Raw genomic sequence first — 72,089 nt, 5'->3', positions numbered from 1 at the left:
ACTCAACTTACCTATATTACGTGACATGACGTTACTTATGAAGGCCTTAGGGTAATCGGGTATTATCCTTGCACGTTCTAGAATATTTAGACACTTCTTTCACAATTCAAGTACTTTTAGTTCAATCTTACTGAATGAATAGTACCTATTTTCAATCGCGGATTTCTAGAGTTAGGAACGTCCCCGAGGCGCGAAATCAAACCTATACGTCTAAGACATGCCAAGAAAGGAAGGAAACCTTACATACCTCTTTCGGCCTCTTTAGCTATTCCGAATTCGCGTCGCAATCTCGTCAAAATCGCAAATTGGTCATATTTACCAAAACTCTTATTAGGGTCCTTAGAGTTAGAATCTTAAGGAAACACTTGGCTACCGAAATTTCGGCAGCACTTCCTCTGTAAATATACCATCCTCAACATTCAACATAGCCAAATTCTCAACAACAACAATCCGGGAATTCAAACCCGGCCAAACTAGCAACACAATAGCCAACAATTACATTACAATTTCAACAAAACACATTATAACACCATTAACCTTCTTTCCAATATAATACTTCAACTCATTCAACACTTCCAAATCGATGCAAAATTATATCATTTTACTTCCATTTACATTGCAAAGATCACCACAACACAACTAACATATTAAACAACATTAATTCATTTCCATTCCAACACCAACATAGCCCACGGCCATGGCATGCATTTTCGATTCCAACCAAATTCTTTCAACTTCCATGGCCAATGTAATTTCTATCACAACCACAACTAAAACACCACATAGGATTCAACACACTTTACATATATACAAGCACACCCACGGCCACCTTCAAGCATACACACTTGACATGCAAACTTCCATATTTTCATGAATTCTCATAGTTTCTACACTTCACAACAACAACCAACACACAACACAACACACACACACACAACACATACACACACACACGGATTGCCTTTGAAGGTCACGGCCACACACACATATTTCCACCATATGAATTTCATCCATTTTCATACACCTCAACATGTTTACACGTCCACAACATATAAAAGAGGAATGAATTCTTACCTCTTTGCTTGAATTCTTCACTTCTATAATGGAAGACTCTCCAAGATTGTGTTTTCCCTTGGTTCCAATAGCTTACTATGTCAAGAACCCTCCAAGGAGTGGTTTGGATATGAAGCACACGTTGAGAACTTCCTCTCTTCCTTCTCTCTTTCTTTTTTTTTTTCTACGGTTTTTCTTTTTTTTTTCACAAAGGCCGTATGGCCATATCTCCCTTTCTCCTTCTTTCTTTTGTTCTTAGTCTCATGAAATTTCTAGAGAAATTGTGACAATTCATGAAGACTTAGTCTTCTTTTAAGCTTATTCATTAAGCTTTTATGGGCTTAAGCCCACACCACTTGGATGACCACTTGGCCCCCTCCAATTCATTAATTTTTTTCCTAAGCCTTTTTCTCTTGCAACCCATGAAAAATAAATTTTTTCCCAAAATTCCAAATTTGCCCCTTAAGCTCTCCCCATATCTTCACGGGTCATTTTGCGAATTTACCTCTTTACCCCTAGCCTTTCTTATTATTTCCACTTCAAGGTTTTCATAAACGACTTTTATGCTCAACAAAATAAAATATGACCTCGCTTATTATCTTCCCGCAAGTACCTTGAGTTATCCGAACGCACAAAAATGCGGGATATAACATCCTCCCCCCCTTTAAAACATTCGTCCTCGAATGTTGAACTGACCTCATGGTATACTGTAATACTTCGGGGAGGTCTCCTTCATAAATATCTCACATACCGCTCAGCATATCCACTTCAGGTCCAACATGTCTTCCCCTTCTGCTAATCTAGTCCGTCTCCGCCTACATGACTTTTATTGGGTTTCTAACCACTTATAATTTACACTGGGCTACCTAATTTTACATTCATCTCTTGTCCCCCCATTTATGGAATTTTCAGCATATTTCCCAGGGGGTCACCCATCGTGAAATTGCTCTCACCCTAACACGCTTAACCTTGAAACTTTAATGCATTTCAGCGTCTTAGTGTTAGTATTTTCGTCGTCACTCCCTCGCACTACTTATATCCCATAATACGGAACAAGTTAGGGTCTTAGCAGTTTTCAAATCGCCCACGTAACACATCTTTTCTTTTGTTTACGGTTCGCCTCCGCAGTCTCTAGTATTCACTTTTACCTGTACGTATGGCTACTCTTCGTCCTAATTTCCGAATTCTTAATATGTTTAGCAATACAAAGGCAGCGTAGGATAAGATAGAATTCGAATCAACTGACACGCGTATCATAGAAGGTGCCGAAAAAGTACCTGTGGCCGCGTCTGCGGAAGGCTCAGGGTCCTGTCGCCCGCGTCAGTGCATATAGGCGGTGGGGAGGGCCGGCCGAACCGGATGCTCCTCCTCTACCTCGGCCGCGTCGCCGAAGCTTGGGAAGTACGTCCGGGAGGGCGTACGGTCGACGATGAACCAACCGCGGACCGGCGGGTCGGGCTTGGTCTCCCTCATACCTCAGTGGGCAATCACGCATCCGATGGCCAACCCGCCCGCAAGTATAGCAAGCACGTGCCTCGCGAGACACTCTCCGCAGTGTGGCCTACCACATCGCGCGCACCGCGCGGGGGTGGCATCATCTGCTAGAATCGGCTCTATTCCGGGACCGTTTCTCCCCATCGGCAACCGAGGGGTGCACCGGCCGCCGATTGGCCCCGAATACCAGATTGCTCCTGTGCCCGTCCCCCCATACTCACTTAGCCCCGGGAAATGCGCCGCCTTTTTCTTGGAGCCCCGATCTGGATAGCGCTCTTCTCCGCGTGGCTGGTGTTGTTCTTCCAGGTTTTGGGCATGAGCCTGGATACGGGCAATAGTCATTCCATCCTGGAGTGAAGCTGTCAGACACTCCTTAATTATATGCGGCCCCAACCCACTCACAAATCGATGTATATGATCCCCCATATCAGCGATCATGGCTGGGGCATACCTGGCCAGCGAATTAAAGCGGAGGCTGTATTCCCTAACGCTCATATTTCCTTGCTTCGAGGTTTAAGAACATATCGCCGAGCTCGTCGAACTTCCGGCGGTAAGAAATGTCGCAAAAATGCCTCGCAAACTCGCCAAACCGGGGAGGGGGCATTTGCTCCCCGAGGATCTCCAACCGTCATACCACAAGACCTGCCACATCCCGCAACGTACGATGCCAATTCCACCGACTCCGTATCCGAAGCATGTATAATCCTCGTTGTCCTCAGCGCCTCATCTATGAAATTCTCGCGGTCTTCTCTCGGTTTTGACCCATAAAACTCCGAGGTCTTAGGGCGATGAAATCACGGCCCTAGCACTTACCGTCCCCGTCTCCGGTCCGTATCTTGCCGCCGATCGGACCCGTGCGGCAACTAACCGAGTCAATAGGCCGGATGGCTCTCGCCACCGCCGGCCGGGCCGGGCTCCACTCTTCCGTCTCGCCCTCCGGGCTGCCCTAGCTTTCTTCTTGGCGGCATTACGAAACCATAACATAGGATTAGGAAAGGGATATAAAACCTCGGTAGCATAGCTCTATCGCACGATTTCGGAATACAAAGAAGGTCATATTTCCTAAATGCCCCGTAGCCTCCCCGTTTATAAGTGTGGCGCGCTACACACCCATAACCAAGACTCTCTACCGGACACGGCTCGTAGACAAACCCCTAGGACCGAACTGCTCTGATACCACTTCTGTCACGACCCAACTAGGGGCCGTGACGGGAACCCGATACTCGTACCGAGCACCCCTTACCTATCATTGTACCCGCACCTCTTAACAAGTCGTATGAACAGTGCCCTTTTTTTTTTTCAAACTAGACATTAACATTAGCAGCGTCGTTATAAACATTGACCAGTTAGCTTCGCTATCACTTTATACAACAGCACTAGAATGCCAAAATACCACATGTTTAACTATACATAACTGACTGTACATATCTGTCTACGAGCCTCTAGACATAATACACTTATACATAGAAAGGACCGAGTACTGTCGTGCCCGAAAATATACACACAAAAGAGTACCACGGGAGTGAGGCTCCGGAACAACTGGAGCGCTGTCAAGTGCGGCTGGTAGAGCTCTTAAGGATCAAGTCCGCCTGTCTGCTGACCTGCGCGGCATGAAACGCAGCGCCCACAAGAAGGGGCGTCAGTACGAATAGTGTACCGAGTATGTAAGGCATGAATAGTAATATGCGAGAACATAAATTATGCATAATGACATCAAATAATTACAACTCAAGTCCCGGAGTAGAAACATAACTCCGTACCATAAGTGCCCTGGGCGTTTCGTGCTTTCTTAGCTTTCTCACTCATTTACATATATACACATGCATACATAAAAATAAAATATGTAATATTGCCGAGGCGTCGGCGGCCCGATCCATTTGACCATAAATATGCACATCCCGCGTCCGGCATCCCGCGTCCGGACGATATCAAGTCATGTAATGCCAACTCGATCAGGTGGATATGCGTATATAACGCTCGCCATTACTCCCTTTTCCCCATAAAGATATGAAAATTCCATGTATGAATATCGGCGTCTATAGCGCCCCATGAGTATATGAAAATTCCATGTATAAATATCGGCGTCTATAGCGCCCATGAATATATGAAAATTCCATGTATAAATATATATCGGCGTACTATAGCGCTCGATTAATCGCTATTATATAATATACTTATACCATGTTCATTTATTAGCGCGTGCACACATACAGCCCCGATTCGTTATCATTATCGTCGTAGAAGTATTCTCATTAAAGTAGTTACAACACTTATTGTCTAATAATCAAAGCACTAAAGAAAACCCGAGAACGTTTGGGCCACCTCGAGTCAAATGAGGTGGCGTACTCAACTTACCTATATTACGTGACATGACGTTACTTATGAAGGCCTTAGGGTAATCGGGTATTATCCTTGCACGTTCTAGAATATTTAGACACTTCTTTCACAATTCAAGTACTTTTAGTTCAATCTTACTGAATGAATAGTACCTATTTTCAATCGCGGATTTCTAGAGTTAGGAACGTCCCCGAGGCGCGAAATCAAACCTATACGTCTAAGACATGCCAAGAAAGGAAGGGGAAACCTTACATACCTCTTTCGGCCTCTTTAGCTATTCCGAATTCGCGTCGCAATCTCGTCAAAATCTGCAAATTGGTCATATTTACCAAAACTCTTATTAGGGTCCTTAGAGTTAGAATCTTAAGGAAACACTTGGCTACCGAAATTTCGGTAAAGCACTTCCCTCTGTAAATATACCATCCTCAACATTCAACATAGCCAAATTCTCAACAACAACAATCCGGGAATTCAAACCCGGCCAAACTAGCAACACAATAGCCAACAATTACATTACAATTTCAACAAAACACATTATAACACCATTAACCTTCTTTCCAATATAATACTTCAACTCATTCAACACTTCCAAATCGATGCAAAATTATATCATTTTACTTCCATTTACATTGCAAAGATCACCACAACACAACTAACATATTAAACAACATTAATTCATTTCCATTCCAACACCAACATAGCCCACGCCATGGCATGCATTTTCGATTCCAACCAAATTCTTTCAACTTCCATGGCCAATGTAATTTCTATCACAACCACAACTAAAACACCACATAGGATTCAACACACTTTACATATATACAAGCACACACCCACGGCCACCTCAAGCATACACACTTGACATGCAAACTTCCATATTTTCATGAATTCTCATAGTTTCTACACTTCACAACAACAACCAACACACAACACAACACAATACAACACACACAACACATACACACACACGGATTGCCTTTGAAGGTCACGGCCACACACCTACATATTTCCACCATATGAATTTCATCCATTTTCATACACCTCAACATGTTTACACGTCCACAACATATAAAAGAGGAATGAATTCTTACCTCTTTGCTTGAATTCTTCACTTAGCTATAATAGAAGACTCTCCAAGATTGTGTTTTCCCTTGGTTCCAATAGCTTACTATGTCAAGAACCCTCCAAGGAGTGGTTTGGATATGAAGCACACGTTGAGAACTTCCTCTCTTCCTTCTCTCTTTCTTTTTTTTTCTACGGTTTTCTTTTTCTTTTTTTCTCACAAAGGCCGAATGGCCATATCTCCCTTTCTCCTTCTTTCTTTTGTTCTTAGTCTCATGAAATTTCTAGAGAAATTGTGACAATTCATGAAGACTTAGTCTTCTTTTAAGCTTATTCATTAAGCTTTTATGTGGGCTTAAGCCCACACCACTTGGATGACCACTTGGCCCAACCAATTCATTAATTTTTTGGCCCAAGCCTTTTTCTCTTGCAACCCATGAAAAATAAATTTTTTCCCAAAATTCCAAATTTGCCCCTTAAGCTCTCCCCATATCTTCACGGGTCATTTCGCGAATTTACCTCTCTTTACCCTAGCCTTTCTTATTATTTCCACTTCAAGGTTTTCATAAACGACTTTTATGCTCAACAAAATAAAATATGACCTCGCTTATTATCTTCCCGCAAGTACCTTGAGTTATCCGAACGCACAAAAATGCGGGATATAACAAATTTGGTGTTGAATGAAGTAAATCAGTGAAAAAGAACATAACTAGCTCACAACATGCTAGTTGAGAGGGCTGAACTTGTGGGTTGTTTCCTTGTTATTGTTGTGACGTGTGTAAAGTGTTACACCTCGAAAAATTTCCTGTTAACACACAGTGAATAGACTAACAAAGGGTACGACCTATACAATGTTTTGATAAGTGTGAAATAACATTTGATGATTCTAAACGAGATTTCAAAGACATTTAAGGTAGGAGGCGAAAGTTATTAAGGAAAGTAAGGTATATGTTATGTGTCAGGCAAGATTTACGAGTATCAAGTTAATGATGGCTTAATGATGCTTTGGAGAAGAGTGATAAAGTACCTTAGATTGGTATAGAGGTGTTAAACAAGTGTCAAGAAGGTTCCATAAGGATTGAAGATCAAACGAGTCAACAAGATTGATTTCGGAAGAACTGGGCATTATACGGCCCAACATATGCGGCCGTATAATCAGCCCGAAATAGCCTTTCAACTTTGGACCGGATCTACGGACGGACATATGGTCAGTATAATTTATACGGACCGTATGCTGGTCCGTAGAATATGTTCGGGATAGATTTTAAAATGATATAAGGACCTCTCTCTCATTTTATTTCATTTCATTTCTCTTCCCTACAACTCAAGAACCCTCTAGAATCTTCTCCACTCTTCATCTACAAGAACCCAAGGGAAATTGATGATCAACTTCATCAAACCAACAAAACCAAGTGTATGAAATTCATTAAAGTTCATCAAAGTCAAGAAATCCCATTGGAAGTGAACTAGGGTTTTGGTGCAAGAAGAGTATTTCCACTCAAGGCTTATTCCTACATTATCTAAGGTGAGTTTTGTGGTATTTTCATATTGTTTAAGGTATTAAGAAGTTGAAACACTTGGATTGTAGAAGGAAATAGGAAATGGGTCATGAATGTAAGAATAGTGTCATTGTTGAGTAAGGGCTTGGATTGAGCTATGATTATTGATATGTTGTGAATGTAAGTATGTTATGAATGACATTTAGAACATGGGATGAGTATTATATATGAGAAAGCGTAATAGTGAACTATGATCATGATTATAAAGGAATTGAAGTGAAATTGTGAAATGTGGGTAATGTAGATGAATGATAATTGTTGCTTATGATATTGTGAATGTTGTTACGGACGTTTGGGAGTTGATATGGAATATGGAGGAAGTTGTATAAACAAAGGAAATGCTGCCCAATTTTCTCTAGCTTTAGTAAGCACGTTCTATAATCGTTTAGCTAATGTCGATACGAACTCCCCTGAAGGTAAAGACGTGAGCATTGAAGGAGAACGATCAAGTGATAGAATAGCTAAAGGAAAAGGTATGTGAGGCTAGTCCATTCTTTCTAAGGCATGAATCTTATGGCATGATTTTCCTCATTCTCCATGAATTTCCTATATTACGGAAAACTAAGAGTCTATGTTCATGAATAGTCATATGAGATAAGAGATACATTACGAATACGATAATGATGATGATGAGCTTAAGACTAAAGATTCTAGAGTCTATGATATGATGTTCCTATAAGGCTAATGATGCTATCTATAATCCATTAATGTCATTTATTATATACACTCACCTTATATGCTAATTCCTTCAAGGTGAGGCAGAATGCTTAAAAATATTTCATAATGGAATCGGGGGTTCACGACCTTATGTCACCCCGATAAAGTATAGTTGTCCTTGAGTTTCCATGCATGCATTATGATGAGTATATTATGATGAGTACATTATGATGAGTATATGATGATGATATTACACCGCGCCTATATGGTCGGGCAGACACCGCTAAGGCGGGCAGTGTATACACCATGTCTAGATGGCATGGGTAGACACCACTATTGGGTGGCATGAGATGGTACCCCGGACGCGCGCGAGAGGCTTTGGACGCGAGGGCTAATGATTATCACACCGTACCTATATGGTCGAAATGACTTATACATATATGCATACATGATATGATGATGATTATGAAGTAAGCCAGCATGCATTATTTCTTTTATAATTGACAGTCAGTTACAGATTGCTCCTCATTTGATGCTTCCTTGTTTCGTTGACGTATCATTAATATTTATGCCTTGCATACTCGGTACAATGTTCGTACTGACGTCCGTTTTCTTGGATGTTGTGTTCATGCCTACAGGTGGATAGGGAGGTGATCCATACTTGTAGGAGCTATTAGCTGACTGAGAGCACTCCATTGTTCCGGAGGTGCCATTGATTTATTCTTTTGGTATATATATATATATATATATATATTTATATATGTTTTGGGCATGACGGGGTCCTGTCCCCGTCCCTATGTCTAGCACCTCCCGAGTAGAGGCTCGTAGATGCGTATTTGTGGGTAGTATGGTCTCAAAGTTTCTCATCGTATATATATATATATATATATATATATATATATATATATATATATATATATATATATATTATTTTGATAAAAAGGTCTTATGTATATAAAGTGAATATGTTTCAAATGAAAATAGTTTTCTATAATTATGAGCATAAGAATCATGAATGAACGCAGGATAAGTAATAGAATGAGTGGTGCTCGGTGGTTAGCCCCGAGTACCCGTCATATCCCCAGTCGGGTCGTACAAAAGTGGTATTAGAGCAGTTCAGTCTTAGGAAGTGTCTACGAGCCGTGTCTAGTAGAGTCTTGTTTATGGTGTGTTGCGCGCCACGCTAATAAACAGGAGGCTACAGGGCATTTAGGAAAAATGACCATCTTTCATATTAAGAGATCGTGTGATAGAGCTGTGTTATAAGATTTTCTCCTCTCTAATAGTGTGCTATGATTTCAGAAATGCCGCCAAAGGGAAAAGATACAGCCGCCCAAAAGGGTAAGACTACGACGAAAAGACGGGTAGAAAGAGAGCTGCCAATGCATGTAGAAGAGGGTGAATCACATAATGAGGCTCCGTCTAATGCTTCTTCCTCTCTGCCTATTACGGAGAGGAAGAACAAGAAGGGCTTCGGCTCCGGCCCATGCCTCCAGTTCCTCCACCGGCTACTTCGGGTCAACAAGTGACCGAGGCTATTCATTTATTGACGCAGTTAGTTGCCGCCCAAGCACAGCGATAGAATGCGGGCCCAAGTGATCGGTCAGCTAGTACCAGAGCCCGTGATTTCCTGAGTTTGAACCCTCCGGAGTTCTTCGGGTCAAAGCCGGATGAAGATCCGCAAGGCTTTATTGATGAAGCGTTGAAGACGTTGAAGATTATTCATGCCTCCGAAACTGAACCTGTGGAGTTGGCATCGTATAGACTCCGGGATGTGACGGTCTTATGGTACAAAATTGGATAGCATCAAGAAAAGAGAATGTGCCTCCTCCCGTTTGGTAAAAATCCATAAATGCCTTTATCCTCCACTATTTCCCACCCGAGGTCCGCCGAGCTAGAGCAGATAGGTTTTTAATTCAATTCATTGGCTAGATATGCCCCGACTATGGTGGCTGACATGGGAGATCGGGTGCATAGATTTGTGAGTGGCTTAGGGCCACATTTGTTCAAGGACTGTTTGACGGCTTCATTGCAAGATGGGATGGATATTTCCCGCATTCAAGCCCATACCCAGAATCTAGAAGGACAACAATATCCGCAAAGGGGTGATCGTGATATTGACAGAGGCAAAGCAAGATGGCTAGATCTATGGGGGCAGGTAGTGACTACAGACGGGGGATCAAGGCAGTCATATCCTAGACATTCAGGCCAGTCGACGACTAGTGCACCTCCATAATTTGCAGGTAGGATATTTGATCGCTCCTTTAGGACAGGGTAAGAGTTCGAGGGCCTCAGGTTCTCAGTTTGGGGGAGATTATAGCCAGAGGAGACCTCCAGTACCGCGATGCAGCCAGTGCGGTAGATTACACTCCGGACAGTGTCGCCAGGGTTCGGATGTTTGCTATGCCTATGGCCAGGTTAGGCACATGATGCGAGATTTCCCGTCGGTGAGTGGTAGAGTTGAGGTTCAGCCCACAGGACAGCGGCTGGTTCTTCTTCAGTGCGCCCGGTAGGGCAGCCTCCCCAGATTCCAGCGGGCCGAGGTAGAGGCCGAGGGGGAGCATCTACTTGAGGTGCCACTCAGCCCCGCATGTATGCTTTACCCGGACGGCAGGATCTTGAGTCCTCCCCAGATGTGGTTACAGTTATATTATCCATACTTTCCCATGATGTATATGCATTGATAGATCCGGGTTCTACCCTATCTTATATTACTCCATATGTTGCTGATCGTATTGGGGTGAAACCCGAGCCAATTAAATCTTTTGAGGTATCTACTCCGGTTGGTGATCCCGTGATAGCTAATCAAGTGTACAAAAATTGTGTAGTTGTGATATGTGACCGCCAGACTAACGCTGATTTAGTTGAGCTGAAAATGTTAGATTTCGATGTGATTATGGGTATGGATTGGTTGGCCTCATGTTATGCTAATGTTGATTGCCGAATGAAAGTAGTTTGATTTCAATTTCTGAGCGAGCCCGTGCTTGAATGAAAGGGTAATACAGCATCTCCAAAAGGTAGGTTTATTTCTGTTATATCTCGTATTTTGGAACAACGAGACAACATGAGTGAACTACGATAAGTTAGGGACAAGACTATCCCGAGAGATGAAGTAGAGACTTTTGTATGTTTTAAAGGCTTAAGTTGCGTATGATTTTATTGGCATGGAAATGTTAAGGAAACATTTGGGGTCAAATTCCATTTTTGGAAAGTATCCTATTTTTGGAAAGTGTATTATTATGTGAAAAAAAAAACAAGGACCATGTGGCCGGCCACATGGAAGTGGGCCAAGGCCACATGGATGGCTAATACTTGTAAATAAAAGATGACTAATAAGTCATCTTCCTCACTTTCATTCTAGAGAAATCAAGAAAAATTTGGAGAGAAAAAAAAAAGAGCCATACGGCCATAAACCTCAAAAATCCAAGACCAAAAATTGATTCCAAAAAACTAATTTCTTCAAGCAAACTTGCTAATTCAAGGGTGCTTGTTAACGTGGAAGTGTTGTTAGAAGCGTTGGATTGCTCGTTTTCTCTATCTACCACTTTAGACAAGTTGAGAAGTTGAAGAAGAAAGGTGAGTTTTAATCTTGTTTTATGTGTTATGAATGGTTCATATGTGTCGTAGCATGATAAAAAGGAAGAAATTCATGATAGTAGTTGTGTTGGAGTTGAGGCCGTATATGTGATGTTGGCCGTGTGTGGGTGTTGTGTGTTAAACGTCATGAATTAATATTAGTTAGCATGTTTTGATTGTTGTAGGGTGAAGAAAAGAATGAAAATCATCTTTAGGTGTGTGTTGGGTGTTGGCCGAATGGCCCCCCTTTGTGTGGATTGAAAATGAACGAATTGTCGTTAGTATTTTCGTTGTCGTCGTTGTGGATTCTATGAGGAAAAATGCAAGTTTAATGACTCAAAGTGATGTTGTGTTGGTTATGGGTTGATTTGGGAGTTAATGTGAATTTTATGTAATTTTTGTATTTATAAGAATTGCATTGTTAGTGTGCGGATTAATGGTGTAAATTATGAATTTGGAAGAGAAGAATGTGTTTGGTGTTGTTCTCGGGTTTGGGGAGGAAATTCGGGTGAGTTGGAGCCTTGTTTGGGTTGTTTGGAAAATTGTGTGAATTGTTTAAGATGTTCTTGAATATTGTTGGAATGGTTTTGGATTAGTAATCGAATGTATAACGTTAATACTAGTTTGAATGTAAGTAGTTGAAATGAGTATATTATGAATGTTGTTGAATGTTGTTCGGATGTTATGAATGTTGTTGAAGTCATGTAGAAAGAACTATTAATGTTGGAATGCATTGTGAATTGATTATTGATGTTGTAGTTTGGTTGTTGGTTTGGTTGTTGTTGAAATTGGCCGAGTTGAATTCTCGGGGTGTTGTATTTACAGGGGAAGTGTTGCCGAGATTTCTGTAGAATTTAACGTTCGTTTGGAATTGAATGCCTAAATGCTTATGGTTAATGTTTGGTATGTTGGCGTTATGTAGATCTTGGAGCGCCCGAGACTTGAGGCTTGACTTAGCCTGAGAGCCGATGAGGTATGTAAGGTGTAACTTTCTTCTTTGGCATGTCTTAGTGCTAACTAGGCTATGACCCGAGCCTCGGGGTAATTCCGCTCTTAGGATCCGAGCCTAGATACGTACTTTATTCGTTCCTAAAGACTTACTCTTTAATGTAACTAAACTAAGGTTCTTATGTTTTCAAATGAGTGAATTTCAAAAGTCTTATAAAGAATTTTGCTACAAAAAAAAGGTCCCGAACTTCAAACGCTCGTAACTTTCGCATACGAGCTCGGATCGCCCCGAAACCTAATAGGTAACTTCATGAGACATAATATTCCCCAACTTTCATAGGCGGGCTCGGGCGGGGTTGATGCTCGTCCGTGGGCCCTCGAGACTTTCTTTGTACAGTTTTCACGTTTTTGTAAAGAACTTAGTATGTTTGTTATCTTAACCCCCGAATATGATTACTTACGTATTTACTAAACCTAAAATGAGGATTGATACGCTTATGATTCTGATGCATAGTTATGACATTTAGAGTTCGGTTTGACATGTGGGCCCAAGGGGCATTCGGAAGAAACGTGATTAGATTATTGTCCTAATTTGTGTTTAATGATGTGCTTTGATTAATTTATTAAATCTTTGTAAATGTTACATTGCGTATGGATATAAATATTTTAAATTGCATATGATTCCCACGATTCTGCTCGTGCATATTTTTGTTAATTCCTTCGCCGAGTCCGGGCCGGTTATGTTTGTGCGCCGATTCGAAGTATGATGAGATTCCGAAGTATGATGAGTTTAAAATATGATATGATTCTGATATATGATATGATACGAAGTATGATGAGTTCGGAGATATGATATGATTCTGAATTATGATATGATTCGGAGGATGTGTTTGGAGATATGCAAAACTTTCGAAGTATGATGAGTTGTGGCGCCCGAGCGAGAGGGCGACCACGTTCGTCCCCGGGTCCCATTATGGACCACGTATGACATATGTTTTTGACATACATGATTTATGTTCAGAAAGTAAGCAATCTGACATTCTGATTATTATACTTGTTTTCTGTGCTTCGTATATGATTTCCGGCAAGTGATATGCGTATGCTGTATATGATATCTCACCGAGTCCCTCGCTAGAGGGCCGGGTACAGTATGTATGTGCGATGATATAATGATCTGATTATGATATGATTTGGCTTACCGACATGTGTATATGCATGACAAGCGTTTTAAAAAAGCAATTTATGTTTTTTTTCGGTTTCTGTACTTATTTCTGTAATCCTTATTCCGGTTCTGATTCTGTTTACTGTGTTTTTTGCTTTACATACTCAGTACATATTCCGTACTGACCCCCTTTCTTCGGGGGCTGCGTTTCATGCCGCGCAGGTACAGGTACTCGTTTGGGTGAGCCGTCGGCTTACGACTCTGTCGGCCTATTTTGGAGTGCTCCTTTGTCCGGGCCACATTTTAGTACGGACTCTTGTTATGTATATGTTTGCGTATGTTTATTACGGGTACGGCGGGGCCTGTCCCGTCATATGATTCTGCTATTACTCTTAGAGGCCTGTAGACATGTACGTGGGTTGTGGGTAGCACTATTTAGTTATGTTTGCGTTCTGTATATTCTCAGGCTGTATGTTTGTATATGTATATACGTACGCGTGATCTTATGCCTATATGTCCGTATAAGTTCGTATTACGATTGCTACGATCTGATCATAGTCGATAGGTGGGTACGGGTGCCCAGCTCGGGCACTAGTCATGGCCTATGGGGTTGGGTCGTGACAATTTCCTATCGTAAGGCAAGAAAGATGATAGCTAAGGGCTATATTTATCACTTAGTCCGAGTTCACGACACCGAAGCAAAGTCGCCAACTTTCCAATCCGTTCCGATAGTGAATGAATTTCCGGATGTATTTCCAGATGAACTTCCAGGCCTTCCTCCGGAAAGAGAAATTGACTTTACTATTGATGTGTTGCCGGATATCAAGCCTATTTCTATTCCTCCTTACCGAATGGCTCCGGCAGAATTGAAAGAGCTAAAGGCACAGTTGAAAGATTTGCTCGAGAAGGGGTTTATTAGACTGTCACACCCCGGTCTTACTAGGGTGTGATGGGCACCCGACCCCGTATTCGGAGCCGAGCGAACCCGCTAAATCTTATTACACATATGACTTTATGAATCTGTTAGAAATGAATACATAGAACTCTTTTTTTTTTTCATAAGTAACATCTGGCATCATATAAGACTCGTGACACGAAACATAATAACATATCGGCTACTGGAGCCGCTTACACATGACAACCCAATACCCACGACTCTGTCTGCAAAGTCTTTAACTCCGAACAAAACATCATGGCACATATACTCTGACTCGGTAGCACTCCGGGACAAGTGGAGCCTACCAACTCCGCTGGACACCTTTTATGCTAACTTCGAAGCTCATACGGGTGTACGCGCGGCATGAAACGCGACCCCGAAGAAGAGGGTCGGTACGAGCTATGTGCGAGCATGTAAGGCGGGGAGTAGCAACATAGTAAGAGATATAAGCATGAACAATAACGGGATATCATAGCGTGAGATAAAGGAATAACCTGTACATGTGAACACTGCATGGAAACATAGAACATATCATCGGATAGCAGAGTAACCTGTGTATCTGAGTGCCCCTGGGGGCGGATGCCATGCATGCTAAGCTGTCTTTGAAAAATATTTCTTTCATATATATATAGAAAATAGAATATATCATATTGCCGGCGTTGGCGGCCCGATCCATTTAACCATAAATATATATATATATCCCGCGTCGGGCATCCCGCGTCCGGGATGATATCAAGTCAAGTACGGATACATGTACCGTGTATACATCCCAGCGTCTATAGCGCTCTGCCCTTTTCCCCATCTTCATATACATATACATATATATACATATATATCATACCATAGCATGCGGGAGAGCCCAAAGAAAAGCTATAACTTTATCGGAGTGACGTAAGGTCGGTAACCTCCGATTATATTATGGAATAGTCATGGTCGTTTGTCTCACCTTGGAGGAACGATAATCATAAGGCGAGACTATCAACGGAGAATAACATTCAAGAAAAAGAACGTAGAACATATCATATTTTATCGTAAAATGTCATATCCATAAATAGCTTAACATTTTTTTCATATCGTCATATTCGTAGTAAGAACATATCTTGACATTTGTCATTATACTTTCTCTCTCTTATCCGGCATCATCATTAATCATAGTCATTGCTTTAGTCATAAAACTTTCAATATTGTACAACTTGGTTTTTGGAGAAAAATGAATATTTTGGAAAACATTTAGGAACTTTCATGAAGAAAATCATGCCTTGGAATCGATGGTTTAGTTAAAACAACTATTATTTAGTAGTCGGAATGATGTCCAAAAAGAACTCCCATTAACTATAGTACGGAAATAAGCCAAATGGAGCCATAGAAGGAAATTAGGGAATAGTGGGCCCACCGCGAGTCAAATGAGGCGGCGTGCACAATTTACGTATAATACGTTTCATGACAAGACTTATGAGAGTTTTAGGGTAAACGGATCCTAGTCATGCAAGTTCTAGGTGTTTAGACAATTCTTTCAACTATTCATAAGCATTTAATTCAATTCCTTTTGAATGAATAGTAGTCAAATTCAAGCTCGGATTTCTAGAATTAGAGTGGTCCCCGAGACACGTATTCAAGCCTATTACATCTAAGACATGCCAAAGAAGGAAAGTGAAACCTTACATACCTTTTCCGCCTCATGCGCGACTCCAAATTCAAGTTCCAAATCCACCAAAATCTACAATTTGGTCATGTTTACCAAACATTGATTAGTGCATTTAGAATTGAATTCCTAAATGAAACTTGGCTACCGAAATTTCGGCAGCACTTCCCCTGTAAATACACCATCCCAAAATCCAACTTGGCTCATTTTAATCAAATAACAATCCGGGAATTCAACCCGGCCAAAGTATCAATAATACCAACAATTATTCTAACAATGCTTCAATATTCAATTCAATTCAATTCAATTCAATTCACAAAATCTTCCAACAACTCAAACAACATACTACTTTATCCGAAACCTTCAACCTCAACAATATCCATACATTTCATCATCGCATAATCCATAACGACGACAACTAGAATGTCAAATAACATCAATTTACATTAACTTACCAAAGCTCCTATTATCCGACCATAACCACTACTTACATATTTTCATGCATTTTCATCCATACCTTTACATTACAACAACAAACAACATTCCACATAGAATCAATCCATTCTTTCCATGCAACACAACACACACACACGACCAACTCATACGACCACACACATATAACACAACACACGGCCAACACTACTCCAAAAACATACCGATTATATTCATGGTTTTTCATTCATTTTTACATTATGGAACAACACAACAATCAAACTACCAAAATAAAATCAATTCATCACACCTCCACAACACTATCTTCTATTCGGTCCACATCAACAACTTCCATATTTCCATAAATTACATCATTTTCTACATGCTACAAAATGCACCAACATTCATAATATATAAGGAAGATTGCTTCTTACCTTTTTGCTTAACTTCTCTTCACTTGGCTAGGCTCCAAACTTGCTCAACAATTGCTTTGCTTGTTCCAACAATCACTCCATGTTGTAGAGGACCTTCCATTTGGTAAGAAAACTAGGGGAACTTTTTTTTTCATTTGGCCTCTCCACCACGACCATGTTCGGCCACCTTGGTCGAACCTCCCACCATCTCTCTTTTCTTTTTCTTTCTTTCTTTCTTGTTTCTTTCTCTCTTGTTAAAATATGACCACCCCTCTCCCTTATATATACATTGCATGCATGTGAGGGGGCACATGCCCCCTCTCTAGATTTTTCTTTTCTTTTCCCCTTTCTTTTATTTTCTAGAATTTTCTTTTCTTTTTCCTTGAATTTTCCTAAAGTGGTCAAAGATGACCACTTGTCTTCCTAAACAAGCCTTGGCCCATGTATTTTTTGTAATTTACACTTAGCCCCTATAATTTAATAAAAATGTGGACATGCACCATGCATGTCACACGGCCAACATGGCCATTTCATGAACCTCCTTGAACTTTGAAAAATTCCCATTTTACCCTTAGTCCTCCGCAATATTTTCCATGAACCCTTTTCCGAATTTTCCTTTTTACCCTTAACCTTTCTCATTATTTCCATACTACCAACGTCCATAAATAATGCTCATAACCTACTAATGCATTAAAAATAATTTTAGAACATAGTCTTGTCCTTAACTTCTCGTCATTAACTCGGGATATTCAAATGTACAAAACGCGAGGTGTAACATCCTTCCCCCCTTTAGAACATTCGTCCTCGAATGTTCAATTAGTCGTCCGGAGTCTCATAAGTACCTCGGGGGAACTCCCTTTTCAAAACTATTTCCATCCTTCATATTAGCTCTTAAGCTATCCAATACCGTTCTCTTTGTTATACTTTTTCTCTTCATATACGTTCATTTTCTGGCGTCACATTGTTCAAAGTCTGTGCAAACTTTTCACATTACCGAACTTCTATCCACTTGGTGTCGGTTTTCCCGACCTTACTAATCTACTTCAGTGAGAGGTCTCATTTGTAACTCAAGCGTTCATATCAAATACACTACCGTATCAACTGTCTTTATCTCATCTTTACATTTCTCTCACCCGCTTCCCCCCTTTTGGGGTGTACCTAGACCATTATCCGTTTATACTAGGACTTCCAATCCCAACCTATAGTAAAACAATACCAGCTTACTTCGCAACACCTGTATTCCTTATCCTGTCACTCAAACTGCAGTACCCCTACTCGGTTGTTGCCTTTTACACCGTAGCTTTGGTTGCTGGAACTCACATGTCCACCGACACAATCATATGTGGGACATTCCATACCTTCATACATATATATATACATAAATAATTGCTATCAACTAGCCCACAAAATACGTCCAACCACTGTTCAAGCCTATCCTAATTCTAGGGCTGTGTTGCACCTTTCTCGTCTCTTCACCAAGCTAATCAAACCCCGTCTTACATGTCTTCTCAAGGTTCCCGGCCACCCCATATACTCTAGTTTTCCTTAGGCTACTCTAACTTCTCACTTGTCTCTTAGGTCTGAATATATCGGATTTCTCGCATACTTCCCAGGGGGTCACCCATCATAGAATTGCTCCCACCTGAGCACGCTTAACCTCAAAACTTTGGTAGAATCCGGTGCCTTAATGCTAATATCATCGCGTCCACTTCCTCGTATGACCTTTATTATATATTCTGGAATAAGTCGAAGTCTTACCGATTCTGAAACATTTTCGTAACACGTCCTTTCTTTTGTAATTACTATTTTGCCCTTTTCAGTTCCAAATGTTCACCTTTCACCTGTGTGTATGACTACTTCCTGTCCTGGGAGGACTCGCATTCCCAAGGGTAGTAATTGCACCTTTATAACCTTTCTGAAATGTCGCACCTCGCTTATTACCTGTTTATCGTATTTCCTTTCCGCGCTTCTTCCTCTTCGACATACCCATTCTGGCGGAACCTCTTCTATCATTCCTGCTTATTCATACCTGTACACTCCTACTTATTCATACCTGTACACGGCAAATATCGACAATACTGCACCGAACATACGGCTACATAGCATATTCCAGCCGTCCAGAACTTCCAGTTCCGAGTACCAAGCGATTATCCAGACTCACCTCTGTGACTTGCCATTTTCCGTCGCATATCTGGCTTATGTAGGAAAGTCTTATTTCTTATGACTTGGCTCTATCGCACGATCATAGGACAGAAAGAAGGTCAACAATTCCTAGATGCCCCGCAGCCTCCTGTTTATAAATGTGGCCGGCTTCACACCCATAAACAGGACTCTACCGGACACGACTTTGCAGACAACCCTTGGACCGACCTGCTCTGATACCACTTTGTCACACCCCGGTCTTACTAGGGTGTGATGGGCACCCGACCCCGTATTCGGAGCCGAGCGAACCCGCTAACTCTTATTACACATATGACTTTATGAATCAGTTAGAAATGAATACATAGAACTCTTTTTTTTTTTTTCATAAGTAACATCTGGCATCATATAAGACTCGTGACACGAAACATAATAACATATCGGCTATCGGAGCCGCTTACACATGACAACCCAATACCCACGACTCGTCCGCAAAGTCTTTAACTCCGAACAAAACATCATGGCACATATACTCGACTCGGCGCACTCCCGGGACAAGTGGAGCCTACCAACTCCGGCCGGACACCTTTTATGCTAACTTCGACTCATCCGGTGTACACACGCGGCATGAAACGCAGCCCCCGAAGAAGAGGGGTCAGTACGAGCTATGTACTGAGCATGTAAGACAAGAGTAGCAACATAGTAAGAGATATAAGCATGAACAATAACGGGATATCATATCGTGAGATAAAGGAATAACCTGTACATGTGAACACTGCATGGAAACATAGAACATATCATCGGATAGCAGAGTAACCTGTGCATCTGAGTGCCCCTGGGGGCGGATGCCATGCATGCTAAGCTGTCTTTGAAAAACATTTCTTTCATATATATATATATAGAAAATAGAATATATCATATTGCGGCGTTGGCGGCCGATCCATTTAACCATAAATATATATATATCCGCGTCCGGGCATCCCGCGTCCGGGATGATATCAAGTCATAGTACGGATACATGTACCGTGTATACATCCCGCGTCTATAGCGCTCTACGCCCTTTTCCCCATCTTCCCCATATACATATATATACATATATACATATATCATAGCATGCGGGAGAGCCCAAAGAAAAGCTATAACTCTATCGGAGTGACGTAAGGTCGGTAACCTCCGATTATATTATGGAATAACCACGGGCGCTTTGTCTCACCTTGGAGGAACGATATCATAAGCGAGACTATCAATGGAGGGAATAACAAAAACATAAGAGAATCAACATCATAGAACATATCATATTCATTATCGTATCAAAAATGTTAACATTTCATATCGTCATATTCGTAGTAAGAACATATCCTTGACATATTCTCATATACTTTTTCTCATATCGGCATCATCATTATCATCATAGAACCATAGTCATTGTTTTAGTCATTAAGACTTTCAATATTGTAAAACTTGGTTTTTGGAGAAAAATGAATATTTTGGAAAACATTTGTAAACTTTCATGAAGAAAATCATGCCTTGGGGTCAAGGGTTTAGTTAACACAGCTATTGTTTGGTAGTCAGAATGATAGCCAAGAACTTCCATTGACTATAGTACGGAAATAAGCCTAATGGGACAATAGGAGGAAATTAGGGAAAAGTGGGCCCACCTCGGATCAAATGAGGTGGTGTACACGCTTTACGTATAATGCGTTTCATGACATTACTTATGAGAGTTTTAGGGGTAAACGGATCCTATTCATGCAAGTTCTAAGTGTTTAGACAATTCTTTCAACTATTCATAAGCATTTAATTCAATTCCTTTGAATGAATAGTAGTCAAATTCAAGCTCGGATTTCTAGAATTAGAGTGGTCCCCGAGACACGTATTCAAGCCTATTACATCTAAGACATGCCAAAGAAGGAAAGTGAACCTTACATACCTTTTCCGCCTCATACGCGACTCCAAATTCAAGTTCCAAATCCACCAAAATCTACAATTTGGTCATGTTTACCAAACATTGATTAGTGCATTTAGAATTGGATTCTTAAATGAAACTTGGCTACCGAAATTTCAAAGCACTTCCCCCGTAAATACACCATCCCCAAAATCCAACTCGGCTCATTTTAATCAACAATAACAATCCGGGAATTCAACCCGGCCAAAGTATCAATAATACCAACAATTATTCTAACAATGCTTCAATATTCAATTCAATTCAATTCAGTTCAATTCACAAAATCTTCCAACAACTAAAACAACATACTACTTTATCCGAAACCTTCAACCTCAACAATATCCATACATTTCATCATCGCATAATCCATAACGACGACAACTAGAATGTCAAATAACATCAATTTACATTAACTTACCAAAGCTCCTATTATCCGACCATAACCACTTCTTACATATTTTCATGCATTTTCATCCATCCCTTTACATTACAACAACAAACAACATTCCACATAGAATCAATCCATTCTTTCCATGCAACACAACAACTCACACACACACAACACAACCCACACCACAACACACGGCCAACACTACTCCAAACGGCTACCATTCCAACATATTATATTCATGGTTTTTCATTCCATTTACATTATGGATTTACAACACAACAATCAAACTACCAAAATAAAATCAATTCATCACACCTCCACAACACTACTTCTATTCGGCCACATCAACAACTTCCATATTTCCATAAATTACATCATTTTCTACATGCTACAACATGCACCAACATTCATAATATATAAGGAAGATTGCTTCTTACCTTTTTCCTTAACTTCTCTTCACTTGGCTAGGCTCCAAACTTGCTCAACAATTGCTTTGCTTGTTCCAACAATCACTCCATGTTGTAGAGGACCTTCCATTTGGTAAGAAAACTAGGGGAAAACAATTTTTCATTTGGCCTCTCCACCATGACCATGTTTGGCCACCTTGGCCGAACCTCCCACCATCTCTCTTTTCTTTTTCTTTCTTTCTTTCTTGTTTCTTTCTCTCTTGTTAAAATATGACCACCCCTCTCCCTTATATATACATTGCATGCATGTGAGGGGCACATGCCCCCTCTCTAGATTTTTCTTTTCTTTTCCCCTTTCTTTTATTTTCTAGAATTTTCTTTTCTTTTTCCTTGAATTTTCCTAAAGTGGTCAAAGATGACCACTTGTCTTCCTAAACAAGCCTTGGCCCATGTATTTTTTGTAATTTACACTTAGCCCCTATAATTTAATAAAAATGTGGACATGCACCATGCATGTCACACGGCCAACATGGCCATTTCATGAACCTCCTTGAACTTTGAAAAATTCCCATTTTACCCTTAGTCCTCCGCAATATTTTCCATGAACCCTTTTCCGAATTTTTCTTTTTACCCTTAACCTTTCTCATTATTTCCATACTACCAACGTCCATAAATAATGCTCATAACCTACTAATGCATTAAAATAATTTTAGAACATAGTCTTGTCCTTAACTTCTCGCCATTAACTCGGGATATTCAAATGTACAAAACGCGAGTTTGAATGCTCGGCGGTGTCCATAAATCTAATGAATAATGTATTCAGGCCTCTCTTGGATTTATTTGTAATAGTATTCATTGACGATATTCTGGTATACTCTCGCACAGAATCAGAACATGCAGACCATTTACGTATTGTTCTTGGAATTCTTCGAACTCGAGAATTGTATGCAAAATTTTTAAAGTGTGAGTTTTGGTTGAATTCTGTGACATTTTTGGGTCATGTTATTTCAAATGATGGCATTCGAGTTGATACTCAGAAAATTGAAGCTGTGAAGACTTGGTCAAGGCCTACGATGCCTACAGAAGTCCATAGTTTTCTGGGATTGGCATGTTACTATAGAAGGTTAGTAGAGGGATTTTCCTCTATTTCAGCCCCATTGACGAAGCTAACCCAGAAGTCAGCTAAATTTCAGTGGAATGACGCTTGTGAGCGTAGCTTCTAAGAGTTGAAGGAGAGATTAACCTCAGCTCCAGTCTTGACACTCTCCGAAAGGCCAGATGGTTATGTTGTGTACTGTGATGCTTCCGGTATTAGGTTAGGATGTGTGTTAATGCAGCACGGTAAAGTCATTGCTTACACTTCGAGACAGCTGCGAAAACATGAAAAGAACTACCCAACTCATGATCTCGAATTGGCTGCCATTATTCATGCATTAAAGATGTGGAGACATTATTTGTATGGTGTGCATGTTGATATCTATACAGATCACAAGAGTCTTCAATACATTTTCAAACGAAGGAGTTAAATCATGCGGTGGTGGTAGTTAGAATTATTGAAAGATTATGATGTGAATATTTTATACCATAGGAAGGCAAATGTAGTAGCTGATGCGCTTAGCCGCCGATCAATGGGCACCTATGTGAAGTTCCTCTTGAGAAGAAAGAATTGATCCATGAGCTCCATCAACTAACTAATCTTGGAGTATGTCTAATTGATGCCGGTGGTGCAAAAATTGGTATTTATAATCCCACAGTCTCGTCCTTGGATATGGAAGTGAAAGAGCGACAGTATGAAGATCCTCAATTGAGCCATTATAGAGACACATTTCATGAAAAAGAGAAGCCTCCATTTGAAACTTCTACGGATGGAATTCTTAGATACCGAGACAGGCTGTGTGTTCCGAATGTTGCAGGATTACGTCAACGAATCCTCGAAGAAGCTCATTATTCTCAATATTCTATTCATCCAGGAACGACAAAGATGTATCATGATCTCAAGTTGATGTATTGGTGGGATGGAATGAAGAAAGACATAGCAGAATTTATAGCTCAATGTCCAAATTGTCAGCAAGTGAAAATCGAACATCAAAAGCCAGGAGGATTATTGCAAGCAATGGAGATTCCTATTTGGAAATGGGAAGTGATCAACATGGATTTAATTGTGGGATTACCCCGTTCCCGAAGCAAGTATGATTCCATATGGGTGATCGTGGACAGACTCACGAAAGCAGCTCATTTTCTTCCAGTCAGAACTACATACTCAGTAGAAGATTATGCAAGGTTGTATCTCAAGGAGATTGTGCGACTCCATGGTATTCCGATATCCATTATCACTGACAGAGGGGCACAATCTATAGCCAAGTTCTGGAAATCTTTCCAAGAAGGTTTAGGTACTCAAGTAAGGCTCAGCACGGCATTTCATTCGCAAACTGATGGGCAGGCCGAACGTACTATTCAGACCTTGGAGGATATGCTAAGAGCATGTGTTCTAGATTATGTGGTAGTTGGGATGACCACTTACTCCTTATTGAGTTTGCATATAATAATAGCTACTATTCAAGTATCCAAATGGCTCCGTATGAAGCTTCATATGGAAGAAAGTGCAGGTCTCCAATTGGATGGTTTGAAATAAGAGAAATACAGCTAATAGGCCCTGAGTTGATCCAACAAGAATTAGAAAAAGTCAAGGTGATCCGAGATCGATTGTTGACAGCCCAAATTCGCCAAAAATCTTATGCGGACAACCATCGGCGAGACTTAGAATTTCAAGTAAACGACTAGGTATTTTTAAAGATGTCGCCAATGAAAGGTGTGATGAGATTTGGCAAGAAAGGAAAATTGAGTCCTCGATATATCGGACCCTATAAGATTATCCGCAAGGTGGGTCAAGTAGCTTATGAATTGGACTTGCCTTTAGAACTTGATTCGGTTCATCCAGTTTTCCATGTCTCAATGCTCCGCAAGTGTGTTGGAGATCCTACGAAGATTGTTCCAATAGATGATGTTCAAGTGAAAGAAAAGCTAGTCTATGAAGAAGTGCCCGTTGCCATATTAGACAGGCAAGTACGGAGACTTCGAAACAAGGAAGTGGCTTCAGTTAAAGTCTTGTGGTGAAATAACAACTGAGAAGAAATGACTTGGGAGGCAGAAGAAAAGATGAAATCCACATACCCGCACTTGTTTCAGCCCTCAGAAAAGATCCATGATGAGACATCGAGATTATAAGGTATGTATATTTTCTTTTTATGCGTATGGGTCGTGTGTGGCCAACTTATATTGCTATTATGTTATGGTCCTGTGAGGCAATGTTATTGTGGGCTGTTGTGACAGGATGGTAGTACCATATTACAGGGGAAACTCTGGCGAAATTTTTATAGAATTCCCAAGAACTTAACATTCAAGGACGAATGTTCCAAAAGGGGGAAAGAATGTTACACCTCGAAAAATTTCCCGTTAACGTACGGTGAATAGACTAACGAAGGGTACGACGTATACGATGTTTTGATAAGTGAGAAATAACATTTGATGATTCTAAACGATATTTCAAAGACATTTAAGGTAGGAGATGAAAGTTGTTAAGGAAAGTAAGGTATATGTTGTGTGTCGGGCAAGATTTATGAGTATCAGGTTAATGATGGCTTAATGATGCTTTGGAGAAGAGTGATAATGTCTCTTAGATTGGTATTGAGGTGTTAAATAAGTGTCAAGAAGGTTCCATAAGGATTGGAGATCAAACGAGTCAACAAGATTGATTTCGGAAGAACTGGGCATTATACGGCCTAACATACTGGCCGTATAAATTATACTGGCCGCATGTCTGGCCGTATAATCAGCCCAGAATAGCACCTCTCACTGGACCAGATCTACGGCCAGACATACGGTCAGTATAATTTATACGGACCGTATGTTGGTCCGTAGAATATGGTCGGGACAGATTTCAAAATGATATAAGGACCTCTCTCTCTCATTTTATTTCATTTCATTTCTCTTCCCCACAACTCAAGAACTCTCTAGAATCTTCTCCACTCTTCATCCACAAGAACCCAAGGGAAATTGATGATCAACTTCATCAAACCAACAAAACCAAGTGTATGAAATTCATTAAAGTTCATCCAAGTCAAGAAATCCCATTGGAAGTGAACTAGGGTTTTGGAGCAAGAAGAGTATTTCCACTCAAGGCTTATTCCTACATTATATAAGGTGAGTTTTGTGGTATTTTCATATTGTTTAAGGTATTGAGAAGTTGAAACACTTGGATTGTAGAAGGAAATAGGAAATGGGTCATAAATGTAAGAATAGTGTCATTGTTGATATAGGGCTTGGATTGAGTTATGATTATTGATATGTTGTGAATGTAAGTATGTTATGAATGACATTTAGAACATGGGATGAGTATTATATATGAGAAAGCGTAATAGTGAACTATGATCATGATTATAAAGGAATTGAAGTGAAATTGTGAAATGTGGATAATGTAGATGAATGATGATTGTTGCTTATGGTATTGTGAATGTTGTTACGAACGTTTGGGAGTTGATATGGAATATGGAGGAAGTTTTATAAACAAAGGAAATGCTTCCCAATTTTCTCTAGCTTTAGTAAGCACGTTCTTATAATCGTTTAGCTAATGTCGATACGAACTCTCTTGAAGGTAAAGACGTGAGCATTGAAGGAGAACGATCAAGTGATAGAATAGCTAAAGGAAAAGGTATGTGAGGCTAGTCCTTTCTTTCTAAGGCACGAATCTTATGGCATGATTTTTGTTATACCCCGCGTTTTCAGAGCATGAGTTTGACATGTACCTCATCGTAGTAATGAGATGTTTTGAAAGGCACAAGCCATGTAAAGTACGTAACAACGAAGAAAAAGGGTGAATTACGATCTCGTAAGTCGTATCGGAAAAAAATATTTTGAAACACGGAACATGGCCATTATTAGTGTAATAAGTGATAAATATCATGTATGGAGAATTTCTTTTAATATTTGAGATTGAGCAAATTGAGGAAAATAAGTTCGACGAAAATTTGAGAAACGCGGGACGGATTTTAGTTAACTTTTGCATATCTCATAGTATATGTGGAGTTTTAAGGTGGTTCAAAGTCCTAAAATGAAGTTAGTCGAGTCTAGTTTGTAATGCAACCAACCGTTCATTGATAGGACATCTGAGTAGAGAATTATAGACGTTACAAACTGATCTTCGAGCGAGAAACATATGGAAATGCTATAACGTCTTGCGCTAAATACCGATAAGATCCGTTTAAGAGATAAAATCTCATTTTTTTTTCATCAAAACTTCCAAAAATTTCCAGAAAATTCAGAAACAAAGGGAGCAAATATACATCACAACAATTGAGGATTTTTGAGATTTCAAGTAATGAAGTCCTAATCGAAGGGAGAGATAGTCACGAATATAATTTCATTTGGAATTAGAGGAGCACGGGAACAAGAAAATGTTGAAGAAGATTTTGAGAAGCCGAGACTTGAGTTTGGATTAGCTTAGGAAGCAATCGATGTATGTGAAGCTTACCCTTCTTTTCTTTTGGCATGTCTTAGACGGGATTAAGGTATGACATGATTTGTGCCTGTAACTCCATTCTTAAGTTTAGAGAGTATGTTTGTGATTCGTATTTGCTTTTGATGTTGGTATCCTTAGTATGGTCGGGGGCTATGGTTCGTATGTCTTTGATATGATTGAGTTTGAAATGTTGCGTAAGCGATTCTTATATGTTTCTTAACATTCGTGTCCTTAATGCGGTCGAGTTATGATCCTTACGTCTTTAGTATGATTAAATTTCTACAGACCGTTGCAAAAGAGTTATATTTTCAAAAGAATTTTGTTTCAAAGAGTTTTGTTTTCAAAAGAGATATGTTCCTAAACGATTTCGAAACTACGAACGACATATAACTTTCAAGAGAGAGCTCGGATCGCTTTGATTTCTTCGAAATGATTTCATTGACTAAGGACTTAAATTTTTATCGGATTGGGTTAATCCGTGGGTCCCGCATTCTTCTATGTCGGTTTTAAATGACCTATTTTTTTAAAAGGGATTTAATACGACCACTTTTCCGATCCCGAAGCATGATTATTTATTTATCCGTAGGAGTTGGAAATAAGGATTTTATGCCCATGATTTTGATACGTAACAACGGTTGAGTCTGTGATGATGTGCGATATGCGTGTGGTCACTTTCGTGCATTGTGTTACCTCTTTCACCGGATCCGAGCCGGTATATGATCGGCGCACTATGATATACTCTCCGGGTGTTATCTTTGTGTTACGGTTCCCGAGACCTCGCCTAGCCGGGTTAGTTTATGGAGTTATCTTGTGATATGGCTTATGATATGTTGTGATGGTGTGTTATGTTCGGGGTTGTACGGATTTGAAACTTCTGTGTTATCATGTTGTCGGAAGTGAGGGTGGCGACCACGTTTCATCGGGGTTATGGACCGCATTTGGTATGTGATGTATGATGATATGATATATATATATGAGGCAAATATATGGTATAGGCAAATATCGGTTAATGTTATTTCATATGATGATTATGATGCGTTCGGTATGAGTAAGTATGATTTGTGTGTCGGATGTAAGTACTTTGGTATTTGGGTTTTTATACTCACTTTCGTATGCTCGACTTCGGTTATGATTTCATTTTTTTATGCTATGCTTTACATACTCGGACATATTCTCGACCCCGCTTTCTGGAGTGGGCTGCGTTTCATGCCACGCTCCACGGATGAGTAGGTGATGTTGAGAAGATGTTCATGGATTGGCGAGTTCCATTTCTTCGGAATCCCCGAGTCCGAGTGCTTGTATGGTATACGAGATGTTAGTAGAGACTTTGCATAAATGTCGAGGTGTGTGATATGTCGGGTTTTGTAAGCGGCTATGTAAGCCGGTGTGTTTGTATGCATTATGCTACCGATGTATTTTATATCTAGCCAAAGTACCGTTGTGCCTTATATTACGCTTTTCATGCATTTGTGATTTTATTTGATTTGAAAAAAACGAAAGGCATGTTTGTTTTAAAAATTTTCATTGCGTGCGTATGTTTTGTTTTGTGGAAACCGGTATGGTTATGTGGATTACGAGAGTTTGCGGGTTCGCTCGGCCCTAGGTAAGGGTCGGGTGCCCGTCATGCCCTATCGGAAATTGGGGTGTGACAATTTTCCTCCTTCTCCATGAATTTCCTATATTCCGGAAAACTAAGAGTCTATGTTCATGAATAGTCATATGAGATAAGAGATACATTACGAATACGATAATGATGATGATGAGCTTAAGTCTAAAGATTCTAGAGTCCATGATATGATGTTCCAATAAGGTTAATGATGCTATCTTTAATCCATTAATGTCGTTTATTATATACACTCACCTTATATGCTAATTCCTTCAAGGTGAGGCAGAATGCTTAAAAAGGCTCCATAATGGAATCGGGAGTTCACGACCTTATGTCACTCCGATAAAGTATAGTTGTCCTTGAGTTTCCATGCATGCATTATGATGAGTATATCATGATGAGTACATTATGATGAGTATATGATGATGATATTACGCCGCGCCTATGGGGGGGGAACGCTTGCTAAGGCGGGCAGCATATACACCATGTCTAGATGGCATGGGCAAACACCACTAGTGGGCGGCATGAGATGGTACCCCGGATGCGGGAGGCCTGGACGCAGGCTAATGATTATCACACGATACCTATATAGTCGGGCAGCTTATACATATATGCATACATGATATGATAATGATTATGAAGTAAGCCGTTCATGCATTATTTCTTTTATAATTTATCGATTCTGATTGCTCTCATATGATGCTTCCTTGTTTGATTGACGTATCATTAATATTTATATCTTACATACTCAGTACAATGTTCGTACTGATATCCGTTTTCTTGGACGGTGTAGTCGTGTTCATACCCACGAGTGATCACCATGGAGGTGATCCGGATGTAGGAGCTATTAACCTCTAGTAAGAGCATTCATTGTTAGGAGGTGCCATTGATTTATTCTTTTGGTATATATATCTATGTATGTATGTATACATATGTATGTATGTATGTATACATATGTATGTATGTATGTATACATAGATATATATGTATGTATGTATATATATGTATGTATGTATACATATATATATATATATATATATATATATATATATATATATATATATATATATATATATATATATATATATATATATATACACACACACACACACACACACACACACATATATATATATATATATATATATATATATATATATATATATATATATATATATATATATATATATATATATATATATATATATTTTGGGAATGATGGGGTCCTGTCCCGTCCCTAGGTCTAGCACTTCAGCAAAAGGCTCGTAGATGAGTAGTTGTGGGTAGTATGGTCTCACAGTTTCTCATCGTATGTATATATATTATTTTGATAGCCGAAGGGCTTATGTATATAAAGTGAATATGTTTCAAATGAAAATAGTTTTCTATGATTATGAGCATAAGAATCATGAATGAACGCAGGATAAGTCATAAAATGAGTGGTGCTCGGTGGTTAGCCTCGGGTACCCTTCATGGCCCTAGTCAGGTCGTGACATAAAGTTGGAAAACTAAATGAATACACTTACTATCATATTATAAATAATGTTGGGTTAAATTAAGAAGTTATGATATGGGTTGTACGGGTTCCAATCCGAGCTTGCCGCTCGTTGTGAGTGTCACGACCCAACCCCGTAGGCCATGACTAGTGCCCTAGCTGGACACTCGTATACACTTGTTATCTATAGTCATACGCTACTAGCATGAACGAGCTGATATAAGTATAAGGGCAAAATATACGCAAGTCGAAGCTACCTATCTCCTGAAGAGTTACAGCCTATAACAGTTAATATCACGCAAAAGCCGGCAAGGTCATATATATATATATATATGGGGAACGTCCCAATCCAAAACACACGCCCGAGGAGGCTACCTTCATACACGGTTATTTGCCATGATAACATATTTAGCTACAAGCCGACAAGGCTGCCTTTACAAATAGGTGCGCCCCAAACACAAGTCATAACCATATAACAAAACAACAACCACACATAGACACACTTGTGACCACGGACCTCTAAGAGTAAAGTGACATCATATGACGGGACGGGGCCCCGTCGTACACGAACGACAACATATGTACATATCAAAAGGTTATACCGCAAACTATACTCGGAACAAAGGAGCACTCGAAATAGCTGGATGGATCTCCTGGGCGGCGGATCCAACGAGCACACATGCACTGCGGGCATGAAACGCGGCCCCCCCCCCCCCCCCCGAAGAAAGGGGGTCGGATGCGAATATGTACCGAGTATGTAAAGCATGAAACATAGTAAATGGAATCATATACGAGACAAGGTGAACGAGTTGATGCAACAAAGAATTTCATAAAACTTGCCTTTGAACATATTTCATCGTATCGTTCTCATATCAATATCAATATAGTATTTCATAATCAAAGCTGCATAATCATTACGTATGTAACATATATAACGTGTCCGGCCCTACAGTGAACTCGGTAATTATAATCATAACATCATAAACATGAGCATATACGTGTCCGGCCCTTGATAAGGGACTCGGTAATAAGGAATGTACGCCTCCGGCCTCCATCTCCAAATCATCATATCATCATATCATCATATCATCATATCATATATATATATATATAACGTGTCCCGGCCCTCTAGTGAGGGACTCGGTGAATAGTATAATAGTTGTGCGCACGAGAACATACACCGGGACTCGGTGAAGGATATAGCGGTAGCACGAGCGGAGTCATAAGCAACCACATAAATATATAAAACGTTTTTGAGACTCAATGAATAGTAAACCAAATCGGTTCTCGGACATTAGCATATTACATTTTATGAAAATTAAGCATACTTATGCAATTCCCTTTTAAGAATAAGAACTCCTATGCATCACATACTAGTCCACCATGTAATAAATAACGAGATCATAGTTCCATTATATCAACATTTTCAACATTACGGACGAATAACAATCACATGTCATAGTAGGAATTAGAGTGGAGTCACCCGAGGCTCGCATTATATCTTACTTACGTCTAGGACATGCCAAAAAAGAAGGAAGGAATAGGCTTTGCGTACCTTTAGCGTTTAGTCGTATAATAACTTGTACTTGCTGCCCAACAACACTTATCCTATATCAAGATATCAAGAGCTACGAGTTAGTCTACAAAGGATTTTTAATCGCACTCTAACGCTCACAATCCTTTCAAAGCATTTAGACGACGTTTCGTTCGCATTCAAACCAACTAGTGCTACAAGCTAACATTGCTAATCATTCCTTTCTTATCTCATTCCAAACTTGTTTAACATGACTTAGGGAACTTTGGACAGCTTGTATATCATTCAATTCGGTCCAACTCACGTGTCAAACAGCCCATACAACAATACCATTTCACTTTTACTACATGTTCATAATGACATTCAATCATCCAACAACATTACTTCACCTCTAACCTCAAAACAGTCCACGGTTTGGACTGCTTATACATCTTAACTTGATTTGTTTCACTAACACCTTAATTCACATATTCAACATACATACAATATATCACAATGTGCACAACAACAACAATCAAAATTTGGTACAAAACAGTCCATAATCTTCCCTAAACGGTTGGGCTGCGACTTCAATGCCATTCTTACAACTCTCTCGATTTTCACTCATTTATCCACATTACAACACCTACAATCCACATCCATATATATGCACAAGAAGACCAAACATAATTCCATTCAAAGTCTACAACACATGGCTCATTTAAACTTTAAGAAAACGACCCAATTCTAACATGCACATCATAAACCAATTCTACAATCTTAGTTCCATTACATATGGTGGCATACATTTATTTACCAACAATACATGCAAAATGGAATCAACCATTGCTTCACTAAGCTCACGGATCAACCACAAGTTCAACACACAACAACAACCCAACAACAACATGCATGAATTATACATTCAAATCTTCATACAACACAAGAACAATGATCATTCTTACCTTGTAACTTGTCCTTCAAACTTGGCCGGATCTTCAACTCTATGGAATGCTACACCTCCTTGTCTCTACCAACAACTACCACCGTCCTTATACACTTGATGAGGAATTTATCTACTTGGAAAAAATTGATTTTTGGATCAAAATGGAGGAGGGTGTTCTCGACGACTTTGTAGCCGAGACCTCTCTCATCTCTATACTTTTCTCAACTTTGAATTGTTGAAATGAATTTATAGTTGGGTTGTGAATCAGCAACTCCCTTATATATGTAGTTCACAAAGTGGACATGTGTCCCACCAAGTTCTTAGCCAATAAGAGTTGGCCAAATCCTGAGTGGGACCCACACGGCCACTTAGGCTCACTAATGATGTAATTAAGTTCTTAACCTCACTTAGTCATCCAATCTTGGTCAATTAATCCTTATTCTCCAATAATGTTCTTATACCAAACGAAATTCATAGGCTATTTGATGCATCGAAACGAAATCGGGAGATGAAAACCCTTACCGGGAACCCTAAAACCGCTTTGTCTTTAACTTGTCGCACTTAGCTTTATAATGTCCCTATGTAAAGATACGGGGCATAACAGTGAGATGTTAATGAATTTTTGTTGATATATTGTGCCTTGTTGTTGGTGTTTGTAATTGTTGTGTTGCTCAAGTTGTTGTTGTTGATATATGGAGTTTGAGGAAGTCAATTTTATAGGGAAGATGCTGCCCAAATTTATATCGACAAGTTACTAACGTAAAGATTCGGCTAAGTCTCTTAAGGATATTAACCATAGACCTTGTTGTGCTTATATAGATTAAGTTGTATTGTGGACTGCATCAGAAATATTGTGGGAACAACGAGATTGAGGTATGTTAAAGCTAACTCTTTTTCTTTTGGCATGATCCAAATGAACGAAACCTAAACGTAATGTCATTCAATAATTTGGCTCTACTCTTGAAAGCTAAGAATGTCCATGTTATTCATTCCTAAGTAATGTATTCAAAGCATGTCTAGATATGATTCCTAAGTCCCTTTTGAGGCATATGATAATGATGTTAATGTTCATAATGTATTCGGAGGGTTACCGACTACAAGTCACTCCGAAAGATGTTCTAATGTTCCATAAGAGTTTTCATGAATTTTATATAGATGCGTATGTGTGTGTGTGTCCTATGATCAAGGCATTATAGACACATATACGATATATATATATATAGGTTATGGGTAAGGAAATGAAGTTATATACACACCACCACCTGATCAGCTGGTTACATGATGATGATGGTAGTTATGCCCACAGAGGCGTTATGGTAAGGAAGATGCCCAACGTGGCCAATGGTGTTATATACGCAAATATATGTACAATGGCTTTATATACGCATATATGTATAAGTATTTATGTATAAGTATGCATGTTCATGGCCCACAATGGCAAATCAAAGGTACAGGCTGATCCTTATATCCCTCTAATTAAGGATGTCTTATTGTTATGTTTCATTTCGACCTTACATATTCAGTACATTATTCGTACTAACGTCCCTTTCTCTGGGGATGCTATGTTTCATACCACGCAGGTGTAGGTAGACGGATTGGAAACCTCTCACAATAGTGTATCCCTCGATATCAGCTTAGACTGGTGAGCTCAAGTTTCATCGGGAGCCTTACCGAGTCAAGGTACATATGTATATGTCATTTTGTATGTTAGGTATGTCGGGGGCCTTGTCCTAACCTATTTACGAGTTTGGTGTTCTATGTTAGAGGCTTTGCAAATAGTGTCCTGTGTATAGTACGCATATGATGTCGTTGGTCTATCATGGCAGCCTTGTTGGCCTGTATATATATGTATATTCTTGTTTGGGCTGTTTATCATGTCTAGAGTTATGCTTCTTAAATGATGAATGTTAATACGGCCTTATCGACTTACGTTGAGTCTAATAATTGAAAGAGATGCAATGAACATTGGCGCTCGGTCGAGTAGGGCACCAGGTGCCAGTCGCAGCCCTCCGGTTTGGGTCGTGACACATACTTTGGTACGTTCGACATTTTGAATCATTTTAGGATGAGCGTCGGGGCAGCCGCACTTTGCTTTAATGGCATCTTTCCTTATTTCTTGGTGTCTGTTCCTCTGACGATCAGTGGAGCCCCTATATTTTGTCATGACCCAAAGCGATGGGCGTGAATAGTGCCCGACCTACCATCGTCAAGCACTCCTATGCTTGCATTTTATCGCTCACCGAGTATCTGGCCCATACAATCATGCTTGAATCTTGTCTCTGACAATCAACATAAAATGTTTGCATCGGGAACTCACGGCCAACACATACATATATAAACATAAACACCCGAAAGTGAGCGCAAGCCGATTTGGCCGCCACATATATACTGTACAACAACGTAAACACCGACGAGGCTGCATAACATCACGACTACATATCACTGTCTACAGACCTCTATAGAATACAGACTGTAGAAGAGATAGGACAAGCCCCTGTCATGCCCGTTTATCAAAAGAGCATACAAAAGAGCTGGTCCTCGGTAAAATGGATCTGGCTAAGGCTAAGAGAGAGATCCCTACCGGTCTCGGCTTGCCCTACCGGCTAGCTACCGATCTCGTGCATGAGCAACGACCATAAAGAAAGGACGTCGTATGCAGTAATGTACTAGGTATGTAAGGCATGAATGATAACATGATAATATGTACGAACATGAACAACAACATAATAAAGGAAATATGGAAGATATAAGAAAACGGTATAGCGAATCGCTTGCCTCTTAAAGGCGTAATCATGCGCTCACTTTTACCTTCAAAACATATCACCCACATACATAAACCGTCCGAATCAAATAACATCGTGCCCGCGTACGGGCCTCCTGCATCCGTGGTAATCATCTCACGCCACCCACATGGGTGGTGCTGCCTGTGCCATATAGACACGGTGTTATTATCATCATCCATAAGCCGCCCACCACGCCCAGCGTAGTGGTGCTTCCCGGCCGTATAGGCACGGTGTAATCATCCATAAGCCGCCCACTACGCCCAGCGTAGTGGTGTTGCCCGGCCGTATAGGCGCGGTGTAATCATCATAACATAAGTATGCATAAGAGCCCAATCAAAAGCTATAACTCCATCGGAGTGACGTAAGGTCGGTAACCTCCGATTGTATTATGGAATAATCATGATCGTCGTGTCTCACCTTGAAGGGACGAGCATTATAAGGTGAGACTATCAATGAAAAATAACATCAAGAAAAACATAGAGTAAGATCATAAATTTCATAAAGCGTCAATTCATACACTCTGGAGCTTTTAGAAATAGTCATCATCAATGAATAAAATTAAGAAAATCAAGAAATAGCTCAACATTCTCATATTCACATTGAACTCATAAGCTTGGGATTCTTAAACATGAAATCATCATCATCATGATCATCATAGAAATATTCTCATCTTTGACATCATCGTTATCGTTGTTAAAACAATCGTTATCGTTGTTAAAACATATCCATCGTTGTTTTCATAAGAGCGTACAGAATCATAAATCTTTGGTTTGGAAAATACGAAAATTTTTGAAAACTTTTATGGATTATTAGGAAAGGAGTCATGCCTTTAAATCATGAACTTCTAATGCTTAGAAACAAGGAGGTTATGGAAACATTTATGGAATCAAACATAGGAATCATGCCTTTGAAAGAAAGGGCAGCCTTAACATACAATTCGGCCTCAATATCTACTCTATTCGTCGAGAACTCGCAAGTTTACATTTAAGAGGATTCACATAATCATTAGACTCATCGTTATACGCTTGTCTTAATCTTCAAATAAATCCATTTATAATCAGCCAAAATCGGCAACACCTCCCCTGTTTATATGCCTAGTCCGAAATCACAATACCAACAAAACAACTACTACAACAGCACCAACATCAACAACATCATCATCAATACCAAAATAATCCATAAAACATCCCACGCGATGTTTGTCCAATTTCTCAACCAACAACTTTATTATACAGCCATTTCATCACTCTATCTTCGTAACTAACCAAAAGTAATATTAATAAGGAGAGATTCATACCTTATTTTTGTTAAAACAGCGATATCTTCAATATCCACCATGAATCCACCGCAAAACCATACTAGAATCACATCTATGCGTTTATCCTAGCTTCGATTAATACTCCGTCGTTTGAAAATTGCTTACTTTTTGATTCCCTCTCTCTCTCTCTCTCTCTTCAATTTCTGGAAATTTCTAGCAAAATCTGATGAAAAAAAGGGGGTTATTACCCTTTATATAGGGTCAAATTCGGGTCGGGTTCACTGTAGCATTTTTACTGTAGTAGTACTGTAGCACGCGTTTCTGCTCTGTCAGCTGAACTTGTAACGTCCATAATTCTCTACTCCGATGTCCTATCTATGAGCGGTTTGTTGAGTTGGAAACTAGACTCGACGAACTTCATTTTAGGCTTTTGTTTCACTTCAAAACACTTCATATGCTAAGAGATATTTGTCCCTCAAATTGGACCAAAATTTTCACACGAAACTTTACCCATCCTTTCTCCAAAGTCGTACTACTCCATTTCTTCCACTCATTTCCTTATAAAACCTTCTGGTATACCTTGTATACACCCTTCACTTATTAAATATACTTGATAATGCTTTCTTATATTTCAAAGTGATTTTACTTAACCGTAACTCAACGTACTTATGTTTCAAATTTGATAAGTGCTTCTTCGAAGATGCGGGGTGTAACATATTTGATCCATTGGGGGAATGAATATATTGTGCAAATCGGTGAAGCTCTGATTTGTATGGATTTTTTGGTACTTCAATCATTCCAGACCCGCTCATTCCGACCCCCAAATCACACTAGGGAGCTCTCCATACCAAGGTTGACTGGGGCCTTCACCGAAGTCCCGATTGTTACGAGATTGGGTGATATAGGTATCTCGGGATGAGTGTTGCTAGTAAAGGTGGCAATGGCATTCTCCATAAGCATCATGAATGTATTTTGAGCGGTTATCATCTTAACCACGAACTTCTTAAGCCCAAATTTTTTCCTACAATGCATCACTCTTACCGCTAAAATGTGCTTTAGGATAACAATTAGAATGAAAGTCGAGAAATGGCCAAATGATCCCCCCTTCGAGAATGTGCTATGTGAGAGATCCTCTATACATTTGATTAAAATATATTTTTTTAAATATTTTTCTTGATCGCTTTCTCTTTCCTCTACTACAACCTCGCATCATCGCCTTGAGAAATCTATCAGTCCGCACCCTCTCTTAGGATGTCTCAATCTCAATATGAGAATTTGTTTCATGCAAAGAGGCCTGCTCATTCCCTTGTTCATGTTCACTTTCCTATTCATCAATATGCTCAACCTCGATTGATTTGGTCCCAAATGGTGCCGCTCTTTTCTTCATTTTCCATGGCTCAAATGGGTAGGTTTGAGGATCCATTAATGTCTAATTAACCGACTAAAAAGCAAGCCATTGTGTCATTCACCAATGAGGTGGTGAAGGAAGTATCATGTTGAGTCCCGAGGTTGAGGTTGAGAAGAGATGGGTAGTAGTTTTGCTCGTGAACATGCTTTGGTGGCTCAACAAATAGTTTGGAACAATGGATCGCAACAATATTACAATTGTCTATCCCCACAGATGGTGCCAAACTGTTTACCGCTAAAAATGTGCTTTAGGATAACAATTAGATTTGTATGAAGAGTATGTAAGAGCAACTATGCAAACAAAAATAAAGAGAAAATGGCCAAATGATCCCCATTAACGTTTGACTAACCCCCCTTTCTTTCTCGCAATCCTAACACACACAACACCTTTGCGGGGTCTTGATTACCCCCCCCCCGAAAATTTTAAAATAGAATATATTGCTTCCTAAAATGTCAACCCCGAAAATTTTTAAAACTATGTGTGAGAGAGTGAAGCGCACACACCTAACACCTGTACATTTGATTAAAATATATTTTTTAAAATATTTTTCTTATTCTTTTCCTTATTTTCTCTCTTTCTTTTCTTTTACTTTCTCTTTCCTCTACTACAACCTTCACACCACCAACTATCAAAACTCCATAGCCAACGCCGGAGAAATCCATCATCGCCACTGTCCGACCTCTTCTCCACCCTCTCTTAGAAATAACCACAATCACCCCAAACACCTACTCAATCTCAATATACAGTGAATAATACCAACAAGAATTTAAAGAATACTAAATCAGATAGAAAAACTAAAGCCGCAAATTGTATTCGACACAGAGCCTTCAATCGGAGCTTTCGCCGGTAACCTTCGTTGGAGTTCTTGAACCAAGAACCAAACATAACCTTTCCTCCCTGTCACTAACCAAAAAGCTCCAAATTTGACAGATTAAATGATGAAACCATAAGATACTTTTCTGTTCATAACTATAAATAATTTCTCAAACCTTTAGCCCCTGAATTCCCTCTGTAATCAGTACGAAACTAAAGGATTGATTTGGTCATGTTCTCTGACGTTTTGTTTGGCAAATGATTTTTTGGGTTTCTACCTCTTCTCCAAAAAAAATTCTCCATGCCTAAAGCTCTTTTCTTCATTTTCCATGGCTCAAATGGAAGATAGACCCAAAAAGAAAAAACTTACTAGAAAAATCTTATTTTCTAGGTTGTTTTGGATTTTCCATTATTGAAAAAAAAAATTATGTCTAATTAACCGACTAAAAAGCAAGCCATTGTTCTCTTTTTTCAAGTTTGAAAGGAAACATTCATCGGCGGCAGTAGTGGTGAACGGAATAGTAGGATAAATGGGTTTTGAGCTAATGGCGTGTTTGGCTGTGATTGAAAAGAAAATGGGATTTGGGCTGAGGTTGAGGTTGAGGAGAAGAGAGGGGTGGGTGAAATTGGTGGAAAATAGGTTCATGGAGGATCCGCAGGTGTCGGTGGATAACGGCGGCGGCGGTTGGGAATTGTGGAGGTGAATAGTGATAAAACTTCAATATTGAATAAAAAGAAAATGAAAAAAAGTGAGATTTAAAAAATAAGAAAATTAATATTAAATAAGAAATACTTATAAAAATAAAGTCTTAATAATTGATTTTTACCTCTCACTCTCTCAAAGAGAGTGAAATACACTTCTTTGCCACCTCAGCATTTAGGGAGCAATATATTCCATTTTAAAAAGGTTCGGGGGTCATCGGACTCCGTAAAAGTATGGTGTGCAGTTGGGATTTCGGTCAAACGTTGGGGGCTCATTTGGCCATTTTCTCAAAGGGGTTAAAGATAAGTAAATCGTATTCTATTAGAACCCTTTCTCTTGTAGTTAAATCGAAAGATGTATGTAAGAGCAACTATGCAAATGGCATAAAATAAAGAGACAAGGATTTCAATCAAGTATAAAGCTTGTGGTATTTCGTGAGAGCTCAACATTGCCATTAGGATTACAAGTCAGTATGAGAGGTCTAACCCCCTTTCTTTCTCTAGGAAGGTCTATTTATGGTGCAAGGCTAAGACTCTTCAATAATATGAAAGTACAAGTGCACGGTGAGAAGTGACTACTCAACAGTGTGTAGTCCTATCGAACAGTGTTTCAGAAGGGGCATTGGGCTCGAGGTCAATTGATGTTTGGGCAGAGAATTATTGAGAATGCGTTCCAGCTGAAAGGGGAGTTGTGACCGGGGGAAATATCTTTTGGAAACAGTGTCACGGGATGCCTGACCCTAGAATAATTCAGACTATGCCGAGATAACCTCAATCCCTGAAAAATTTTAAAATAGAATATATTGCTTCCTAAAATGTCAACCCCAGCTATGTGTGAGAGAGTGAAGCGCACACACCTAACACCTGTACATTTGATTAAAATATATTTTTTAAAATATTTTTCTTATTCTTTTCCTTATTTTCTCTCTTTCTTTTCTTTTACTTTCTCTTTCCTCTACTACAACCTTCCACCACCAACTATCAAAACTCCATAGCCAATGCCGGAGAAATCCATCATCGCCACTGTCCGACCTCTTCTCCACCCTCTCTTAGAAATAACCACAATCTCCCCAAACACCTACTCAATCTCAATATACAGTGAATAATACCAACAAGAATTTAAAGAATACTAAATCAGATAGAAAAACTAAAGCCGCAAATTGTATTCGACACAGAGCCTTCAATCAGAGCTTTCGCCGGTAACCTTCGTTGGAGTTCTTGAACCAAGAACCAAACATAACCTTTCCTCCCTGTGTCACTAACCAAAAAGCTCCAAATTTGAACAGATTAAATGATGAAACCATAAGATACTTTTCTGTTCATAACTGTAAATAATTTCTCAAACCTTTAGCCCCTGAATTCCCTGTGCAATCAGTACGAAACTAAAGGATTGATTTGGTCATGTTCTCTGACATTTTGTTTGGCAAATGATTTTTTGGGTTTCTACCTCTTCTCCTAAAAAAATTCTCCATGCCTAAAGCTCTTTTCTTCATTTTCCATGGCTCAAATGGAAGATAGACCCAAAAAGAAAAAACTTACTAGAAAAATCTTATTTTCTGGGTTGTTTTGGATTTTACATTATTGAAAAAAAAATTATATGTCTAATTAACCGGCTAAAAAGCAAGCCGTTGTTCTCTTTTTTCAAGTTTGTAAGGAAACATTCATCGGCGGCAGTAGTGGTGAACGGAATAGTAGGATAAATGGGTTTTGAGCTAATGGCGTGTTTGGCTGTGATTGAAAAGAAAATGGGATTTGGGCTGAGGTTGAGGTTGAGGAGAAGAGAGGGTGGGTGAAATTGGTGGAAAATAGGTTCATGGAGGATCCGCAGGTGTCGGTGGATAACGGCGGCGGCGGTTGGGAATTGTGGAGGTGAATAGTGATAAAACTTCAATATTGAATAAAAAGAAAATGAAAAAAAGTGAGATTTAAAAAATAAGAAAATTAATATTAAATAAGAAATACTTATAAAAATAAAGTCTTAATAATTGATTTTTACCTCTCACTCTCTCAAAGAGAGTGAAATACACTTCTTTGCCACCTCAGCATTTAGGGAGCAATATATTCCATTTTAAAAAGGTCCAGGGGGTCATCGGACTCCGTAAAAGTATGTGCGGTTGGGATTTCGGTCAAACGTTGGGGGCTCATTTGGCCATTTTCTTCAAAGGGGTTAAAGATAAGTAAATCGTATTCTATTAGAACCCTTTCTCTTGTAGTTAAATCGAAAGATGTATGTAAGAGCAACTATGCAAATGGCATAAAATAAAGAGACAAGGATTTTCAAGTATAAAGCTTGTGGTATTTCGTGAGAGCTCAACATTGCCATTAGGATTACAAGTCAGTATGAGAGGTCTAACCCCCTTTCTTTCTCTAGGAAGGTCTATTTATGGTGCAAGGCTAAGACTCTTCAATAATATGAAAGTACAAGTGCACGGTGAGAAGTGACTAAATGTGTATTCTATAGAGCAGGTGTTTGAAGGGGCACCGAGGTCAATTGATGTTTGGGTAGAATTATTGAGAATCGTTCCAGCTGAAAGAGTTGTGAAGAGAAAATATCTTTTGCGGTGTCACGGGATGCGACCATAGAATAAAGAGACTATGCCGAGATAACCTCAATCGAAAAATTTTAAAATAGAATATATTGCTTCTTAAAATGTTCTATGTGTGAGAGAGTGAAGCACACACACTAACATTGCCATTTGATTAAAATATATTTTTTAAAATATTTTCTTATTCTTTTCCTTATTTTCTCTCTTTCTTTTCTTTTACTTTCTCTTTTCTCTACAACCTTCCACCCACCAACTATGAAAACTCCATAGCCAATCGGAGAAATCCATCATCGCCAATAATATGAAACCTCTTCTCCACCCTCTCTTAGAAATAACCACAATCACCCCAAACACCTACTCAATCTCAATATACAGTGAATAATACCAACAAGCATTTAAAGAATACTATATCAGATAGAAAAACTAAAGCCGCAAATTGTATTCGACAGGGGCCTTCAATCATTGGGCTCGTTGGAGTTCTTGAACCAAGAACCAAACATAACCTTTTGATGTCACTAACCAAAAGCTCCAAATTTGAGACAGATTAAATGATGAAACCATAAGCGTTCCATAACTGTAAATAATTTCTCAAACCTTTAGCCCACAATTCTCTGTGCAATGTGACGAAACTAAAATTGATCTTTCTGGACATTTTGTTTGGCAAATGATTTTTGGGTTTCTACCTCTTCTCCTAAAAAATTCTCCATGCCTAAAGCTCTTTTCTTCATTTTCCATGGCTCAAATGGAAGATAGACCCAAAAAGAAAACTTACTAGAAAAATCGGGTTGTTTTTGATTTTCCATTATTGAAAAAAAAATTAAATGTCTAATTAACCGGCTAAAAAGCAAGCCGTTGTTCTTTTTTCAAGTTTGTAAGGAAACATTCATCGGCGGCGGTAGTGGTGAACGGAATATACGATAAATGGGTGAGAGTGTTTGGCGTGATTGAAAAGAAAATGGGATTGGGCTGAGGTTGAGGTTGAGGAGAAGAGAGGGGTTTGAAATTGGGGGAAAATAGGTTCATGGAGGATTTTGGATAAATATTTTTCTTGGGAATTGTGGAGGTGAATAGTGATAAAACTTCAATATTAAATAAAAAGAAAATGAAAAAAAGTTTCTCTCTAAATAAGAAATACTTATAAAAATAAAGTCTTAATAATTGATTTTTACCTCTCACTCTCTCAAAGAGAGTGAAATACTCTTTGCCACCCTCGCATTTAGGGAGCAATATATTCCATTTAAAAACGTTCAGGGGGTCATCGGACTCCCGTAAAAGTATGGTGTGCAGTTGGGATTTCGGTCAAACGTTGGGGGCTCATTTGGCCATTTTCTCAAAGGGGTTAAAGATAAGCAAATCGTATTCTATTAGAACCCTTTCTCTTGTAGTTAAATCGAAAGATGTATGTAAGACAACTATGCAAATGGCATAAAATAAAGAGACAAGGATTTCAATCAAGTATAAAGCTTGTGGTAATAGAGCTCAACATTGCCATTAGGATTAAGTACCAATGAGAAGTCTAACCCTTTCTTTCTCTAGGAAGGTCTAATACTAAGACTCTTCAATAATATGAAAAAAGTGCACGGTGAGAAGTGACTACTCAAATTGTGTAGTCCTATCGAACGAGTGTTTCGAGAAGGGGCATTGGGCTCGAGTCAATTGATGTTTCAAGAGAGAATTATTGAGAATGCGTTCGAAAGGGGAGTTGTGGCCAGGGGGAAAATATCTTTTGGGAGTGTCACGGGATTGAACCTAGAATAAGACTACCGAGATAACCTCATCACACGAAAAATTTTAAAATAGAATATATTGCTTCCTAAAATGTCAACCCCACTATGTGTGAGAGAAAGCGCACACACCTAACACACTGTACATTTGATTAAAATATATTTTTTAAAATATTTTTCTTATTCTTTTCCTTATTTTCTCTCTTTCATTTTTTTTTACTTTCTCTTTCTCTCTACTACAACCTTCACACCACCAACTATCAAAACTCCATAAGAGAAATCCATCATTCCGACCTCTTCTCCACCCTCTCTTAGAAATAACCACAATCACCTCAAACACCTACTCAATCTCAATATACAGTGAATAATACCAACAAGAATTTAAAGAATACTAAATCGATAGAAAAACTAAAGCCGCAAATTGTATTCGACAAAGGCCTTCAATTTGGTAACCTTCGTTGGAGTTCTTGAACCAAGAACCAAACATAACCTTTTTGTTAACCAAAAAGCTCCAAATTTGCAGATTAAATGATGAAACCATGATTTTTTAGCCCTGAATTCCCTGTGCAATCGGTAAATAATTTCTCAAATTCTACGAAACTCATGTTCTCTCGACATTTTGTTTGGCAAATGATTTTTTGGGTTTCTACCTCTTCTCTAAAAAATTCTCCATGCCTAAAGCTCTTTTCTTCATTTTCCATGGCTCAAATGGAAGATAGACCCAAAAAGAGAAAACTTTCTAGAAAAATCTTATTTTCTGGGTTGTTTTGGATTTTCCATTATTGAAAAAAAAAATTATATGTCTAATTAACCGGCTAAAAAGCAAGCCGTTGTTCTTTTTTTTCAAGTTTGTAAGGAAACATTCATCGGCGGCAGTAGTGGTGAACGGAATAGTAGGATAAATGGGTTTTGACCTAATGGCGTGTTTGGCTGTGATTGAAAAGAAAATGGGATTTGGGCTGAGGTTGAGGTTGAGGAGAAGAGAGGGTGGGTGAAATTGGTGGAAAATAGGTTCATGGAGGATCCGCAGGTGTCGGTGGAAAACGGCAGCGGCGGTTGAGAATTGTGGAGGTGAAAAGTGATAAAACTTCAATATTGAATAAAAAGAAAATGAAAAAAAGTGAGATTGAAAAAATAAGAAAATTAATATTAAATAAGAAATACTTATAAAAATAAAGTCTTAATAATTGATTTTTACCTCTCACTCTCTCAAAGAGAGTGAAATACACTTCTTTGCCACCTCAGCATTTAGGGAGCAATATATTCCATTTTAAAAAGGTTCAGGGGGTCATCGGACTCCCGTAAAAGTATGGTGTGCAGTTGGGATTTCGGTCAAACGTTGGGGGCTCATTTGGCCATTTTCTCAAAGGGGTTAAAGATAAGTAAATCGTATTCTATTAGAACCCTTTCTCTTGTAGTTAAATTGAAAGATGTATGTAAGAGCAACTATGCAAATGGCATAAAATAAAGAGACAAGGATTTCAATCAAGTATAAAGCTTGTGGTATTTCGTGAGAGCTCAACATTGCCATTAGGATTACAAGTCAGTATGAGAGGTCTAACCCCCTTTCTTTCTCTAGGAAGGTCTATTTATGGTGCAAGGCTAAGACTTTTCAATAATATGAAAGTACAAGTGCACGGTGAGAAGTGACTACTCAACAGTGTGTAGTCCTATCGAACAGTGTTTCAGAAGGGGCATTGGGCTTGAGGTCAATTGATGTTTGGGCAGAGAATTATTGAGAATGCGTTCCAGCTGAAAGGGGAGTTGTGACCGGGGGAAAATATCTTTTGGAAACAGTGTCACGGGATGCCTGACCCTAGAATAATTCAGACTATGCCGAGATAACCTCCATCCTTGATAGATCAGGGATGATGATTCGAGGATGCCATTGGGGAATGATCAAGAACATCTTTGTAGTTCCAAATATGGCTGAGTCAGGACTTCCACGTGTCCCATCCCGATTGGTTCATCTATCAAGCCCGAGTTTTATTGCGTACAAAGTTAAAGGAAGTTGATGGCATGGTTAGCACTTCAGAAGTGCATAGACAGTAAATGTTGGTGGATCAACATCAATCAGAAGATGACATATGCTTTGGCAGTTCTTGTATGTTTGTAACACCAAGGAATTTTTTTTTCCGTTGATGTACAGTGAATGGGAGAACGAAGAGCACGAAGTATAAGGTGTTTCGATAAGTAAGAAATAGCATTTTATGACCTTAAGTAAGATTTCAAAGACATTAGATGTTAGACGAGAATGTTGCCAAGAGAAGGCAATGTATACGATAAGTATCGAAAAGTATTCGTGAGTAACAAGTTGATGACGACTTAATGATGTTTCAAGGAAGAGTTATAACGCCCCTTAGATTGTTAATGAGGTGATAAACAAGTGCCAAGAAGGTTCCATAAGTATTGGAGATCAACGAGACGATGGGAACAACTTCGGAGGAACTGTGGATTACACGGCCACTTCCACAGACCGTGTAACCTTATACGGACCGTGGAAGGGTCCGTATAACTCCCAACAGCGATGGTGACTGGCTGGTGTTGAACCACGACCAGTTCCACGGACCATACAATGTTCCACGGACCGTGTAAGTGTCCGTGGAAGTCCCGACGAGCTGAATAAGTTCTGATTATATAAGTGTGTTCCCACTTCATTTATTTCATTTCCACACACTTCTTCATCTCTCTCAAGACCTCCAGAAGGTTCCATACACTTCATCCACAAGAATTCAAGGAAAATTTATGATCAACTCCATCAAACCAACAAGAATCAAGATTGTGAAACACATTAAAGTCATCTAAGTCAAGAAATTCCAAGAGAAGTGAATTAGGGTTTTTGGTGTAAGAAGGGAATCTCCACTCAAGGCTTGTTCCTACAATATCTAAGGTAAGTTTTATGGTATTTTCATGATTTTTGAATTATTGTAACGTTGAAACACTTGGATTGTAGAAGAATATATGAAATGGGTCATAAATGTGGGAATAGTGTCATTGTTGAGTAGTAGTTGGAATGAATCATGAATATGGATTTGTGATGATAGTAAGTAAGCTGCAAACGACATTTAGAACATGGAATGAGTATTATATGTGAAGGAACATGATTGTCACGATCCAACCCCGTAGGCCGTGATTAGCGCCCGAACTGGGCACCCGTACGTACCAAAAGCCAAAAATAGTAACTCAGGTATTTAGAAAAATTTGGGCAGAGTTTCCTCTGTTTTTCTTACTAACCAAAATTAACCTGCACACAGAAAATACCAACGAAGGCCACACAGGGCCAACATATCCATATACACATATATAGGCGAGCCGACAAGGGTGCCGCGGTGAATAAACCGCCCAAACATACAATACGTGCATATAAGCGTACAGATATAGCCACACCCACGTACATGTCTACGGATCTCTACACGGAAGTAACAAAATCATATGACGGGACGGGCCCCCGCCGTACCCCCGAATAAATATATACACGAATGTAACAAAAGACCGTACCAAAATGGGGCTCAGGACAAGGGAGCTCTTCAAGATAGCCGAACGAGGACCCTAAGGCGGCGGCTCACTCAAACGTGTATTTGTACCGCGCGGCATGAAACGCGGCCCCCGAAGACAGGGGGTCAGTACGAAATATGTACTGAGTATGTAAAGCAGTAACACAATAACTGAATCATACGGAAATAAAGAAGACAGGAAAGTAGTACAGTAACCGGATCTTATAAAACTTACCTTGAACGTAAATCATGTTTTTCAAAATCGTTAATGGACTGAGTGTCATAATTAAAGAAATCATCATGAACATATGCTTACATAACATGCCCCGGCCTCTAATGAGGGACGCGGTAAGTAAAATCATCATGCCTATACATGTAACATGCCCGGCCCTCTAGTGAGGGGCGCGGTAAAAGGAATCATCATATGCCATCACGGCCACCTCCCCGTCATCACATCATCATCATCATATATATATATATATATATATATATATATATATATATATATATATATATATATATATATATATATATATATATATATATAACATGCCCGCCCTCTAGTGAGGGACGCGGTGAACAATGCAGTGGAATTGCACGAATACATGCCCTGGCCCGGGACGCAGTGAAAGATGTCATAACAGTTCGCACGAGCAGAGTAGTGAGAAAACCATATGCAATATAAAACATACACTGTTTGCCAAGACTCGAAAGGACGATTAAGGTGATAGATCATTTAAAAGAGATCGGACAATAGCCATAGATCATACCTTTCAGAGTTGCAACGAATTATATCAAAGACAAAACCTTTGGGATCGTTAGTACATGGCAAAATGTATCATAGGACTCAATGGACTAGTCAAAACGATCATTTTTTGTATCATAGGACTCAATGGACTAGTCAAAACGATCATTTTTTTAATAGTCGAAACTTAGTCAAAAATCGTAGTTGCATATCGCTTAAAATAAGTCAATTAAGCCAACGTGGAGAAATCTCGGAAACTAGGGGCCCACCTCGGGTCAAATGAGGCGGCGTACACAATTTGCGTATAATACGTTTCATGACATTACCTATGAGAGTTTTAGGGTAATCGGATCCTATTCACGCAAGTTCTAGGTGTTCAGACAATTCTTTCAACTATTCATAAGCATTTGATTCAATTCTCCGAATGAATAGTAGTCAAATTCAAGCTCGGATTTCTAAAATTAGAGTGATCCCCGAGACACGTATTCAAGCCTATTACATCTAAGACATGCCAAAAAAGAAGAGGTAAGCCTTACATACCTTATTCGCCTTCCTCGCTTGTCCAAACTCAAGTCCCGATTTGCTCAAAATCTACAAATGGTCATAGTTACCAAACATTACTATAGGCCTTTTAGGAAGGCAATCTTAACTCAATATTTGTCTACAAAAATTTGGGCAGCATCTCCCCTATAAGTTTGCCGCCCGAGAATATGACTCGGCTCAGAATATCAACAACCAATCCAATAACAATTCCAACAACATCAACAAGCACTACAATCACATTTCAACATAAATAGTTCTTTCTACATGACTTCAACAACATTCATAATTTCCATTTTACTACCTCAACCGCTTACATTCAAACCAATATTAACGTTTATATATTCAACTACCAATCCAAACCCACTCAAACCATATACAAGAATACTTTAAACAAATCACACAATTTTTCAACCAACCGAAATAATGTCCCAACTTACCCGAAATTGTCTCCAACCCGAGAACAACACTAAACACATTCTTTTCTTCCAAATTCATGAATTATACTACTAATCCACACATTATCAAGACAATTATCATAAATACAAAATCACATAAAATCCACATAAACTTCCAAATCCTCCCATAACTAACATAACATTTCTTTAAGTCATCAAACTTACATTTTTCCTCATAAAATCCATAACGACGATAACGAAAACACTAACAACAATTTGTTCATTTTTCAACACACAAAGAAGGCCATTCGGCCAACCGCATTTCCCTACCTAGGGATTATTTTCATTCTTTTCTTCACACCACAACAATTAAAACATGCTAACTAACATTAATACATGGCTTATACTTCAACACACATACACACGGCCAAACCTACTATGCACGGCCCAACTTCAACATCATTCCTACCATGAATTTCTTCCTTTTTAGCATACAACAACACATATAAACCATCTATAATGTTATACCCCGCGTTTTCAGAGCATGAGTTTGATATGTACCTCATCGTAGTAATGGGATGTTTTGAAAGGCACAAGCCATGGAAAGTACGTTACAACGAAGAAAAAGGGTGAATTACGATCTCGTAAGTCGTAATCGGGAAAGAATATTTTGAAACACGGGAACATGGCCATTATTAGTGTAATAAGTGACAAATATCATGTATGGAGAATTTCGGAATATTTCGGGATTGAGCAAATTGAAGAAAATAAGTTCGACGAAAATTTGAGCAACGCGGGACGGATTTTAGTTAACTTTGGAGGCGCATATCTCATAGTATATGTGGAGTTTTAAGGTGGTTCAAAGTCCTAAAATGAAGTTCGTCGAGTCTAGTTTGTAATGCAACCAACCGTTCATTGATAGGACATCGGAGTAGAGAATTATAGACGTTACAAACTGGCGTCGACGCGAGAAACAGTATTCCCGCGGCACCGCTACGGTACCGCTACGATAAGATCGCTACGATCGCTACGATCTTTGCTACGGTAAAACCGACTTCGCAGTCCGTTTTAAGGGTTAAAAATCTCATTTTTTTTCATCCAAAACTTCCAAAAATTTCCGAGAAAATTCAGCAAGGGGGAGCAAATGGAAGACCAAAAATTCTCCTCCAAAAAAATTATTTTCCTAGCATTCCTACCAAGTGGAAGGTCCTTATTAACATGGGATGATTGTTGAGGCAAGTAGAGTGTTGTTCTTGAAGTTTTCAAGCCTTAGCCGAGTGAAGAACCAAGTGAAGATTTTGAGAAGACAAGACTTACGTTTGGACTAGCTTAGGAAGCAAACCAGGTATGTGAAGCTTACCCTTCTCTTCTTTTTGGCATGTCTTAGACGGAATTAAGGTATGACATGATATGTGCCTCGGGGTAATTCCATTCGTAAAGTTCGAGTAAGTTTGTGATTCGTACTTGCTTTGATGTTGGCATCCTTAGTATGGTCGGTATGTCTTGGATATGATTGAGTTTGAAATCTCTGCGTAAGCGATTCTTATATGTTTCTTGATATTCGTATCCTTAATACGGTCGAGTTATGGTCCTTACGTCTTGTGTATGATTTAAATTCCTAAGGTTGCAAAAGAGTTATATTTTCAAAAGAATTTTGTTTTCAAACGAGATACGTTCCTAAACGATTTCGAAACTACGAACGTTCATAACTTTCGACTAAGGGCTCGGATCGCCTTGATTTCTTCGCAAATGGTTTCATGACGAGTAAGGACTCAAATTTTCATAGGCGGGCCCGGATTGGGTTGACGCTCGTCCGTGGGTCCCGCGACTTTTTATGTTAGCTTTAAATGACCTATTTTTTAAAAAAAAAAAGGAATTTAATACAACTACTTTTCCGATCCCAAGCATGATTATTTATTTATCTGTCGAGTTGGAAATAAGGATTTTATGTCCATGATTTTGATATGTCCCGAGCGAGAATCGGGAGAAAAACTTGATTTGACTATGGTTTTGGATTTTCAAAAAGAGGGTTCGTTTTGATCGTTCGGTTGAGTCTGTGATGATGTCTGATGTGCGTGTGGTTACTTACGATCTGCTCGTGCGTTCTATGTTGCCTCTTTCACCGGATCCCAGTATATGATCGTGCGCATTATGATATACTCGGTGTTATCTTGTGTTACGGTTCCGAGACCTCGCCATAGGGCGGGTTCCGTTTATGGAGTTATCTTTGTGATATGGCTTATGATGTGTTGTGATGATGTGTTGTGTTCGGGGATACGGAGATTTGAAACACGGTGTTATCTTGTGTTGTGGCGCCAGATAGGGTGGCGACCACGTTCTGTCCGCCGGGTCCTATGGGCCGCATTTGATATGTGATGATGTATGATAAAATGATGAGTTTGTTCACCGATGGTGGGGCAAACCCAATGATGAGGCAAAATTCCACATTGGTTTAGGCAAATCCCACATCGGCTAATGCTATTTCGTATGACCGATTATGATGTGTTCGGTGTGAGTATGTATAATTTATGCGTAGGATGTAAGTACTTGGGTAATTGGGTCATTACGACTTCATTTTTCGTACTTTATGCTTTACATGCTCAGTACATATTCCGTACTGACCCCCTTTCTTCGGGGGCTGCGTTTCATGCCACGCAGGTACCCACGGATGAGTAGATGAGGTTAGCAGAAGATGCTCCAGCTGGATTGGCGAGCTCCACTTCCTCGAGTCTTTGCCGAGTCCGAGTGCGTGTATGGTATACGAGACGTTAGTAGAGACTTTGCGGACGAGTGTCGAGTGTATGATATGTCGGGTCTGTTTTGTAAGCGGCTATGTAAGCCGGTGTGTTTGTATGCGTTATGCGATGTGTTAGGCAAGCGGCTATAAGCGAGGTCGTTGTGCCTTATATCACGTTTTTCATACGGCGCATTCTATTTGGTTTGAAAGAAAAAAAAACGAAAGGCATGTTTGTTTTTACGGCAAATTTTCATTGCGTGCGTATGTTTTGTTTTGTGGGCCCAGTATGGTTATGTGGATTACGAGAGTTTGCGGGTTCGCTCGGCCCTAGGTAAGGGTCGGGTGCCCGTCATGCCCTATCGGAAATTGGGGTGTGACATATAACACAAGAAAACAAGATTAAGCTCACCTTTCTTCTTCACTCCTTAACTTGACCAAAGTTGGTCGTTAGAGAAAACGAGCGAACTATCGTCCGAAACAACGACTCCACGTTACTTAGCACCCTTGAGTTAGCAAGTTTGCTTGAAGAAATAATTTTTTTGATGGCCAAATCTTGGTCTTCCTTTCTCTCCTCTTGGCCGAAACCCCTTTCTTTTTCTCTTCTCTTTGTTTTCTTGATTTCTCTAGAATTTTGGCTAAGTGTGGAAGATGACTAAGTCATCTTTTATAACTCCACAACATAAGTCCATGTGGCCATGGCCCACTACCAAGTGGCCGGCCACCCTTGCTCCCATTTTCATTTTTTTTTGAATTTTCAAACTTTCCCAAAATAGCACACTTACTAAAAATGGAAAATTCCTCCAAGTGTTTCCTTAACATTTTCAAGACATTAAAATCATACACAATTTAAGCCTTTAAAACAAACGAAAGTCTCTCGGGATAGCCTTGTCCCTAAATTCTCATAATTCACTCAAGTTGTCCCGTTACTCAAAATACGGGATATAACAATGATGGTGAACAACGATCGTTATTTTAGAGAATTGAAAGGAAATTGTGAAATGCGAATAATATAAATGAATGAGGATTGTTGTTTATAATATTGTGATTGTTGTTATGAATGTTGGGAGTTGATATGGAATATGGAGGAAGTCGTATAAACAAAGGAAATGCTGCCCAATTTTCTCTAACTTTAGTAAGCACGTCTTTATAATTGTTTAGCTAATATACGAATTCTCTTGAAGGTAGAACGTGAGCATTAGAGGAGAACGAGCAAGCAATAGAATAATTAAGCGACAAAGGTATGTGAGGCTAGTCCTTTCTTTAAGGCATGAATCTTATGATATGAATTTCCTTCTTCTTCATGAATCTCTTATCTTCAAGAAAACTAAGAGTCCTTGTTCATAAATAGTCATATGAGATAAGAAGTACACTATGAGTACGATAATGACGATGATAAGCTTAAGTCTAAAGATTCTAGAGTTCATGATATGATGTTCCTACAAAGTTAATGGTGTTAATTATGATCTATTGATGTTTTCCTTATGTGCACTCACCTTAAAACGTTAGTCCCTCCAAGGTGAGATGTAACGATTATGATCACTCCATAACGTAATTGGGGGTTCACGAGCTTATGTCACCCCAACATAGCTATAGTTGCTTTCAAGTTCTAATGTATGTTTTGATGTTAAATATATAATGATGTTAGGTTATGATAAAGCCATGATGTGCCTATGAGATGAATGATAATGATAAGTATATGATATGTACGATGATATGATTCCACCGCGCCTAATTGGCCGGACATGTCACCGCTAAGGCGGGCTGCTTGTGATTCCACCGTGCCTAAATGGCCGGACATGTTACCGCTGAGGCGGGCTGCTATGATTCCACCGCGCCTGGAAGGCCGGACACGATCACCACTAGTGGGCTGCATATGAGGGTTACCCGGACGCGGGTTAACGATGATGATGTATGAATGATATGATGATATATGTATGATAAGATGATGTATACGCTATGGTAACTCATATGATATGCTACGTATGATATATGTATAAAATGTATCCATTCAAAGAGTACGCAGGTTATGTCTTCATCTTATGCCTTATGATTTCTCTATTATGTTCATTTCATTCATGCCTTACATACTCAGTACAATGTTCGTACTGACATCCGTTTTCTTTGGACGCTGTGTTCATGCCCACAGGTAGACAGGGAGGTGATCCAGACTCGTAGGAGCTATTAACTGATTTGAAGAGCACTCCATTTTCCGGAGGTGCTATCGATTATTCTTTTGGTACATATGTATATATTCATGTTGGGCATGACGGGGTCCTATCCCATCCCTATGTCTAGAACTCCAGTAGAGGCTCGTAGATACGCAGTGTGGGTAGTATGGTCTCACAAGTTTCTCATATGTATATGCATGTAACATATATTATTTTGATAGCCAAAAAGGGCTTATGTTTATAAATGGAATACGTTTCAAATGAAGTAGTTTTCCATGATTATGAGCATAAGAGATATGAATGAAAGTAGAATGAGTAATAGGACGAGTGGTGCTCGGTGGTTAGCCCCGGGTGCCCGTCATGGCCCTAGTCGGGTCGTGACAGTGTTGTTACAAGAAGGCATGAGTCTACAAAAAGAGATGCTTGACTTAGCGCTGTGATTGAATTTGAGACAAAATTTGGTGGATCTCCAGGAAGTGTAAGATTGGTAACTTGAGGCGCTCGATATCCATGCTTTGCGAGATTGCAAATCTATTTTACTCCATGTACGTGTGATATATCCCTGGATAGCTGGCGGAGCACGTATCTGCAGTAATAATGTATAATATTAACGTAGTTGTAGTTGTTGTTGTTATTGTTGTTGTTGTTGTTCTTATTATTATTATTATTATTATTGTTGTTGTTGTTGTTGTTGTTGTTATTATTATTATTATTATTATACTAACTTAAACATCTTCCGTCAAATAACGAATAAATTATCTGAAAACTACTATACAATCCAAGTAACATTCATTAATTTTCTGTATTTTTTAAAATTAGACTTAAATATATGAAAATATAATATAATTCCAAAGAAAATTGGATGCAATTAATTCATGTTGTTTAAAAAGAAACATAATAAGGCGCGTGAAGCAGGAAAAAAAGAACCACAATGAGGGACCAAGGACAGTTTCGACAAAACAGTGACAGACAAACAAAGCTAGCAAAGCCAGAGGCCGATAGATGGATCGATCAAAAAACATTTTTTAAAACGACTGTTTGTTTTTCCTTTTAGCTTATGGATAGATGAAAACAAATAAATATTACTCCCTCCATCCCAAATTATTTATCTTCTTTTATTTTATATGCTCCTTAATTTTTTTTTATTTTAAAAAAAAAAGGGTTTTCATCATGTATTGGTCAAATCAAACGCGAGTACATCGGTAATAAGAGACGGAGGGATAGTGTCCCACTCCATCGAATCAGACATAGAAGCAGATGCTCGAGCAAGACAATGAGCAACCCGATTCCCTGATTTCTTAACAGACTACTAAGAGAAAAATAGTAACTCTTTGAGAAGAGTTTTACAATCAAAGACTAAAGCATCAAAATAAGAGCAATTCACCAAGTTCCCTTCCAGAGCTTGCCTCACGAGTAGATTATCAGTTTCCACGATAAGTCTCGTTGTACTGAACCGCTCCTTTAACTAAGTAAGAGCCTCATGCACTCCTATGACCTCAGCCAGCAAAGGGCTACTAGCAACACGGCCGAGGAATATTGTTTTTCCAGCGATGAATTTATTAGGAGGGATACTTGACTATTTTTACCCTTATTTATATCTAAGTTACAATCTCTCTCATTAAATGTTTACGTCATTTATGTGTTATCTCTATTAATGACAAAATTCTACTAAATGTAAAATGGGGAAGAAATAATTAATTGTGCATTGAACTTTTAAAACGACAAATAATTTGAGATAAATACTCTTAGTAACCATGAGTCCATGACAGATAATTTGAGACAGCAGGTATATTAGCAGTGTATTGATATTACTTTAGGGATCGTTTGGTAGGAGGGATAAGTTATTTCATATAGATGAGATTGAGTGAGATATGATGATATAACTTATCCCACCTTTATCCTATATAGATGGAATTTGGGTGGGATACCAAAGAAGTTAGTCCACCAATCAAACATGGAATAATTTCAATCCCATGAGACTAATAATCCATCCCTCCTACCAAACGACCCTTACAACAGATATACGATACATTCGTCATAGAGGGAGCTACTGGGACCCATGTTTGCAATAAGGTCACGTGAGGGGGATCTCCTATCCAACAGTTGTTGGTCAACCCCCTTTGCGCGCTCCGTAACAAGCTTTGCGCCGTGTTGATGCTCGGGCTTTTTCCTTCTTTGTCTCTTCTGAGAATTCTCCATATTTCCTCCTCACCCCCTCTACTTCTTTATTTCCCCGTTACAACTTTCTAATCTCCTTCAACAGTTAGTTTTAATTGATTTTGTCTTTTTTTTTTTTTTTTTTTTTTTTTCCCCACCCATTTAGGAGGATTTATAGTGTTTCCACACTTCCCCTCCAACATACTGTAACCTGTGACTCACCGGTCGTGGGTGGAGGTGCTTTACCACTGAGCCATCCCTCACTTGTCAATTGATTTTGTCTTTTTTTTTTTTTTTTAAATTGTTTTTAATACATAGGGGGTAGGGGAAGGGGAAATGGGGAGGGGATTAAAATGTGGGGATTCGAACTCTCACCAATGAGGTGATAGTTCAGGTAGCCAACCAACTGAGCTACTAAGTCCCTACAATTGATTTTGTCTTATTTAATTGGGTAAAGGGTTTTTTTTTTTTTTTTTTTTTTTTTTTTAAGAGAGTTTTTTCTTATTTTAACTTTAATCACAAAAATGCCCTTATCATTAGTTGATTGGTTCAGGGGCAAATATGAACTAATTCATATTATCGGTGAATAAAGGTAATATATGTGTAAAATAATACTCTGAATAATACATGATTTGATTATTTTCAAATGACCATTCAAGTAAAATAATAATCTATTTAAATACCTAAAAAGTTTCTTCATTTGTTTGAGATTGAAGCATTATAGATATTGTTTTTATTTTTGTTTCCCACCCGGTGTCCAGTGTCCATATTGGGGCCCGATTAAATCCGAATTCATGTCGAGAAGTCCCATATTGGGGGGTAAAACCCTTCCTAACAAAAGGTGACTCCGTATCGTGGGCACTCGAACCCGAGACTTCTGGTTGAAGATGAAGGAGTATTTGCTACTCTACCACAACCCTTGTAGCATTATAAATATTGTTATTGTTTATTGTTGCAACGTCTAAAAATGTTAAGAATAGAGTTTATTCAAACGTTTAGTTTAACCGCACTTTTGAACATTTTCAAATGAAATAAAATTAGATTTACTATTTTTAGATTTTATGTCATTGTTCTCTCATGTAGATTATTGATCTGCACTATTGAACATTTAGCCCATCTAAGCATAAAAGAAGGATTCATATATGGCTCATCCAGCTAGATACAAAGAATTAGATTAATCCTATTAATTCATTTTTATTGTTCTCAAAGGAACAGTAACGAAAGTTAAGGGTTTCAAGTCACTTTTTTTTGCCATTTGTGAATCACTACTCTTAGGAAGAAGTGTATAGGCAGCAATTACATGAAAGCCTTCATTAAGGCTCGCATTAATTAGTAGACCATTGATTAAGGACACTGCATTCGAAAGCGTCGTGCAATTATGTTTCGTCCGGCTCCTTTTCATTTCTACAAATTCTAATTATGGATGAACATATCCCATTTTTATATCAATGATCTAGATTTAAATCAACTAAAATAGGATCTTAACCATGGTTAAAATAATAAATATTTCAATACATTTGCTCTAAATAAAATCAGCAATCCCACAATATTTCTGAAAATCTACTTCCTGATGCTTGTCAATTAAAGTTTTAGTAATAACGAAACATCGTGATTCTATCGCAATTAAGCCATCAAAATTTTCCACTTGCAAATCCCCTGCATGAATATATCAAGGATTTTTCCTCTGCAAAACATAATATATATAGTAATATTTAATAATCATGATTAAGACCCTTTCTTACTTAATTAAATCTAACCATTAATATTAGTATGAGGCATGTCTTAACAATATGGGGAAATGGGGAAAAGAAAAAATGGGAGGAGTCAAATTCATGTTTTACTATATCTATAAAAATAAATAGGCACAAAATGGCAATTAAGACCATCTTCTTATATACTCCCCCCATTCTTTTTTACTTGTCCCTTATATTAAAAAATAAAATTTTCTTTTTAATTGCCTATTTAGCAAATCGAGAGAGATTTAATATTTTCTTCTAATATTATCCTTATCATTGAATAACTACATTATGTACTAGTATTAAAACTTATATTTTAAAAGCATAATTAATAAAGTTTATTTATGAAAATAGATCCACAATAATATTTTTTAAAGGGAGTGCTAAGTCATCTTTTTTCAAACTGCTTTAAATTGTGTTTACTTGAGGCGATTATCTATCGGAAATAGCCTTCTTTATCTTTCAAGGTAGAGGTAAGATCTGCGTACACTCTATCCTCCCATAGACCCAGACCCCGCTTTTGGATTACATTGGAGTTGTAATTGTTATGGAGTGCTAAGTCAACATGAGCCAAATAAAAAGGGACAAATGGAGTGATTAATGCAACAAAGATGTAATATGACCAAAGTCCTTATTACAAGGAAAGGAAAGATGTGCACGAGGTGAAAGCGGTGAATATGAGAATTCTTCTTAAAGTCATTGCAGAATTTCATGCATGAAGCTGTACTGTATATTCATTAAATTATTCTGTTGTTTTGGAAAAAAAAAAAAAGTAGTACTATAATTTTCAGGGACCAAATTGCAAGATCCAAGGCTTCCAAAGAAATGTTTGGAAGCTATAATAAAGAGTCAAGAGTCAGCCCTTGAAATGTGGTTTTTGTTATGGAAATTTTCAACCTGTGTTTTTCGTTTTACCGTCTTTGATTTTAGGGGTTCGACTTTATTTTATTTGGGATATAGTACTACAGACTTGGAACTTTGCATGGGAACAGAAACTTTCATAAAATAAGAAGATTATTTTTGTGCTGCTTTTCTTGGTTTCATGTCATCAAACACACATTACATCAAACAGCATTGTGCTTTGCAATATGGCATCCTAAGCTTTCAAAATTCCAAGCTTTTAGATACTAGCTAGCAAAAGGAAGACCCTCGAACTTGAAATAAACTAATAAAATGATTGAGTAGTTTGGATTTTTTTTGTTTTAATTTAATCTCTCCATTGAGACAAGGAGGAATTGATGAAACACAACTAGGGTACTACTAATTAAGTAGAGGATGTAGTCATAAGTCCTACTAAACGTACTCCATGATATTCTCGTGATCTGCAAAGTGATCATTACACCTTTAATCCACTCACCCATGATCTATAACTTGTGTGAACACCCAAATTTTGCCTCACTTGATTCTCCTAAAACATATGATTTTGATCCATGTTTTAATTCAATTTTTATTACTTTAGTTTTATTTTGGCTTCACAAGATACCAAAAAATATTTTCTTATTTTTATATGTGCATTTTTAGGATTAATGAGTTATTTAATCAGCATTAGTTAATTAGGTAAATTAGATAAGTTAAATAGAGGGGATAAGGGATTTGGACTTGTTTTTCGGCAACAAGCCACCAAATTAAACCAATTTCAGCAGCCTTAGCTTGTCACGTCCTGATTTTCCTAAGTGGCGATGACACCTAATCCCAACCCGTTAGGCAAAAACAATATCATCCAACTTTCCATTATTAATCATGAAAAGACAAGTATGAGTTTGAAAGAAAGAACATAAACGTAAAGACACGAGTTTGAAGTCATATATCGGAAATACCAAAAACATCCTCAAGAACTGCTGCAACAAGTCATGAGTGTCTAAAGGAATAATATTACACTTCTCAAAAGACCAACACTGTTTGAAGGGAGGAAACAGTAAAGACAACAAGATAGAGGAAATCTCCAAGCTACTGTAAGTAACAACTCACCACAGCAGTCTCCAAGCAACTCCTAAATTAGCTCACGTGCTCCACTAGTACAAGGGTTAGTATCTGCATAAAAGTGTAACAACTGTAGCATGAATACAACAACACATACCTGAACTATCAACATATTTTATATTTCATGTATCTATGTTGTGGAGGTACATTGAGGATAAGTCACACGTGTTTAAGTTGGGTACTATTTATCTTGATGGGAACTTGACCTACGAGGAGGAGCCGATTCTATTTAGGATGGATAAGTTCGAAAGTTCAAGTCAAAAGAGATAGCTTTGGTAAAAGTGCATTGGAAGCATTATCCGATAGAGGAAGATACTTGGGAGACTGAGCCGGACATGTGGAGCAGATATCCACAATTGTTTGATAGTACATGTATAATTCAAAATTCATGAACTTCCGAACCTGCTTATCCAAAATAGACAACAACTCCTACTCGTAGGTCAAGTTCTCATTAAGATGAATTGTATCTAACTTCAACATGTGAGACTTATCCTCAATGTATCTCCACAACATAGATACATGAAATATAGGATGTATCTCTGGCATGTCTAGTGGTATGGTAAGCCTGTAGGCCACCTTCCGAATACGCTCTTAGACCTCACACGGGCCTATAAATCTCAAATTTAACTTGCCTTTTTTTTAAAGAGGCATCACACCCTTCATAGAGGAGACCTTCAAAAGTACTTTCTCACTCTTCATGAACTCCAAATCATGACCCTTTTGATTGGTGTAACTCTTTTGTTTGCTCTGAGCTGGATGAAGTTGCTCCTGAATCAAATTGATATTTTCCGTAGCCTGCTTTACCAAAACTGTATTCAATAGCCTAGACTCATGAGGCTTAAACCAACAAACTGTCGAGCTACACCGCCTACTATATAAGTCCATAATGATACGCTCCCACTTCTACTCAAGTATAGCTATCTTCTGAGTCATACTACCTAGTTTCTAATGATCCTATTTGACCTTTTGGCAATTCAAACACCACGAAACATGGCCGACCATGTCCTTCTTATTTAGTAGTTGCTGATTCAATAATAGTTGACGAGCTTAAAATAAACTTTTGATAATTTGACCAATAATGTATCTAGAAGACAATAAGTACAAAAGAGTTATAAGGAAGGAACTGAAGAACTAGAAGTCCGACAGATCTCCAAAGGATTCAGTGAAGTAGTCACAATATAAGAGAAACTATTCAAAGGAGCTAGTCCTTATTGAGGAACACTGGAGACTATTGAAGAGCTATTTCATGCTAACTGGCAGAGTTACAATATTGACTCATTCCTATTCGATGAAAGGTTGGATTTCAAGTTATGAAAATATTACCATAAACTCAACACGTGGAATTAGCATTGAAGTAGGAAAAGGAGAACCCGATGCGCATACAAGCAAAGAAGGAGATCCAAGTCAAACAAGGATTCATTTTCAGATACAAACTACGAAACCAATACCTGGTTGGATTAAAACAAGACAAGGCGAAAAGTACTTCCATAGAAACAACACAAACAAGCTTTGGAGCTTAACCACTAATCGACGTCCAGAAGTACACGTTTTTAGACTCTTTATGCCTCTCATTTGTTACTCTTTTCTTATGTTTAAGTACATTTAGACAGCTCTATACTTGATATGTGTGTTTACTGTGTTTAGGTGTTGACTTGATGCGAAAAGAGATTAAATACAACTTAGAAGTACTTCCATAGTCAGTTTGAAGAATTCAAAACAAGCTACGCACCCGAGGGTCAAGTACGATGAAAAGGGGCTTAAAAAGTGAAGTATCATACAGAATAAAAGGGCACCCTGTGCCCCCTAGCTAGCCCATGTAGGGTGCCCTTACAAATTCTGCCAGTCCGCACTGGTATTGGATTTTAATTGGAGATCCAGTCTATGGTAAAATCCTATCACTACATTTACATAGTCTACATGTTTTTAAAGACATAATTCAACAAAGATTCTAGGGTAGACAAGTTGTCTCAAAGAGGGAGACACGACGGAGGCTCAAACGACGTAGAAACATCATCAATCTTAAGCTTTCTTTGATCTCTTCTCTTGTAATTAGTTCTTAGAGTTATGGTGCATCATGAATGTTGTAGTTTGATAATTTGAATTCGTTATATTATTTATCACCATCCGTTGGTTTAATTAGCTTACTTATGTTACCACGTGCTTAATCATTTGATTTCTTGATCACCAATTGAATACTATCTACAAATTTAGACAGTGAGTCGGAGAGGAGAGGTATATTTTGCATTATAGGATAAGGTAGGGCTTGGTCGATTCATCTGGGGATTTGGCCAGCGCTGATTAGTGGCACTGACTAACTTACAATTATCAAGTGATAGACTAGTTGTAGACCTTTACTTTGTTCACCTTGCTTAGTCCATTACAGGAGTTATAAATGCATCTTGATTATTAGAACGTTCATGGGTCCATAACATTCAGTAGTTAGGATGAGCGCCGTCTTATGGTAGCCCTTTGAGACATAATATCAACCTTGGGATTAGTAAACTAGATTCACAATAATCAAATTCTCATGGATAGCTCAACAGGATTGTTAGCAACCATAACCCTAGGATCTCATGTTCCTTAAGCTCTTCTTGTTTTCTCTATTTTTTCTCTTATTTTGTCGTAGTAGTTTAGTAATGATACTCAACTCTTAGAATCGATTGAATAAATAAGCGCAATAGTTTGATTAGTAAATAGGTAAATCACAAGTCCTCGAGTGGAACAATACTCTACTTATCAATTTATTACTTGTCGATCATGTACGCTTGCGTGTAGTTGGAACCGATCAATCACAACCACAATCAAATCTAATAACCAGAGTCAACTCTTGAGTCTATAGAGATACAATTACACACCAACGAATAACCCGAGCTTAAAAAGATTTATCATTCAGTTCTTTTATTGTAATAGTTAGGTTTTAGTTGTGGTTCTATCTATTTACCTTTCTTATTATTGTGTAGTAGATATTTTTATCGAGTTGTAAGGAACTTCCTTGACTGGGTATAATCATTAAAGTGGAGATACCAGTTTGAAACTGTGGAGCCGTATAGAGGGTCGAGGCGGGACTGTTTGGAACACTTCCTTAGGTGATACAAGGGCAGTTGTAAACCTTAAATTTGTTGGGGCACATTTTAGTGAAGAATTTGGGAAAATCCCTACTGGGTAGGTCGTGGGATTTCCTATCCCGAGTAAGGAGCATTTCTATGTAAAATACTTGTGTTGATTTACTTTCCATAATTTACCTTCTTGAATAATTGCTCAAAGAACTTGGTTCGTTGAGTGCTTATGTCACGACCCAACCGGAGGGCCGCGACGGGCACCTGGTGCTAACCCACCCGGGCACCTCTTATCATACTTTCACATTCACATCTAGGTGAGCCACATAGCTAAATCATACTTTCCATCCATTATTCATACTAATTCCATTGGGCAACAATACATATATATCATCATCAATAACAATGCCCATATAGATGTACATAAGCCGACGAGGCTAACAAAACGATATCCAAAATATAGGCCGATAAGGCCAAATACATCTAACCATATGCACATGTCTACGAGCCTTTAAAAAGAGTATGTCATATCATATAGGCGGGACAGGACCCCGCCATGCCCATAAATATGTACACAAAAGAATAAGTACCAAAAGCTGTAGCTCTAAATGAAATGGAGCTCCGCTATGTAGTCCCTGAGTAATAAAGCTATGAATCAAGCCTGTATTCCTGGCCACCTGCGGGCATGACGCAGCGTCCACAAACAAAAGGACGCCAGTACGAAGAATGTACTGAGTATGTAAAGCATGATCAACATCATTATGAAAGCAAAATAGACAACATAAGAAATAGCATAGGATGGGAGATAGTAGTATCGTCATCATAAACACTTACTTGCTTTTCATAGGGACTTTCCATTTCTAATGCGTGATTGTGTACATACATCCGTATCCGTATTCATATCCGTATTCATTTACATTTTGTATCCATTTTCGTATTCATAGCATATTCGTATTTATATTTATATTCATATCATATACATATCCATATCATGTACATGGCATACCCGACCATGAAGGTTCGGTGTTTCTCATACCCGATCATGGAAAGGCTCGGTGAGTATACATACCGGGGCCCCACCAAGGCTCGTGTTTATCCGTACCCAACTGCAGTGGTGCGCGCGTAATATATATATATATATATATATATATATATATATATATATATATTCTACCCGACCGGGCACCCGTACGTACCAAAAGCCACAATTAATAACTCAGACATTTAGCAAAATTTGGGCAGAGTTTCCTCTGTTTTTCTTACTAACCAAAATTTTACCTGCGCACAGAAAATACCAACAAAGGCCACACCGGCCAACATAGCCATATACATATATATAGGCGAGCCGACAAGGCTGCCGCGGTGAATAAACCGCCCAAACATACAATGCGTGCATATAGCTGTACGTACATAACCACACCTACGTACATGTCTACGTACCTCTACACAGTAACAAAGTCATATGACGGATGTGGCCCCGCCGTACCCTGAACAAATATACATGAATGTAACAAAAGGCTGTACCAAAATCTGGGCTCCGGACAAAGGAGCACTCCAAAATAGCTGAACAGGGAACCTAAGCTGGCGGCTCGCTCAAACGTGTATCAGCACCTGCGCGGCATGAAACGCAGCCCCCGAAGAAAGGGGGTCAGTACGGAAAATGTACTGAATATGTAAAGCATAGAATACAGTAAACAGGATCATAACTAGGCTGGGGTTCACAGAACAAATATAGTATCGACACAAATCGAAGACAGAGAATCGAAGACTTGCCTTAAATCGTATGTCATATATGTCCATGTTATGTCATAATATCATCATATATACATACCGTACCCGGCCCTCTAGTGAGGGATCTATAGCCGTGAAATGTCGCATGCGTACCGTACCCGGCCCTTTATGAGGGACTCGGTGGTCGTATGCCCTTTCGGGACTCGGTGAATAATCACATCATCGTATACCGTACCCGGCCCTTTCGGGACTCGGTCGTACCCGGCCCTTTCGGGACTCGGTGAATAAATCATATAAACATCACGTATAGTACTCATGTAATCATATGCATATAACAATTAATTAACCAGACTACTTTCCATACTCGAGGACCAACCGTGTTTACTGACATTCAAAAATGCATAAGCAAGTTTCGATTGGTCGGGAGTAGTAAGTGAAAGTTACGAAGTTTCGTGGTCATTTTACGTGTCAAAATATGTCATACAACCCAAACTAGTCAAACAACTATCTTTTAATAATTAAGATAATAACCAAAAGCTTTCTTTAAGTTTCGCTTAAGTGCGTCAAACAAGGCACCATAAGGAAATCTCGGAATACGTGGACCCACCTCGGTCGAGTTGAGGCGGTGTATCCAATTTGTGATCGTTAGGGCCCGACGGAGTCATGTATTAAAGATTCAAGACCAACCAATTCCGTTTGGACAAGTTTTAGTTGCTTAAATGATCATTTGGACAAAACATGAGTTTCTTAATTCAATTCTATTGAATGAAAAAGGGCCAAATTCAAACTTGGATTTCTAGGAGTAGAATCGTCCCCAAGGTCCAAATCCGAGCCTAGTACACCTAAGACATGCCAAGAGAAGAAATGGGAGAGCTTTACATACCTTATTGGCTTCTTACGCCTTTCCAACTTCACTTCCCGTTTCGCCAAAAATCCGCAAATGGTCACATTGACCAAGCATTACTATTCAGAGACTTACAATTTCCAAACTTAACCAATATTGTTCTATAACAATTTGGGCAAAGCATCTCCCCTATACATATAACATCCCCGAGATTCAACTCGGCTCATTTCAACAACAACCAAACCAACAACCAAGTTACAACATCAACAATCAACTCAAACTACATTCTAACGTTAGTAGCTCCTTTTCTACATAATTCAACAACATTCATAATATACTTTCTTCAACTACTTACGATCAAACTAATATCAATGTTTACACACTCGATTACTAATCCAAAACCATCCAACAATATTCAAGAACATTTTAAACAATTCACGCAATTCTCCAAACAGCTCAAACCATACTCCAACTCACCCGAATTTGTCTCCAAACCCGAAAACAACACCAAACACATTCTTATCTTCCAAATTCATGATTTACAACATTAATCCACACATTAACAATACAATTCTCCTAACTACAAAAATTACATAAAAGTCACATAAACTTCCAAATCATTCTACAACCAACATAACCTTATTTTGGGTCATTATACTTGCATTTTTCACCATAGAATCCACAACGACGACAACAAAATACTAACGACGATTGTTCATTCTCAACTAGCCAAAGGGAACCCCATTCGGCCACCACCCCATGCAAACATAAGGATGATTCTTGTTCTTTTCCTCCTACTACAACAATCAAAACATGTTAATTATAATTATTTCATGACTTATAACCCCACACCTTCACACACGGCCAACTTCAATTCCACTCCCATCATGAATTTCTTCCTTTTTAACATACTACAACACATATAAGCCATGCATAACACATAAAACAAAATCAAAACTTACCTTTCTTCTTCAACTTCCCAATTTGTCCAAAGTTAGTAGATAGAGAAAACGAACAAACTATTTCCCGAAACAACGACTCCACGTTGCTTAGCACCCTTGAATTAGTAAGAATACCACAAGAAAATAATTTTGGGGACAAGATTTCAAAGGGTCAAGTTGCAAGGGATATGGCCGAATGGCCTTTAATGTTTGCTCTTCTTCTTTTGTTTTTGGTTCTTCTCTTTTCTCTACTCCTCTTGAAACTTCTATTGCTCCAACATATTAATCACATGGAAATTTAATGAACTAAGGGGCTTGGGCCAAGGCTTTGGCCGGCCACCCCCTCTTTTGGGCCCATATTTTCCTTCTTTTGTTCTTTTGGCCCAATTGGTTGTAAATCGCATTTTGCAATTCCCGAAACTAATTTCCGAAATTTCCGATTTTTGCCCCTCGCCTCTCTCACTATTTCCACGTTAACATTTTCATGAACAACATGTTTATTGACTAAAATAAGAATATTGTTCCACCTCATACAAGTCGCACTTATTTCAATTTATTCGAGTGTTCAAAATTACGGGATATAACATCCTTCCCCCCTTTGGAACATTCGTCCTCGAATGTTCAACTAGTCTTATAGAGTCGGATAAGTATTTCGGGGGGGTTTCCTCTTATCTCATGGTACACAATTTCTCTTACCAACGGTATTTCTCCTTTTCTTCCTCATTAGCTTCTCAAGTCGTCTTCTTTCCAGTATTATCCCGTCACGACACTTTAAGTAGGCCACGTCTTTAATGCGTAACATCCTTACCTTACGACAATGTAACCAGGTCTAAGACATATCTTGGGTCAGATTCCTCCCCCTCGTCAAATCTCGTATCTTATGAACTCATCTCGGCAAGGAACATTAGTTATAGCCCGAGTATCCGACATCTATGTAGTATTGTTTTTGTTTTCAATCAACTTCCCCCCCCCTTTTGGGGTGTACTTATCGTCCGATTATACTTGCTATATTCATGTTCTCGAATACCTTTTGTTCCGTCATTTTAATTCCCGTGTCGTTGCCCTTTTTCATTTTTTTCTTCCTATGTTTTATTGTATCAACATTTCCCGAATATGTACACTCGCTACTTAGGACATTTGCGCTAGTTGTTTTCTTTTCAATCACGGTATCCGTCCGATTAACACCTTCCATATACCGTTGCACGTAAACGGAATACGCACACTCGCTAACATAGTCAACATCCCACTCTCAATATGTAATTGCCAATAAACAAGGACCTCAACCACCCTAATTCCAGAACTGTGACGCCTCTCCTTTCTTTTCCCCGATCTAGTCCTCTCCGACTCATGTGACCTCTTAAAATTTCCATCTACTCAGTATATCCTAAATCCCTTTAGACTACTCTAGCTCCCCATTTACTTTTCCGGCTGAAGTTGTAAGACTTTCAGGAACTTCCCAGGGGGGTCACCCATCCTGGAATTTCCCCCACTCTGGCACGCTTAACTTCGGACCTTCGATGAAATACGAGGCTCTAACGCCGGTATAATCGCGTTCTCTTCACCGCATGACCTTCGTCGCGTAACTTAGAGTAAAACAAAGTCTTGATAGGTTTCCGGACGCCCTCGTGACTCAATTACCATTTTACCCTTCACTCGATTTTCCCTATTCATTATCACCTATGGGTAAAACCATTCTTCGTCTTAGTCTCGCGGATTCCCAATAGCGACGGACACACCTTAACCGCCGTTATTTATACATACTCAGTTATCGGCTTCTAAATTCCCACCTATGGCTATTTAATAACATTCACACAGTAATTGCACATACATAAAAAAAAATATTATAATAAAGGCTCTTATACCTGTGTCCATATCTGGTGCTGCGTCCTGGTCCTGCCGGCTAGTCAGAGCATACATGCGGTTCGAAGGACCGCTAGAACTGGAGGCTCTGCCACGACCTCTGCCGCGGCCCGCTGGTGCCGGCATATCCTGCCCCCTAGGGCGCCTGTACGGACATTCCCGCATAATATGGCCCGGACGGCCGCAATAATAACAAGCATCGGTGGCAAAACGACACTCCCCGAAGTGAGGCCTACCACAACGAGAACACCGGGGCAAGGGTGGCCTCGACTGACCCGAACTCCTGCATGTCTGTGAATCTGAAGCCCCGGAGCTCTGTCCGACTCCCGAATACCCGGTGCTGTCAAATCTCCTATCCGGAAACTGCGGGGGTGCACTCTGCGCTGGCTGAGAGGAAGACCCATGTCCGTCGCGGCCGCCCGCCCCCGAACTCCCCCCCGAATATCCACCGATCTAGCCCTCTCGGGCCGGCCCCCGTCATAACTCCTATCGGCCGACGCCCTCCGTGTCGGTCCTCCACGCCCGGGCATATGCCCGTACCCGTGCAATATCCATGCCGGCCGGGAGGCCATCGCCATACAACCGTTCATCGATAATCATCCAACCCCCATCACAACCGGTGCACTCGGTCGGTCATGTCGCCCACAATACGAGGCGCGTATCTAGCCGCAGAATCAAACTCAAGGCTATACTCCCGAACACTCCTACCGTCCCGCTCAACCGTAAGAACCGTGAACTCGGCTCGCCTCGTCTCCGCGGCGTAAAAGTGGCCAAGAAAGGCCTCCACAAACTCATCCCATACCGCCGGAGGAGCATTCACGCCCCTCGATAACTCCCGTGACTCGTACCGCTAGCGGCTATATCATACAACCGGTACGACGCAAACTCGACGTACTCCGTCTCGCAGCCTTAATCAACCGCAAGCGTGCGCCGCATCCGTCCGATGAACTCCCCGGGGTCCTCTTCGGCTTTGACCCGAAAAACTCGCGGACATGTGTCAAGAAATAGCGGCCCTCTGACTGTCACGTCCGTCTACATAATCACCCCCTAAACCGTACTCGCGGGCCTGCCCCGCCACAATCCTAGTCAACAACTGGACCGCGTCACGCATGGCCCTATCCTCCGCCCCTACCTGGGGAGCTGGAGCCTCGGCGCCGGGGTGGGGCCGCCTCCCCGTCCCTGCAGCTGCTGCCGCTCCGTGTCCCTCCGATAGTGACGGGTGGCAGATCCGACCGACCGGGCACAACCTCGGCCGGGGCCGGGCATGGGCCCTAGTAACTCTCCGGGCCCGACCGGTCTCTCCCGCCGCCGTAGACTTGCCCTTCCGGCGCAGCGCGTTGCCTTTCTCGGAGGCATCGCTGAAAACACAATAATTCGTTAGGAGGGAGTCACCCTAATAATACCGCTCTATCGCACGATCTAAGATCGAAGGAAGGGTAGTATCCTAAATGTCCGTAGCCTCCTGTTTATAGATGTGGTGCACAACACACCGATAAACAGGACTCTACTAGACACGGTCTGTAGACATTCCGAGGACTAACCGCTCTGATACCACTTTTGTCACGACCCAACCCCGTAGGCCGTGACTAGTGCCCGAACTGGGCACCCATACGTGCCAAAAGCCACAAATAATAACTCAGATATTTAAAAAAAAAAATTTGGGCAGAGTTTCCTTTGTTTTTCTTACTAACCAAAATTTACCTGCACACAGGAAATACCAACAAGGGCCACACCGGCCAACATAGCCATATACATATATATAGGCGAGCCGACAAGGCTGCCGCGGTGAATAAACCGCCCAAACATACAATGCGTGCATATAGCTGTACAGACATAACCACACCCACAGATATGTCTACAGACCTCTACACAGAGTAACAAAGTCATATGACGGGACAGGGCCCCGCCGTACCCTGAACAAATATACACAAATGTAGCAAAAGGCTGTACCAAAATCTGGGCTCCGGACAAAGGAGCTCTCCAAAATAGCTGAACAGGAGTCCTAAGCTGGCGGCTCGCTCAAACGTGAATCAGCACCTGCGCGGCATGAAACGCAGCCCCCGAAGAAAAGGGGGTCAGTACGGAAAATGTACTGAGTATGTAAAGCGTAGAATATAGTAAACAGGATCATAACTAGGGCCGGGGTTCGCGAACAAATATAGTATCAACACAAATCGAAGACAGAGAATCGAAAACTTGCCTTAAATCGTATGTCATATATATCCGTGTCATGTCATAATATCATCATATATACATACCGTACCCGGCCCTCTACCGAGGGACTCGGTGAAATGTCGCACGCGTACCGTATACACCGGCCCTTTAGGAGGTGAATTGGACTCGGTCGTACCCGGCCCTTTCGGGACTCGGTGAATAATCACATCATCGTATACCGTACCCGGCCCTTTCGGGACTCGGTCGTACCCGCCCTTTCGGGACTCGGTGAATAAATCATATAAGCATCATATAGTACTCATGTAATCTATATGCATACAACAATTAATTAACCAGTGCTACTTTCCATAACTCAAGGACCAAATGTGTTTACCGACATCCAAAATGCATAAGCAAGTTTCAGATTGATCGGGAGTAGTAAGTGAAAGTTGAGAGCTTTGAGTTTTACGTGTCAAAATATGTCAAAATATGTCAAACAACTATTTTTTTAATAATTAAGATAATAACCAAAAGCTTTCTTTAAGTTTCGCTTAAGTGCGTCAAACAAAGGCACCATAAGGAAATCTCGGAATACGGGGACCCACCTCGGTCGAGTTGAGGCGGTGTATCCAATTTGTGATCGTTAGGCCTGACGGAGTCATGTATTAAAGATTCAAGACCAACCAATTCCGTTTGGACAAGTTTTAGTTGCTTAAATGATCATTTGAACAAAACATGAGTTTCTTAATTCAATTCTATTGAATGAAAAAGGGCCAAATTTAAACTTGGATTTCTAGGAGTAGAATCGTCCCCAAGGTCCAAATCCGAGCCTAGTACACCTAAGACATGCCAAGAGAAGAAATGGGAGAGCTTTACATACCTTATTGGCTTCTTACGCCTTTCCAACTTCACTTCCCGTTTCGCCAAAATCGCAAATGGTCACATTGACCAAACATTACTATTCATGAGACTTACAATTTCCAAACTTAACCAATATTGTTCTATAACAATTTGGGCAGCATCACCCCTATACATATAACATCCCCGAGATTCAACTCGGCTCATTTCAACAACAACCAAACCAA

The sequence above is a fragment of the Lycium ferocissimum genome, chromosome 6 (genome assembly GCF_029784015.1).
Source record: "Lycium ferocissimum isolate CSIRO_LF1 chromosome 6, AGI_CSIRO_Lferr_CH_V1, whole genome shotgun sequence".
Taxonomy (NCBI): Eukaryota; Viridiplantae; Streptophyta; class Magnoliopsida; order Solanales; family Solanaceae; genus Lycium; species Lycium ferocissimum.
Note: the sequence above shows the minus strand (reverse complement) of the source record.